Consider the following 72,089-nt stretch of genomic DNA (forward strand, 5'->3'; position numbering starts at 1 on the left):
TTCGTGCTGTGGAGAGTGATTAAGACGAGAACGTGACCTTTGGCGCTTCGTAAAATGACACATTGTAAAACTGTGTTTGATTGGCGATGATTCTCGCTTTTATCCAATCATCGTTGGCGTTATGGCATTATTTTGTTGTGTCATTGTTTATAAACAGAGGACTATATACTTGGATGATGGTAGCAGCTTGGAGAAGGTAAGAGTCGAATGTCGACACATTTTATTGCATATTTGTCAGCAAGGATAAAATTTTGATTATGTAGGGTCCTTTAATGTGAATAAAGTTGAGGGAAGGTTGTCTTGCACGACAATAACACTCCTGGAAGAAAAAAAGCAACGTATATACGTAGGTTGCACACGGGTAGAGAGTCCAGACACTATAGAGATTCATTAGCCGATCTGGTCAATCCAGCGTTCATTTCCCATATCAAATGTTCAATTACACTTTTATGTGACGTTTTAGAGTATCTGCAGTGATTGGTTAATACCTGTCCTTAACCATAATTCTAATGAAGTGTTCTCGGGTTCACATGCTGGACACGAAAGTAAATCAATATTTGTGTAATTTTTGATTTTTAGACGTAGACGAGAAGAAATCACTGAAGCATTGGAGGAAGATCAAGACGACATGGAATTGTTGTTGATCGACACCTTCTCAAACGGGAGAAATTTGGATACTACCCATATTGATCTTTATTCATTTTCAGATGATGAGTGTCTTGAATTTTTCAGGTAGGCGAGAAAGATATATCTGCTATGCATTATGGCTTACAAATATGTCATAAATGTCTTGCTTGTAATATCAATGTAAGTGATAAACATGCAGGTTGTCTGTTTTTATTTTGGTCTTGTTATTAAATTTCAAGACAAAAACAGCAGCAGCAGCAACAATAATAATAATATAATAAAATTTGTTTTTTTTATTCATTTTTTGATGAATTAACAACAGTGAACATATGGATCTAAGTTAATTTGTAACAGTGAAGTTCTATATGACGTACTTGTGCTCATTTCTAAAGTCTGTTTTTCTTTCAAAAATTACAGGTTTGCCAAAAATGACCTGATCCGCCTGCATGATGCTCTATCTCTTCCAGAGAAGATAATTGGGTATAACGGCACAACAGCAACAAGCATGGAGGCACTCCTTATTCTTCTGCGGCGGCTGTCATATCCCAACCGCTGGTGTGACTTAGTACAGTTTTTTCAAAGAGATGAGCCAGAATTGAGCATTATTTTCAATACAGTATGTAATTTTTCTGTCCTCTTATTGCATATAAAATCACAATACATTCTGATGTTCTTGTACATGTGATTAGTTCTTGCAAAAAGGTGGCAGCTCCAAATATCATGATAATTCTAGACTCATTTCAGGTAATTCAATACTTTTTGTAACTTATTTTTTGAGAAGAGTGGCAATGATTCACTTGCAGGTTTCTTATCATTTTTTCATTATTTTTTTGCTGGTCAACATTTTGTTTTCAAAAATTCCTCCATCCCCCAAATCAAATTGGTTTATTCTCCCATGAAAAGTTTTGGGTTAATTAGATATTGTGACATGATTTAAACATATTTGTTTTCAAAAATTCCTTCAACACCCCTTCTGAAATCAAATTGGTTATTCCTGCAAGCAAAAATAAATATAACTTTTGCATTATTTTGTCAAAGTGACTTCATAGATTTACTGAAATCTTTGTGTGTTTGTGTGTGTGTGTGTGTGTTCTTTTATGCAGATTGCAGAACATATCCATAGAGAATATGGCCACCTTCTAACAAACTTGGACATGGAGTGGCTTGATCCAGTGAGATTTTCTGCAGTAATCCATGACAAGGGAGCCCCACTGGATAATTGTTGGGATTTATAGATGGACTGCCAGACCCATATCAAGACCATGTCGTGGGCAAGCAGTTGTGTTCTCTGGTCATAAAAGAACCCACTGTCTAAAATTCCAGGTAAGAATGCTTCTTTCTCTATCCATGTAGTATATGACTCTTTGTATGGTGGTAATATTTCAGATTTAGAAAGTTTTGTTTTGCATCACCTCAAACTGTACAAGGTGTGTGGATGGACACATTTATTACCTTAAAGGTTTACTTTTAAGGACACCCCTGTAAACATTTTTTGACCAAACTTTGGAAAATATTTTTCACAATTTATCCAAATTATCTGTGTTGTTGCGGTTACTTGTAAGAACTTTCCCTTTGGAGAATCAAAACAGGAAATATATTTTTTGCCTTCATAATTTATGACATATTCTCAAAACAGGAACTATCTTTTATGTCTTTAAAATTGATGACATTCTGAGTCAGAGAACAGTACATACTGAGGGGTTGTTCAGTTCAAATATGCTCTGTTTTCTAAAAAAATCCTAAAATTATGTGCATGCTTGGCATGAGTCAAGGGTTGATTATGGTTTCACTGAAAAAAATTTGTGTTTAATTTCTTTGCAGTCAATTCTAACCCCTAACGGACTTGTCGCTCATATGTATGGTCCTATAGAGGGAAGTCGACACGATGCCTTCATGCTTGGGGAGAGTGGAGTTTTGCCACAGTTGGAGCAGATGCAAGACCGTGGTGAAGTGCTGTGTGTCTATGGAGATCCAGCATATCCTCTTCGTCCTGAATTAATGGGGCCATTTAAGGGGCAAATTTAAATGAGCAACAGAAGAATTTTAATAAAACTTTGTCAGAAGTACGTGTTTGTGTTGAATGGGGATTTGGGAAAATAGCATCTTTGTTTGCGTTTGTCGATTTTAAGAAAAATCAGAAACTTTATTTACAACCAGTTGGGGTGTATTTCCTTGTTGCAACCATTTTATCCAATTGCCACACATGTTTATATGGGAGTGAAACAGGTAATTCTTTTGACCTTGAACCTCCTTCTCTTGAAAATTATCTTGTTCATAATTAAAATGTCAAACGTGTTTGGGGTTATGGGGAAGAAGCGTATTTGGAAGATTCTAAGAAATTTTAATAAAATAGGTTTCAAGATATTTAAATAAGATTGCCATTGAAGATTTCTTTGTATGTCTGTTTCAAGATAATAGTGTAGATTTCAATTCATTGGGAGAACAATTTTCTGTCTATTAAATAAATTAATTAACTTTAATATGTTCAGCATATGTTAATATTTTGTGTAAATAACGTTTTTATATGTAGTGATAAACTTTAATATATTCTGCGCGAACCTTTAAATGTTTTGTATAAAAATTAGGCTGTGGATAACATTTACTAATATTCAGCACAAAAAACGTCAATATGCTGTATATATACTTAAATATATCCAGCATAAATGTTAATATGTTGTGAATAAAACGTTTATATCTTTTGGATACACTTTATTATATTTACCGCAAATCTTAACATATTATGTATAAACGTTTCTATGTGGCGTATAGAAGTTATACATTCAGCGCAAACATTAATTATGCTGTAAAAAACGCCATGTCTTGTGGATAAACTTTCATATATTAAGTGCAAATTTGAGGTCTTAAATATTTTAAGCACAAGCGTTAATTATGTAGAGTATGAAACGTTCATATGACAGTTGTAGATAAACTTTATTATATTCAAAGCAAACGTTTACATATTGTGTGTAAAACGTTTATATGTTGTGAATAATTTTTTAGTACATTGAGCACAAATATAAATGTTTTGTTGATAATCTTTAATATATTACAAAAGTCCAAACATTCATGTTTTGTATATAAACTTTAATATATTATTATATTTCGTTAATTTTGCTTGATTCTTCATTTAATGTTCAATTGTCGACCACTCACAATTTAGCAGAGATAAAAAGAAGGCAGGCAGTATAAATTACTTGATATAATATTACTTGTTTAATAAGAAGCTGTATGAAACCTTAGATCCCTGGATATTAGGTTTACATAAACAACATAAGGTCTAACTGGTCAATAGAAAAACGCCACTATTTATCTGTTAGGGTGACAAAGGCTTATCGTATCCCTTTTACTTGTATTTCAAGAAGATCATTATATTGACTACAAGGAATATTTTACTAATTATAGCCAACCAAAAAAATCCCTGTGCGTTTGTTATCATACCATCACAAAATAAACCATGCCAATGTAAATATGTGGTCGCCAGATCAAAACCTTTCACGGTCCGGATCACAAACAAATGCTCAACATCGAAACTATCAAACGAGAATGCAATCTTTGAGGAAGAACTCGAAACAGTTATGAAAAACTACCCAACATAAATATCCAATATTCAATTATTGAGATTTGAATTTGCAGTTTGAATTTTGAGTTTTTAATTTTGAATTTAGAAGGATTCTCTCGGCTATCGTATAACGTCCGTGTGACCGATGCCTATCTACTCTATCTCATCTTTATTGTATACTGCCATTACCATCCATAATCAAGACAAGACCTCGCTAAAATGCTCTTTACCCGTTTGCTTGAGTTTTTTGGCAAAAATGAATCTGTAAAAAGTATCGTTACAGTATGGAGACCAAAACCAATACAGAAAACACTACCAAAATACAAAAGACTAAAATATCGCCGATTAGCCAATCGCCGGTATAGCTATGGGACGTTACAGTCAATGCACTGTACAAACTTGTGGTAAAGCACAGAAAGATTAATTCGGAAGACTGTTTCATTTTGAACGTGTATAGTGAGTTCAGAAACGAAATCGACCAGTTTAGTTCTTGCTATAACTTCCTTTAGATTGGGAAAACCATAATTCTTTCTGATTATACAAGCAGAGTATAGATAGAGATATGCTGATTGGATCCAGATACTTTTATGCATCATGGTCAATGTATTTGGGTATTTTTGGGTATTCATTATTGGGTATATTTTGTTTAATTAGCCTCTCTTCGGATGCCTCTTTTTTACGTACATTTTGTTTGTTATTTTTACATTTGTATTTGATTTGTTTTGATTGGTGTTTTGTTTGTGTTTCAGTTTTCTATTTCTATTTCATTAAAGTGTTTCTGTGTTCTCTGTCATTTTTGATGTTTTTGTATTTCTCTTTTGGAGCAAGTCGAGGCCTGAACTGGGCCCCAGTCGCCTAGCTTTTCTTGGCAGCAGTATGGCACAAGACCACTAAATAATTTCCCATAGACCACAGCATAGCGTTAAGCTCAATTTTCCTATTCTAAAACATTCAACGGCACGAATCCTCTTAACAGGTGTTAGTTCAATGTCAGCTTGATTACTGATGAATTTTTTGTGTGGGCGAGTCTGGGGAAATTTTGAGATAACAATGAATATAGCGCCCTCAGTGGTGTTTTGACAAAATTCAGGCTTATTTTTCTGATTTCTATGGACCTCAGAATTCCGCATATACCACAGAATGCTTCAACCAGTACTTGTAACAGTCTGCATATTGATTCAAGCAGAAAAATATCTTTACATATAATATGCTCCGCTCCGCCTCTTACGATGTCTTGTAAAGTTTGCTTTTGTCCATTTTTGCGCAAAATAACGTTGGATATCCTGCTTTGCCAATCTCTTTGACGTACATCAATCTTTACTAACTTTCCCATTATTCCACGAATTCCATTCACGATCCTTTTATTTTCAAACTGACACTAAAGATCGAAGTTTTCACTTGTAATGGACAAACGTCAATAGTTCTCCTGGGCGGGCTTAGCGGTGTTTTAAATGAAAAAATACTACTAATGACATCATGTTTCAACATTTGCGAATAGATGACAAGCCTGACATACTGTTCTGAGAGCTGAGCGTTTCTTTTAATTGTACTTTTCTAGAGAAATTTGAGTTGAGGATATAAGCTTACTCGGATATAACTTCAGTAAGTATGAGCAGTTTAGGGATGAATTTTTGTTCTATATAGTTAAGCTGAATGTTGACATTGACATTACCGCTTATTACTTGGATATCACTAATTGATCAATTTTTGCCGGGCTGAACCGTTACACTTGTCTGGCATGCCAGGCTTTAAGGTATTATCTATGACTGTAACATAACTAACTGATTCATAACGTTGCATCACACCAAACTTGTCCAATTTGAACCGAACTGACTGAAGTAGCATGCTAATAGTCTGACGGAATTGAATGGGTTGCTCAAATGGACGTGATTATTGGACTCGTGAAAATCTCATAACGTTAATAGAACAGCAAAAATAGCCAACATCAATACATCGTCGAAGATACAGAATGGGATTAACTATCGATTTTCCATAAAATTTGCCACGTAACTTCCAGCATTATGTCATAGTTATTCATGTGAAGTGAGATATTACAGAATAGTCAAGAATTTTCCTGATTCCGAACAAACGGAAGGCTTGAGTGATTTCCTTGAAAAAGTTACAAAAAAATTAAACTCCTGTCCCAAGCTTGGAAGCTATCTTTAGCCAACCTCGCCTTGTACCCATTAAGGTGCAGGATTGCTGAATGGCTAAAATAACCAGCTTTGAGATATAAAGCAGCTATTCAGCTACTCATGTTTATAGCCTCGACACTCAGGATATCAGCTATTCAGCTATTATAGTTGGATAAACATAATAGTCGACTTTGGCATACTTAGTAGGTGTTCATCTACGAGGGTTTACAGCAATGACTCAAGCGTATTCACCTATTATGTTTGAAAAAAATAATAGTAGCTTTGGGACTATTGAGCAGCTATTAAGCTATTCTGCTTTGATACTGAAATCCCTGGCTATTCATTTATTCAAGCTAATAGCCGTTTTTAGCCTCTATTAGCCAATGTCAGCGGGCTGTTAGCTGGCTATCAGCTATTTTCTTATCAAATTTATTCATGCACAATTATTGTCATTTTTCCGTATTAATATTTGCCTTGCCTGCAAACTTATACTATCGTCATTCACGATTGCCCACGCCGAATGCGTTGACTTATAACTCGTAAGTGTATTTTCTGATTTTTATTACATTTTCAATATTTGCCTACGAAATTTTGAAAAGTACACTCGTTTTCTAACTCGAGAAGTCCTGCAATATGATTACTTTTGCAATGCGGCAACGGTTTATCATATTTTTCTTATTTACACCAATTATTCGCCAGGCCGATCTCTCTAGGCTGATCTCTCAACCACGCTATCGTTTAATATATGAACTTACTGGTCGAGGCTTTTTGTCTGATTTAGTACCTTTGCAATCAGTCATTCGTGATTGTCGATCGGATTAATTTCTCTTAAGGTTCCAAGACAAGAAATTTGACCTTTTTAATCTAACAATTCTCTAACGGTTAATAAGCTCAGAACCCCTGTAAAGTATACATTTTCTGAAAGCCTAGATATAGGGCAACAGTTTGATTACCATAGTGTCACCATTGTTTACATAACTATCACGTGACAGGTAATTTGCATAACCTTTCAAAAAACGGTTTTCCCTATGTTTTGTCTCAATACTTCAAAATATCTGACTCAAACTTGCTGGAATGCAAGCTGTCACAACGCTCTTCCAAAGTGTGTCTCAGATTTTTTATATCTTGCTTAGTTTTTTTGGAGCACAATTTTAAAGAAATCAACTATGCTTAAATTCACTGCTCTGGAAGTTTTTCTGGCATAAAAACTGTTGTAGAAGGTTTAAAAAAATTATGAGACACAGTTTTGAAGACCTTCAAAAAGCTTGCACTCACACAAATTTCAGCCACATATCTCAAAGCATTGAAACAAAACATAGGGAAAACCGATTTTTGAAAGATTATGCAAATTACCTGTCACGTGATAGTTATGTAAACAATGGTGACACTATGGTAATCAAACTGTTGCCCTATATCTAGGCTTTCCGAAAATATACAATTTACGGGTGTTCTGAGCTAATTAAACACTAGAGAATTGTTGGTTTAAAATGGTCAATTTCTTGTCTTGGAACCTTAATAGCTGTAAAGTTTACAAATAGACATTACCAATTTTCTAGTAAACTGTGATCTTTTGACTTTATTCTACCCTTCGGTAATAACTTCAAAGACAACGAACAAAATAATTACCACGTTTCCCATTTCCTCTGTAAAGCCTGGCCCGGCATGTACAGTGTTAAGCTAAATGCAATTAGGTATTTTAAAGTAACCTAAAATTTGATATTACTTTCTCGGTTCTACCCATGTTCTTTCACATCATACAAGGTCACTTGTTGGGTGGCCTTCAGTCGATCATAACAATAGCTTACGTGACCTGCGTAGTCCTAGGATTATTAATCCGTACGCTTGTGCAATTTGTCAGTTGTGGTGAGTCTTCTACAAACAGTTTGTTTTCAGCCGCCGAGAGACATGCATATTTGCATATATACGTCTCTGAGTCTGAACAAAAGACAATACAAAACCCGTCACAAGTATTTAATCAGGCCTCTAAGTGAAATGTCCTAAATGTAATGAATGCTCTCACCTACCATTCAACCAGCCGTTTGACTTTGCTTTATTTTCTTGGTTCTATAAATCGCAAGTTTCTCCTGATTATTTCATTTTTCGTAGAAGTGAAATAAATCCTCATTTCGTATACCTTGTGATTTCTTTAGTTTACAGTTTTGTAGGAATGCCACAGCCGCTATTAGCCATTTTAGCTAGGTATTAGCTTGCTTTCAGCTTACCAGTGGACACGCCTGAGAAGGAAGTTACGAATTTTACCTATTTACTCATAACAGATATTTCATAAATAAACTGAATAAATATTGTAGAAGTATCGAGTTCTATGTGGGAATAGTTTTCATTCATGCAGGTGTAAGCTCTAGCTAAAATGGCTAATAGCGGCTAAAACGGCTAATAGCTTGAATAGTTGAATAGCCAGTCCTTTTCAGAAGTCACCACTGGTAGCTGGTAGCCAGTTAATAGCTGTCTAAAACGGCTTATAGCTTGAATGGTTGAATAGCCAGTCCTTCTCAGAAGTCATCAATGGTTAGCAGGGAGCCTGCTAATAGCCGGCTAAAACAGCTAATAGAGGCTAAAACAGCTAATAGCTGGAATAGCTGAATAGCTAGTCCTTCTCAGAAGTCACCACTGATTAGCTAGTATTCAGCTCATAGCTCCCTACGAACAGCTTTTAGCGGCTAAAAACGTCCTATTGAAAGTGAAAATAGCTTGAATAGCCAAAAAGAGCTAAATGCAAGCTATTCATATGGCTAATCTAGCTATTAGTCTTCTAGCTATTAAGGGATTATTCAGCAATCCTGCGATACCGCACCGTAGTTCTTTTACTAGTTGGCTGCTCCGGAAAGTGGGTGCAGACACCATGGGCACATGGAGGTTTAACAGCTTTCAGTTCTATCATACTCATGTGTCATACGTGTCTCCCAGCAAACACTCTCCTCCGGGCTATGCCTGTGTTATCCAACACTGCTTTTGCCATATTTGCTGTAGGATTTTACCATAGCTGCTTTTGGTGGAATTAGTATTCTGCGATTGATTAGCACAGACTCTCTAAAATACGACATAATCGCCTGCCACCACTCCATCATGATAGAACGTGACAATGTACATGTGTATTCCATATGGCAGCAAACTAGTTATAAAGTGATAAACACGGCTAAAATTGATAATTACCGCTTTCTTTACAGCCTTCAACATTTATAATTAGCTCCAGTTTGAATATCAGCTTTGAAGAGAAAAAAACTTTCCAACAATATATATGATATTTACCATAATTATCGCTTTCTAAATAAGATTCACAATTTATCTTTCTAAATAGCATTCACAATTTAAAATAAGCTGAAGTTTAAAACGTTGGGCCTAAAGTGAACAAAATTTGCAAATGATATAATGGATATTTACGATAATTATCGCGTTCTTAATAAGCTTCAAAATTTGTAATTATCTGAAGTTTAGAAAGTCGAGTCTAAAGCCCTAGAAAGTTTTCAACGATATATCGGATTTTGCGCTAATTATTGCTTTCTAATATAAATTTTTTACTATAACCCAAACGGGATTCGAACCCCCACACACTCACGGCAACATCGCCTAGCTGATATGCCTCACACAAAACCAGTCGGCCACTGCTTCCAACCCATAAGAGTTGGTCACAGTAACCGACTTAGATGTTGCAATTCTGTGCGCGACCGAACAACACGGTGTGCGTGGAGCAGACGACACACAGACACAGTACACACACAGACACAGTACACACACATATAGTAATCGGAAAAGCACGAAGCTTTTTTACTGAGCTAGCTATCATTTCTAAAAGCGTTCACAATTTATAAATAGCTGAAGTTTAGAAAGTCAGGTCTGAAGTAAAAAACTATTGCGAAAGATAATATCGGATTCTACGATAAATATCGCTTTCTAAATATCTATTGATTTCGTAATTGCTTTAAAGTCGCTGTAGAAATATTGTGCTAGAACCAATAATCAACATTGGTTTGCGAGGGGAAATATTTTCATAACCAACATTAACGTTTGACGCCTGACCGTGCCGTCCATCCTGGTGGTTAAGAATAATGCGTTGCTGTTGTCATCGTCATCTTTATGAGTCCAGTAGCATCAACGTGAAAGTTTTGTTTGTAGGACTGCTGTGGTAGAACAGAGAAAATAATGTCGGTCGCCAAAGGGAAAATTACACAACCCACACTTATCATAGAACTTTGGCAAATGACCGTTTCTCGAAAGAGAAACGTTCAGTACTTCATAGCCACGGTACAACATGCTCAAAGTAAGATTATACCGCGACATCTAACTTCTAAGGAAGTTAGAGTCTAATATTAGAAGAGGGTTGGTGGATTATGCCGCAATAGTGATTTTATCGGATAATATTGATAAAATTATCCATGTTAGAGTACTCTGATCTCATACTCCTGGAACTGTCTAACTCGGCCATCTAAGAGGATAAAATTTGGCTCAGACTGCATTGCCGTTTTTGGTACAACACCACGTGAACAGTTGATTTATCTTAAGGCGAGAAAAAAAAAATTATCTGTTCAACGGGCCCGACCGACCCATATTTGGACCACTCCACATTTTTCTTTTTTTTTCCCCCGAAATCTTTACGAATCTGAAGAAACGCGGAGATGTTATTCAGTGAACGTCTGTCTGTAAGATGAATGACCTTCACATTTTCGATGACATTGACTTGAGTGAGATTGATACAGGCAATGATTTGAAGAGTAAAGGTGGAAGTGCATCACAAACATTTGGTCAAGGTGAACGGCAGGGTTAATACGCCGTGGAAAATAAACTATTACGCCACGTGTTCCGTATAGCTTAGACACTCTGTACTGTATTGTTTCACCGGCGTTTATTTCACGTCCGAGCGGTTGTACAGTCTATATTTTCTAGTGTTCCTATTTTCAGTGTTCCTTGAAAATTCTTTATTGTTCTTTGAGTCATCACTCGTTCCGATTTTCGTCATGGCTTTATCCTATCGAACGTGTGATTGTAAGCAGCAGTTCTCACTGCAGGACGGACTTGATTTGTGTTTCAGTTGTCGAGAATGCACAAGGAGTCAACCTTGTGACATTTGTTTGACTTGGACACAGGACGAATGGTCTAATTTCGCTCCCTCGCTCGACGACGTCATCCCGGACATCTCCGGGGCTGAACCCGTCTGTTTCTGAGTCGCGAGATTTGGTTGGAATGCACCGTGCTCATATGGCTGGTGACACCAACACAGAAATTAGCTCCGTTAGATTCAGGTGCCGCCAACGAAGCTGTTCGTGCAAAAAGGTGTTCGTGCGAAGTTTTTCAGCGGGCGGGCAGATTTCAAAACTAATCAGCGGGTGGGGAGAAAATATCGATATTTACTGTGGGCGGGGAAGAAATTTCATTACTTTCAGCGGGCGGGGAGAAAATTTTTGACAGTGGGCACCGGAAAATACGTAGAGGGAGGGGAAAGCGGCGTGCTTAATAGAACCTAACTTAGAGAGGAGCAATGTTCCAAGGTATACTGTTAACTTCTTGCATGGTTTTGTGTTGATCTGGGTTGCCTAGTGGGCATCTAGTTGGCAATGGGGAATTTCAGTAGTGGGGAGAGGGCAGCGGGGAGCTTGAATTGTTGTGGGGAGTGGGGAGCGGGCAGACTGTAGATACGAGGGCAGTGGGCATCAAAATTCAGTGGGAGGGCACATTTTCAGTGTATACCAGTGGGAGGGCAGTTACGAACAGCTCTCACTTTCCCCTCCAAATTTTAGGTCAGGGTCAAAAATAAGAAAATACCGCAATTATACAGTGTCGCTCAAATTTGATCAAAATTGGTATATACCAGTATGGGTTACCAATGATCAATAATAAATGTTGTTTCTATCTGCACTTCAGTGGAGGAAAATTCTACGTTGATGTTATGACAATGATTTCTGCACAGTATATATACAACCAGAAAAACAACAAGAAATATTTAAACCAGAAAAACAAGAATGACAAAAGTAATTAAGGTTTGAAACTTTAGGTACTGGAGGTCAACTTTAGCAACATGCATAGCAGAAACAAGCCCCTCTTAGTTTAAGTATAGACGATCTTCCCCCTTCTACTGTCTATGGTATGCTCAAACAGTTCATAAACAATGACAGGAAATGACTCAAAATAGTGGAGTTGGCCTGTTTCTTACTGGCATGCCATCACTCCTGCACATTTGCAGGATTTCACTTTTTCTTACCTCAATTGCATATTTTTGACACTGATGTGTTCATTTGAACAAATTCACATGTCATCTCAACCCCTGCAGCTACCTGTACACCAAATACTGAGATGGTAGCCCTGGCGGTATGGGAGCCTTTGTGTGTGACGGACATACATTCGTACATACATACCCACAAACATACAGACATAAAGACGCCACCGACTCATCATATAAGCTCTTTTTGGTATTTATATACAAAACCAAATATGAGCTAAAAATCGGTATATCAGCCTTCAAAACAGGTTTTGTGATGATTTTGAGAAATTCATGAAATTTACCAGTTGGCGGCACCTGTAGATTGAACTGTAGAAGTGAAGGCAAAGAAGCTGTTGTGAGACAACCAACCCATGTCAACAAAAAATTGAAAAAATCATGAACGTACTAAACAACATATCCAGTATACGTTATGTGACTAAGAAAAAGCATGAAACACACAAAAAGTGTTTATATTATATGTTCTGTTTAAGAAAAACCAAAAAAAAAAAATCAAAAAAAAAAATCCGACCTACCTACCCAACTTTGAAGTCATCCCGCCCGTTGAACAGCTTTTTTTTTTTTTTTGGCCTAATGCCATTGGACAGTTAACTGTGTGCTGAGTGCAGAAATTCTGCCGGCTCATAGCCGAAACGGTAGAGGGCAAACGCTGCGACAAACAAGATGAAAATGAGAACGAGAAATGACTTAGCAAGGACTTCCTTGCGGGATATTGGACTATGTGTATCCATGGATAGCCTGTGGTCAGATATTCAGCTTCGATTGTCTACAGTATATGAGAGAGAGAGAGAGAGAGAGAGAGAGAGAGAGAGAGAGAGAGAGAGAGAGAGAGAGAGATTCGTGACGTGTGTAAACGTTCACCATACTACACTACTCATCAAATTATTAAACCAATTTCCTTGATTTTTTTCGTTTTACGCATTGGATTCCTTATAGGACATTATTTGGGAGCCATTATCCTCTTATAAGTAAAATAAGCACGAAGAATAATTCATATAGTCCAATGTGGCTACATCTCTTAGTTAAAATCCTTTCTTTTGTACACATGCAAACCAACACGAACGTCGCAGTCGATATAATTATTGTATCGCTGCTTTTGATTCGTCTATTCTGTTTTTACATATGTCTATATTTCAAATATGTCTGCATTTTAAATTTTTTCTCAGCGCTTAATAGGACACCTGTTCTTGTCGTCTATTACATACGCGAGACGTTCGGTCTTTTTTTTTTGTAAACCGAAAATGCTTCGTGCTTGATGTAATCCTGTGTAATATATTTTGGTGTTTAAGCATTTATAGTCATTAATTTAAGTGTTTACAGTCGTTAATTTGATGACTGTAACAGTTAACTACGGAAATATATTACACAGGATGACGTCAAGCACGAAGCATTTTCGTACGTTTTACAAACTCTATACGTACCCAGTAGACGACTGAAACAAGACTCCTATGAAGCGCTGAGAAAAATTGCAATACAGACATATTTGAAATGTAGACATAATTAAAACAGTATTTTTAATTAAATGCACAAATACAATAAGAATATCTCAATGGATCCAATGACTTGAATTGCCGAAAAAACCGACTAAGTTGTCTGTCGGATTCCGGAAAAAGATTTTCTGCCTCGTGAATGAAATTCAAAACAAATGCCGACACATACATAAACAACATCGATGCTTAGTCGTAGAATTAATAATCATCAGCTTACCTTCAACAGCGTATGTCGACCATACGAGTGACGAAAAGCAACGTTGAACTTCGTCTTTATCGAGCCTTGAAACCTATCAGGTGTGTTACATCCGGGAAACTAGAGCAGTGGGTCGTGTCGCAAAGTATGCTACCTGCCTTTCATGTAAGAGTAATGTATCAACTTGCCACGTATATAAAATATCTTTTACCTGCACTAAATTTTGGTCCAGCGAACCACAAGAACCTTGCCGTTCTTCGATAAAGCACTCACTACCAGTTAATTTGGGCATGGTCAATCTGTCATGATATATACTAAGAGTAGTAGAGCCTCTTTGTTTGGATATTTACTATTGGGCAAAAATCTTCCATATATGGAGTTCTGACCAATCAGTGACGGTATTTTAAAACCAAGTCGATATTTACTTTGGCTTAAGCCAGGGGGTATCTTTCATGATCCCCGGCGACAGAAAAAATATCGATGCTTATTGACTGAAGCTGAGAACCCTGGTATTAAACTTAAATATTAAACGTCCTTCAAATTGTGAAAACCAGTGTAGACATCTTAATATATTGAACGTGTTAGCTCTGAAACTGAAGTAAAGCCCTCCGATGAAGTAGAATTGCCAAACAGCGCAATAGCAGCTCGCGCAACGGGCCGCCGACGGTGGCCGCAAGCGGCTCACTGATACAGATGCGTCAGTACAGCAGGATCTCGTTGCCTGACCTATTTCTACTCCTGGCTGTGCTGCTAACGAAAATAGAGTTAGGTATAGGACGGCTATCATTGGTCAATACTATGAGTGCAGTGATTGCGTTGAATTTATTTCAAACTTTGAAGCTACCTTAAAATTTCGTATGCCCTTGGGGTCATCTTAACTCCTGGTATGTTTCCCGAACCAAGCATCCTATGTCGTCATCGAATGAAAGACGAAAAATCATTTATTTTTTAGTCATTGCCGTACATAAAGTCACAATGGTCACCAGGTCACGTCTGATACAAAATCATAGACGATTTCACCACTAAATACCATAATATAGGGGCAGAGTCGGAGACTTAAAAAGTGTAGCTGTGCAAACAAATCAACGTTCTATGTTTCGTCATCTAATTTCCGAGCTTGCCACTGTACAGATGTGCTGATTAATATGGTCTATGCATACATTTTTGGAAAGACACCTTGCCTATGCTATTTTCACTATAGATGTGACACGTTCTTTGTAAGTCAGTGTATGCCTGCCAAGGATGTTGTTCATGTTTATGTTTTCCGACCATATGTCGTTATCAGTCAGGTTTGTAACTGTTCGACTTTGCACGTGGCCAGGTAAAACACATTTGAAGAGTAGTTTTATAGTCGTTTCTGTCATCACCGTCTCTATTTCCCTTTATGTTCTATTCATTTTGAGTGCTGGCTGTCATGATTGATGAACAGGGTGACCAAGTATTCGTTTTATGTGTTTTTTTCATTGGAAACATAATAAGTAAACACGCAGTACTTGAAAGACTACAACTGGGGTTTAAACAGCTTACCACGTCGTCCTGCACTAAAATGATGTCGATGGAATGGTAAGTGTGACCCTTTTCAATTGTACTTTTTGCTAATTCGTTTGCGACAAAAGGAAACCAAAATTAGGCAAATCCTCAAGAGCAACAATTTGACATTTTATCCGAAACCTCCGTCATTCAGATCATTTTGTATGTTCCTGGCGATTACGCTATTCAATTCGCTAATTTGATATTGATAATTAACGATTATTTTAGGAAGTTTCCTGAAGTGCATATAATGGAAGAATACCGAACCTTTCGACCTATTGATTAAATGATTGCGCACGTGTCATTAGAATCTTCAGTGACGACACTTTAATTTTTGGGGTATGTCTGTCGTCATCGGAATGTGATGTGGCAAACATATGGAATGCTGACATCAACTACTGCTCTTAAAAGTTAATATGTTGTGTATAAAATATTATTGTGTTGTGGAGAACCTTTAATATATCAAGCACAAACTATAATATGTTGTGTCATGGTTACACCACCATATATTAAGCGCAAACCTAAATGTGCTGCATATAAACGCTTATATGCCAAAGGTGAAACTTTAATACATTCAGCGCAAACCTTAAAATATATTGTAAAAGCAAACGTTAATGTGTTGTGTGTGAAACGTTTATATATATGCTGTGAATAATATTTTAGTATTTTAACAAACGTGAATGTTTGTACGTAAGATAATCTGTTATATATTAAGCCCAGACGTTAATGTGTTGTATATAAACTTTATGTATTATGCGCAAAACAATAATGTGATCAGCGCAAACTTTAATATGTCATTTTGACACTTGAATTTTTGATGATGGTACTTTCATTTAATTTTTCACGCCATTTAGAAATAAGTTCAATATTAATAGCATGCACAGTTTTCCCTTGAAATAGAAAAATCTAGGCGTGCACAAAGGTCGGGCTATAATGGCGCCTAGGATGTGACAGAGGCTCCCCAACTAACTATCCAAACGTTTGGTTGCAATAGTGTTATTTTTGTTTCCGACATGTGAGGAGAAACTTTAATGTTGAATATCTGTGCTTATTTGTGTGGGAGAGCTTAAGGCGAGACGCAGCCGGACTTAAAGTTGGTCAAAAGTAGATAGGGTGGTCCTTTATATCTTACTTGTCGAAACCCGAGTATGGTTTCTCATGAGTCGCGAAATATTTTTTTCCTCAACTTGTGTTTATGATATTTTTGACTGCGAATTCAGTGTTCCATTTAAGTAAAGAACATTACAACTTCGCCGAGCTAACTCGCCATGTATGCAACCCCGAAATTTCGGGGTTAGTTAATATGCTAAGCCGGTCGGAAGGTGTGAATCACATAAACATCGATAATACCAAAATCAAACGACTCTAACAGCATTTGCATGCAAGGCGGTGTGTGGAAACGGCGACCCTTTCTCCTGTGACGTTTGTTTGAATATTATTTTCGTCACAGTACCTCCTCGAGGGATTTTTTTTCTTTTCGCGGTATTTTCGAATATGACACCACTTGGCAATTGCGATGCGATATCGGTACAATTGGACTAAAAAGACGCTTCGTTGTACCATCACCTGGTACAAAAGCTGAAAATGGTCGAACGACGTAAGCACGGTCAGTCCACAAAAGCACAGACAAATAAAAACACAGAATAGCAACGCGGCATGCCTTTTTTCCATGGTCATCTCGGTAGACTATGGCCTTTTTCATATTAAAATGAGCTTCACAGGTGTTAAACTTTTTGGAGACTTTGTTTGTGGTTGATAATTGCACGAGATTATGTGAAAAATACGACGAGATGGCATCGTGCTGCCAGTCGCGTAGCAACCATAGTTACTTTGTGAGTTCTCAGGGCAGAAACACTGCTTCACGCCAATCAAAACATAACACGCAAGCAGTTTCATAAACATATCCGTCCTTGAAGAACGTGTAAAAGACGGTATGACTGACGGTAAAGCATTGAGTAAAATCTGACAGTACCGATAAAAGACTTTCAAATTTGGTTCTAACACGCTCATTATATATTCATAAAAGGTGAGAGGAATTGTAAAACTCACCTCCCCGAAGCTCAAAAACTTTCCAATTTTCGCCAACATGCCAATTCTGCTCAGCACCACAAGACAACCACAACACAAACTTTGCTGAACATACTTTCGCTTAAAAATTAGCAAAATCCGGAAACTAGTGAAGGGTGCATGGTCGGCACTTTTCGGAAAAGAGAGTCGAGAGCTTCCTGAGGAGAGGCAAATATGGAGGGTTTACGTAACTGCTTCACATCTTGAACAATGCCCGTTGCTAGTCTGTTCTATATTTGTCTGTGACAAAAGCGAGTGGAATGACCGTGGCGTACAGACTTCGCTCGACTTCTATAGCTTGTAGTATTGACTGCTACTAAAATTCATATTTTACAAGTATAACTTCGAATTTCTTTCGACCCGTACTTATGACATAGAGATAGCTGTATACCATACCTCACCCCACCTCACAAGAAAAACAGAGACATTGTCTATGTATTCGACTCGAGTGCATTGCATCCTGATGTAGCCTCGCCAGCTACAATCGTTTTATCAAACGTTTTGAATCAGACAAAGACTTCCTTCGGAAGAAACTCGTAATGAAAATTATACCATTCTTGAGGTTTCTAATTCAGCAAACAACACAGGCGATAATTGTGATTGTCTCACAGTCTTCAAACACTCCAAGAGGAACATTTACATCAAGCAGTGGAGAACGAATTGAATTCTTAAATACCCCAAGTGTAGGTAAAGCTACATCGCTGATTTTTTTAAATGGATATATGTCACTTTGAAATCATATCACTTAATGGCCAAAAGAGTGACCATGATTTTTGAATTTCCATTTCCAAATTAATGTTGGTATTTTAGTCATGTTGGTGTAGCGTAGCCTCCGTCGATTTTAAATTTCACTGAACGAACGCGGTGAACAATGATTGCTTCCTTTCTCCCTGTTTCTCTTCGTCTCTTTGTCCCTCTACATGTATCTTCTCTGTCTGTATCTTCATACACAGTCGCTGTCACCATACGTCCATGCTGTCACACAGAGAATCTATCTATCCACCCACATGATCTATCTATCTAGCTATTTGTCTGTCTGTTTTTTGATTTATGCAAATGGCAAATACTGATCAAGAGGTTTTGTGAAAAACACTCGGAATGACAATTACTGGAAGAAACTTGAATGCGAAATGAATTGCCCGATCAACTTCCGGTTCGTCTAGTCTCGAGACAAAGACGATATACACAACGTTTATTCAGATCGGAAGGCAAATATTCATGAACCACTGGGTTTAATCTCCGCTCCTGCTAAACAACAGCATCTCGTTGGCGTGTACACATGGTAAAAATAGTCGATCTTTATTTCTAAGTTTCTCGAAAGAAGTTCAGCATTGCAATAAAGTTAAACTTTGATCATGACAAATACAATGATATCAAGAAATCGTTCGAAAAACGGGTAATGATTGAATCAGATGATCATAGCCTGGTAGTTCCATAAAATTATCTCTGATTACATCCACTTTCTCGTAATCCGGTGGAAATTTGAAACATAGAAATAATCTGCCCAGTAGACGGGGCAAGGATATGGTGAACGGTAGGACGTTCGTTAGCTTAATTGCTTGTAAACACTCCACGCGTGTTGCAAATAATCTGCCATGGCGTAACCGACGCTGAAATCAAAACGTTGAAAAAACCAATTGCCAAGTGGCCATTTATACCAGACAGATGTTGAAGTTTTTAAAAGCAGAGTGTATGCATGATCAAAATGTTACTTTACTACATTGAAAGTTATTGATGCTATGCTGGGACATGGACCCTCGAAGGTCTATAGCTCGGAGAAGTGTTTCAGCATTCACAGCAGACCTTGATTGACACTCTTTAGCAACAGTAAAATTGCGCATATGCACACGTCACTGATATGAAAACCTAGCTTTTACTAATGTTTTACGGCTGGGAAGTGTGCCTTCACGATAAGTGCAGGTATAATGTGATTTCAAAAAAATGGAAAAAGTCCATGGAAATTTGCCGTGTAAATTTTCTTCTGTAGTACTGTTTGATGCGGACCATCGCTGGTGCAGTCAGTCAAAAATAAAGTCGTAGTCTTACACCATGGAGCTAGAAACGGATCTGGCTCCATGCTTACACCGATACGTTGTACCGCTGTATAAGCCGCTGATGATCTATACACGTCTAGGTACACATGGTCAAGTGCCAATGTACACTAGCATTGCAAGGCCAAACCCGGTATCGATTTTGCTGGCCAGAAAATTCATCGTCAATAATCCCCTCATTACCTAATACTGTGAGCAAAGTAACTTTATTTACACTTCGCCGCGAAATGCATACAGGTGGCGCTTTTCGCATCTGATTAATAGGCGTTAATAGATGTACATGTTAGCATCGGCGAAATTGTAATGGCAAGTAGGCCTATATAAATGTTCGGATCGCGCTCAAGCTGTGAATCCAGTTGAATCCAGTTGCGATCTGGTTTGTTTGTTTGTTTTTGTTCATTTACTCCAGTAACATGACTGCCCTGCGCCCACACGTACAGAACTTGACGGGGTGCAAACCGTCGATCTGGCCTGAAACGACGTTCTGCACCCCGTCAATTAGTTATGCATGGTTTACTTTACTACTTTAACTAAGATGCGCTAGGCAACATTTGATCACCTTAGCAAACAGTCGACTGTTCCAATTATACGCCGGTTTCCACCCGACTAGAACTTACCATGGAGGTAGTAGGAGAGGAGCCCAAACGCCTATTGTTCCTTTTTACGCATGTTATGATGCCGCTTGTTTACCGATTAAATATAACGCGACTGTTTATCTCTGAGAGCAGTAATCCCTTTACGTACAGTTATGTGGTTCGGGTACCCTCGATAATCTCCGGATATGATCAGTTATGGCATAGTTACAGAGTGCACATGCGTAGGAATGTCAGCTTTTGTCAGCGACATATATCACTCAACATGGCGTTCTCCGGCAACGACAGCTGCATTGACGACATAATTAGCCATTTTCCATCGGAATGGGAAAACTTATCAGAGATGGAAGGAAAGATTATTCCGACTTCAAGGGAAGTATTTTGCATTTGTAACGGAGTTGAAACAAGTACCATGATTGCCTGCGACAGCCCTAAATGTACTGTCGAATGGTTTCATAACGGTTGTGTTCGGTTGACAGCTGAGAGCATTCCCGATGGATCGTGGATATGTCCGAAATGTTCTAGTAAGCACATTTGTCTTTCTCTCTCCAAATAATTTTTCGTTGATCAAGACAGGAAACTTATAAGCTTAACGGATTTGTGGTGCCTATAAATTGGTGTCATTAAAGCTATTAGAAATATAGGGCCTGCCCATGGTGTCGCGTCAGGGTTAAGATTAGAAATGTTATTTGTATTGATTCATAATTAGCAATAGTAAAGAATCAAATAGAATAAATTGTCACTTGCTATATATCTTTGTATGACAACTATACCCAGTTTACCCTCTGATGAAAACATTTCACGTTCATGATGTCATGCGGATACCCTGCTGATATAGATTTTCTGTTATGTTGGCGAAAATTGGCAATTTTTGCCATGATAACTACCTATTGTAGAACGTATTGTGCCATCATTATCGTTGCAGTTGTAACTTCACTACTCAACTTCCACTTGCGAGCTGCAACTATAGCGTTCCATCTAAAAACGGGCAATTTTTGCATCTATTATTGACAAAGAGGGAGCTTTTCCTAAATACAATCCCAGCATTCTTTGCGAATGTTCTCGTTCGTAAGGACGACAGTTTTCTCGCTTTTTTTATTTTTAGGCACGATAGTAATATTTTGTATAAGTGACAAGGTAGATATTTATATATATTGGCCAATTAAAGAGGTATATTTTATTAATGGCATGTTATATATAGTACTTTCTACGTTTCGTATTTGTTTATCTACGAGCACTCACAAAAAACATGGCGGCGTCCATGAAAATGGGTACACTTCCGGTTACTCGTATAGTATATTATGAATCTGCGCAGGCGTAGTGAGAAAGACGCTTGCGCGACTATTATAGGCACAAATTTAATCCCTAGTTTTGATCATGTTTTCATGACCTGTATCTGAAGGTTGAAGTATTTCTTTAACATGTATGTACTAAGAAATAATACCTCCACGAATTTATCAACAGCGCCACTGTCGTCGACCAATGTCAATCTAATTACATATTCACGACATCATCAGCAGATTTCATCAGTCGCTGCTCAACACAGAGAACTTCACTATAGCTAGCGGCTTTTCTATTGTGGCAATATTGAATAGTTCTGAGCATGCTCAGTTCATAATTTCATAATTTCTTACTCTCACATATTGGGAGACTTGACCCTGTAGGAGTTCACCCATTTCATTGAAAGTCTAAAAATATTTATATCTAAACGTACAATGCATAGACAATGTCAAACGTCTTTTGTAAATTGAAACAAAGTAGCAATAAAGATTTATTTTCGGTATATTTTACCTCTTGGATATTGAGTTTGCTAACCACACATAGCATTCACTGCACAGTCACCAAAATCTATGGAGAATTGGACTTTTTTTATGTATAGGCGGTTTGAGGAGGGTAGGAGGGGGAAAGTCAGTGTGAAAACAATTAGGGAAGTCCTAGGCTACATGTGCCGATATAAGTTCTAAACCGGAAGTGTACCCGACTTTCATTGGCGCCGCCATGTTTTTTGAGTGCATGTAAATTAACAAATACGAAACGTGCAAAATGTTATTTATAACATTCCATTAATAAAATATATCCCTTTTATACAGCCAGTAAGTATTATTATCCACCATGTAACCGATGCAAAATATCGTTACTATCACGCCTTAAAATTGTAAAAGAGAGAATACTGTCGTGCATATAAACGAGACATACGCAAAGAAAGCTGGGATTTTAGTTTGGAAAAGCGGCCTCCGTATCAATAACTAGATGCAAAAATTTCCATTTTTTAGACTGAACGCTAGTTTTCAGCTTGCAAGTCGAAGTTGCAGGGCAGTGTAGTTACTATTGCAACGATCACTGCACAATATATCCCTCGATTAACACAATAGGTGGTTATTATGTTAAAAATTGCCAATCTTTGTCAAATATTTTTACACATTGAACAGAAAATCTACACCTGTATGGTCTGACATCGTGTACGTGAATAGTTTTCATCGGAGGGTAAACTGGGCATAGTTGTAGTTCAGCAAGGAATTCAATTTTATCCTTTACTATCACTAAATAAGAATCAATACAAATATATCTAATCTATACCTCTGGCGCGACACAAGGGCTGAGCCCTATATTATATTAATGTCCTAATCATGTCGTAATCATGACCTACTAATCGTATAATAATGGCTGAATGAATTACTGGTATGTCATGAATGAGCTCATGTGGTTTACAACAGGTTCATTACATAGATCATAATATGTAACAGGTTTCATCAACATTAGCACAGTACTTTCGGAGTTGAATGACTTTTACAAAACTTCATATGCAAATATGCAAATGAGCAAATGTTTATTAACTTGACACTGCTCAATGGTTCATGGGACACTTACAAAACTTAATTTAAATATGCAAATGAACACTTAATTAACTGGAAGCTGCCCAGTGCTTCACACGACAATAAGAAAATTATAAGATCGATATCTGTAGCTAGTTTGATCAAATTTGGCTTCATAGTTTTAGAGTGATATCACCAATTGCAAAGTTCATTAAATATGCCAATGAATCCTTAATTAACATCACACTGCTAAATACTACATAACACAGTCAGATATCTGTCGGATTAGTATCTGCAGCGGATTTTATCAAGTTTGGTGCAGTTATATGACTAATTACAAAACTTAATTTAATATGCAAATAAGCTGTTTTTTAACTTGACATTGCACAGTGCTTCACGCGACAATGACATATTGATCAGATCGATATCTGTAGGTGCTTTCACCAAGTTTGATGCAATAGTATCAAAGTTATATCACTAATTTTCATAGTGCATTAAATATGCAAACGGTACGATGGCCGAGAGAGTTCTTCCAATGCAAAATTCAAAATGCAAAATTCAAAATGCGAAATGCAAAATTCAAAATTCAAAATGCAAAATTCAAAATGCAAAATGCAAATGCAAAATGCAAAATTCAAATGCAAAATGCAAAATTCAAAATGCAAAATGCAAAATGCAAAATTTTTGCATTTTGCATTTTGCATTTTGAATTTTGCATTTTGCATTTTGAATTTTGCATTTTGCATTGGAAGAACTCTCTCGGCCATGGTACCAAACGAGTCCTTAAATGACTTCACACTACTAAATGCTTCTCAACAATCCGTGACATTATTAGGCCAACCATTTTTTCACAATGAAATCAAAGAATGAAAGTAGAAATATGGGCAAAATTCAATATTTCATCCGTTCGCTTAACCATTTACATTAAAATTGGACCAGATTTCTATCTTGACTTTGTTCTGTTAGTATTCTATTTCTGAATTAAGAATAACACGTTCTTCGAGGTATCATTGTCGGCCAACCTTATTTTTAATCAATACGGCAAATGTGAATTACGAATTAGGTACAATACTGAATTAAGTGTTGATTTTTCCGAGAATGAATAGCGACCTCAACGACTAAACTTCTAGTTGAGCGATGTTGAACAGCAAATCAAAATTAGAAATTAGAAATTGGCTCAGCTTGATTTCTACTGACCCATTTTCAATATCACTTCATGGGTCCTTGACCCGATATGGTTTAGGTGTATACGTGACACAAAGTACTTGAAACCCAAGCAATCATAATTTGTAACTTTTTTTATAAAATCCGTACTAAATGTAACCATTTTATCAAATTTTGCAAACCCCTATAACTTATAAGTTTGGACGGATTTTTTTCCACACACTTTTTCCATGGGCAGATTTTGTTTTTGTAGATTTTCCCTTCGTTTGTCTCCACCTTGCATAGTAGTACCGAGGATATATGTAAGCTTTAGTTTTACATCTGAGTTTTTTACGTCAAGCATTTTTTCCCCAAAATCTTACATACAATCATAGACCCTTGGGTCTATGATACAACCACCCCAAGATATTAAATGGTCCGCCCCTTAGCCTGTTTGGAAACGCGCGAGGTCGCTGGGAATCCTCAGACCGGAAGGTGTGCCATTGAGTCCGTTTTCTCACATTTCTTTACAAAATATTTGCTACAATGTTCGATGATTAGTAATCTGGAATGACAGCTGGAGAAAAATGATGTGATTGGACGAAAGTTTCCACGGGGATCCTGTCGTATAGGCAACGCCTCTGGTGGGACTCGAGATTGGATCAAAGTTTGTCGTAACACGGATCATTTGAATCGAAACCTCTGTGCGATCGTCATGTCGGTAAAAGTTCGTATCGGGGGTGAGGTGTTGCAGCTCCCACTTCCCCTCCACACATCGAGATTAAACGTTTTGACCGGGAACACATTTATGAGAGGACAATGTATCTCGTTTCCGACGAAACAACTAACTCTGGGCGAAAGGTGCATTGGCAAACGGAGGCGGGCCTATTTGAAATTCCTGAATCGGAGCTTGACACAACATAGAAGTTCGGGGGATAATACCGACGAGTGGATCGTCAAGTCCGAGTCGACACAATCTCCCAGCCACGACAGTTACTAGTAACAGTAACAACACTGAAACTGGTACCACCGGCAAACATGTTTTACCAGCGACCTCAGTCGTCAAGACAAGGAGGGGTACCGCCACCCGGCACCTTGGCTAACATCGGGGCAAGCACAAGTTCGCAAAATCGACGTCAAGAGTCCAGTGTAACTAAGGCAGTAACATATCTGCAGTTTGAAGAAATGGTTTTGAAAGACACTGAGGTAATCCCCGTCTCAGTAACAGCAAGTTCCTGCGGATAAATGTTGTTTGTGAAAAGCTGAAAGGCGAGTTGGGTTTGGATGAAAACCTGAAAATGCTTGACAGGAATTACATCCCACTGAGAGAAACTCAGGCTACACAAAGTAAGTATTGAAAATCGCATTTTTTTTACTCTAGGGCAGCTTTGGAAGACATTATTCCGAGTTATTCCTAGTGAAGTATGCATACTTTTTGCGAAGACTTCCTGAAGTTATAAGCGTAGGTAATATTGGACCGATTCACCGTTACGCAGCGTTAGACTGCAAGCAAAATATCTGCGGTATACCCGAGCCCACTTCGTATAGTATGTGTGTTTATTTGTACAAATTGATTTTTTAATTTTTTTCCGATATAGAGCTATCGTACTGGAGTAGCGCAAGGAAACTTTACGTCATTTCTGTCTCGGACTTCGAGGTTTTGAAACTACAGCGCAGTGGAGGCAACAAAGAAAGTCCAGCGAGCTAGATGACATAAGAACAGTTTTGGAGTCTGTCAAGAGGCAGTTACACGTAAGTCCTTTAGCGAGATTAATAGCCGACAATGTGCTACACATTTTCTGGCACACTTGTACATTGACTTTAATACCGAGGGAAAAAATTCGTGACATTATTTGGCCAACCATTTTTTCACACTGAAATCAAAGAATAAATGTAGAAATATGCGTAGGCTAAATGTCAACATTCGCTTTACCATTTACATTAAAATTGGACCAAATTTCATATCTTGAATTTGTTCTCTTTAGCCTAGGATTTTTAGCTCACGTGGGTCACACACGTGAGCTAATGTTTCAGCAATGTCTGTCTGTCTGTCTGTCTGTATACACGATATCTCAAGAACGGCTGAACAGATTTAAGCCAAATTTGGTACACAGGTTCAGATCACAAATGGCAAGAACTGAAAAGGTTTTGGTGGGTGTGGCTTGCATATTAATGAAATTATCAAAGATTTAATTTTTTGATATAATGGTTTCCTATGGAGACATAAATGACAGTGTTGACATATATCAAGAACTACTGCACAAAAGTTCAAGAAACTTCATACTGATGTCAGTCTCATAACATTATGATGATGTTATAAGTGTCATGTCAATAATCTGCTCATTTGCATATTTAATGAACTTTTGTAATTAGCGATATAACTCGGAAACTACTGCACCAAATTTGATGAAACCTGCTACTAGTAACGATCTTGTAGACATCTGACTGTACTGTGAAGCATTGTGGACTGTAAAGTAAACTAACTGCTCATTTGCATATTTAATGAAGTTCTATAATTAGGGACATAACTCAGAAACTACTGCACCAAATTCGATGAAACCTGCTACTGGTAAAGGTCTTATAGACATCTGACTGTACTGTGAAGCATTGTGCACTGTAAAGTTAACTAACTGCTCATTTGCATATTTAATGAAGTTTTGTAATTAGAGACATAGCTCAGAAACTGCTGCACCAAATTTGATGAAACCTGCCACTGGTACAGATCTAATAGACATCTGACTGTACTGCGAAGCATTATACAGTGTGAAATCAAATAACTGCTCATTTGCATATTTAATGAAGTTTTGTAATTAGAGACGTAACTCGGAAACTACTGCACCAAATTCAATGAAACCTGCCACTGGTACAGATCTAATAGACATCTGACTTTACTGTGAAGCATTTTACAGTGTACAATTAACTAACTGCTCATTTGCATATTAAAGAAGTTTTGCAATTAGTGACATGACTCGGAAACTACTTTACCGAATGTGATTAAACCTGCTACTGGTATAGAGTTGACAGATATCTCTGTACTGTAATGCATTGAGCATTATCAAATTATACTGCAATAGAAGATGCTGTACTTCATATTTACTTACATTCTCTTGTGTATTACTTATTTTTCAAAACACGTGAGCATATTCAGTTCATATCTTGTATTCTGAATTAAGGAAGTATGCACCTTGAAATCTAAGTTTCCCAGATCGTCTAAAAATTTCAGCTATTGACTGTATATTGCCTAAGGTGGTTGTTCATAAAAAACAATATAGGGTCACCGGCTATATTTGAAGAAAAGCGCCCTCTATTAGGCAAGAGTTCTAGTTCAACACATTTTACTCACAATAGTATAAAACCATCCAAAAAAAAAAGAATTTTGTCCGTGATGTGACGTTTTCCCCACTATTTTTAGTTGTCCGAGGGGACTTATAGAGTGCCTTCTGTCTGTGCGTGCATGCATGCATGCGTCTTTTCACACAGATATCTCAGACATGGTCTGGGTCAATTTCTTTCAAAGTTTGTACTAGGATAGTACCCTACCCCATACAGATGCACGTCAATTGTTTCAAAATGCGATTAAATTTGGCCATGTTAGAGGAAGTTTTAGTTTCACTCTCCATAGACTTGCATGTATGAGCACCTCTGGACTTTTGGAATAAATTTACTCTTGATCTGAATCTGAAAATAACTGACTTTGACCATATACTTTACCATGTCAGATAGGGTGTACGTTCATGCAGATGTCTCAGACATTCCGTGGTCAGTTTGTTTCTGGGTGTTTATGACAGACACCTGGCTTTTGAGTGTGACATTGAGCAGCCTTTTGTTAATTAATAGCTTATTTGCATATTCAATGAATTTAACAACTCCTGCTGTAAATTCAATTAAACTTGCTGGAGATATTTGTTTGTGTACATGTTAAACTGTATCAAGAAACTTTTCAGATAACGAAATAATCAAGGTACATTTTACCTTAAGAATAACACGAACTTCAGCACAGCAACTTGTCAGCCAACCGTATTTCTAATCAATACAGCAAATGGGAATTGTGAATTGGGTAAAATACTGAATGTAGTGTTGGTTTTCCCGAGTAAGAAAGCGACCTCAATGACAAAACTTCTAGTTATCAATGTTAACAGAAAATCGAAATTAGAAATTGGCTCTGTGTGTTATACTGAATTCATTGGTACCCGAAATGGTTAAGGTTAGCGTACTTGGAACTGGCCGTTTGTCTTCATTTTTGCGACTCTTAGACACTCCATATAAAACCTCACATATTTTGATCATGTTTAAAAATACATGTATCGACACATGTAACATTTCGTGATGTATGCCTAGGCTATGGAAGTATAGCTTAACAGACATTTTTTCAAATGCTGTAATCAAAATAAAATCTTTGAATGTATCATGTTGGAAGTAACTTTAGCTGAATTTCTGCTCTGTGTATGGAATAGACGGTTCTTCGTGATCTAATAAAGTAATAATTATTGTATTTTACAGTCTACATCTGGAACACACGCAGGTAGTTCGACATCCGACAATATACTTGGAATATCGTGCATGATTTGTCTTGACAAACCCGATTTCCCTCTGTACTTCTGTCCTGGAACCTGTAACAGGATTATTGGCTGTATGAAGTGCGTGCTGCCATTAGAGTCCTGCCCCCAGTGTAGAGAACCAATTCCAGAGAATCCTCCTCACGTGCGTGGTATAGATCATTTGGCAGATGAGGGAGGATATGATGTGTCCTCCGAAGAGACACTGTCCGCTGCATTGGCCCAAAGGTTTCAGACAGAGTCACACCCACATGTAGTGGAAATAGATGATGATTCTAGTGATGATTTTGTTGAAACCAGAAATCAGTAAACATATGTGAATCTGATAGTGTAAGGGTCCAAGATGGCTTTCATATATGGAGGAATTTTTTATGCTGTGTCAAACCTGGAAATTTATGTTCCGGTGTTAGCTTTGAATTACTGACTGAAAAAAAAACTTTGTCAGTGTTAAGGCGATACTGAAGGATTTAAGGAACTCATGCGTTGCTAAAGATAGAAACCTTCTAAAGGCGCACACATGCAAGTACAAAATCTTACTGTTCCGTTGTTTTCTATGGATTTTTGCTCCTGATATTTTGAAAATTTTCAAAACCTTTCAACTCTCAATTTTCAATCAATTCAGTCCATATTTGGTAGAATTATTGAAGTCAATAAGGAGAATATAGATAAGCATGCTTTTGTAAAACTTCATTATCGTTTATGAGATATTGCCATAATACCCTTCAAAATTTCATAAAATTAAACAGCGAATATTCATCATTTCAAATATTGCTCCTGCCTGAACAGACAGCCTAATCCATGCTAGGGGCTATCAGCAGGTATTTCATGTATTAAATTCTGAAGTTTTGGAAATTCTGTGCAAATTGTTGGAGCTGATAGGGTTTGAAATACTTTTGTTGTCATTTGCATATTTCTGACGTCACGCGCATAGAACCCGGTTCTTTTCATGTGGTGTTGTTTATTTTTTCTGATTAAGAAAAAATCAACGAATCTTTGCATGTTCATTTATTTTGAAAATTATCCTTAGCAAACGTTGTTTAGCAATTTGAATCCTTCGATATCGTCTTAAGTGTTATAGAAGTGATTCACATTTTTTTCAAGTTGTCAATGTTGTGTTACTATTATTATACACTGTTTTCAAGTTCTTGTTGTTGAAGTATTCATGTTGTCATCTTGCCAAGTTTATCTTGGAATTGAGCACATCCTGTATACTACATACCAGTAGTTGCCAGTATTTTCACTGACTTTTCAAAGCCCAATGATTTTATCAGTAGATATGATGAACATAACAGTGAATGGGATTGCCTGGCTAGAATTGATCTTCACAAATAGAAATGTAAATTGGAGAAATATTCAGAGACGTGCAAGTGTTGCAACATAACCTTTGCAATTGTGGACTTTTTTCAAGTTTTGGGGAAGGAAAAATTATGGAGGTTCCAGGAATATGTTGTTGAACAAAAAACTGCTGTGAATGATCAGTGTTAACCATGCAATACTTTCAGAAAAACACAAAGTGGATAAAAAATACTGAGATGAGTAGTGATTACATAATCATTCTTTATCAATGAGCTTGCCACAATTTATTGTTGTCGTCAATCATGCTGACTAAGTTATCAAAAACTGAAACTATGAACATTTCAAAACTAGTGGATAACTTCACTATATACGTGTAGTCTGCAATTATGTCACACGGAATGTATTAAAGAATTGCATTCTTTTGCATAATAGTGAGACACTTACTGTACTTTATATCTCTTCAAAGTTGCATTAAAGATGAGTATATTCTCATTTTCTTGTTAGCGTATGACTTCTTTGCATTAGAGTCTTAATAACAGGCTGATGACAAGGCCCTGGCAACTTCAAATTTAGCAAAGTCACAATCAGTAATGTGTCATCGTGTCTTGTCAAGTAACAAATGCTATTTACGGCTTAGGGGCATCACTGATGAAAATGTGATCTAAAATTCTAGATGAACTTTGAAGCCCCTTTAAACTCTATATAGGCTGATGCTAAATTATGACTCTTGTCGACAAGGGCAGGCGTAGGACGCCCTCTGGTGGACAAAAACGATGTCGCTGAAGTTAATTTCGGGTTTGAGACACTGAAAGTAGATGAACATTCTCAGCGACGCCATTAATTGATTTCATTGTATAATCGAGTACATACGTATAAGTACAAATGATCCTTTAGTCTTCAATGCGTAACCATTAGAGCTCCACTGTCAGTGATGCGGAGGTTATCAGATAGGTGGACTGTCTGTCAACATTCATCGTCTTCTCTGAAACCCCTGGTCAAATTGCTTTGAAATTCAGTATGCAGCTACCTTAGAATGGCCTTAGTACCGTACAAATTGTGGTGAAATATATTTTGGGTGGGGAAAGCTTTTGCTGTTTGTGGTCAAAAATCATTTTGTCTGAAACTCAGATTGCTCTGAAATTTATTATGCAGGTTCTTAAAGTGGCAGTCCCACTTTGTATTAGTTTTAAAACGCATTATTTTAATGCCAAAGGTCGAAATTTGACATTTCTACTACGCCCGGATCGTGCGATATCAATAAAAACGTGTCGAAAAATTTGAATTCTGGTGGCCCACCTATATGCAGTTTCCGAACATCGAACGTTCGGCACAGTGGCCGTTGTCAACGAAGCTAGGGGGTACATGTACATATGCGTTCTTCTCGCGCGTTCGAATCGAACACACAGTGCGCGATAAGAACTCTGCATGGAGCAGGGGGATGTGCACGAGAGGGCGCTATTGCGTTGATCGAACGCATGTACCGTCAGTCCGTCGCGATACGTCGTAGTGAAACTTCCGGGTTGTCGTAGGCCAAAGTGAAAATATGTTGTGCAAACTCCAGCATTGCGGTTTCTGCCTAGACTTTCCTTGACTTTGCTCTCCGTCCGAGACTCTTTCCATCAGAAGAGCTCCGTAAATCTTTACTCTTACTCATTTTTTGCTCATTTTTGTACTTTGGCCAACGGCCCGGAGCTCGTGACCACACGGACGCAATGTTGTCATCTTACGTCACGGTCGCCTGATTCGAACTTGGGCGCACGAGACGTAGTATAGTAGAAGTACTTTACGTTGCCGAAATTGCATATTAATTAGGTAACTTTAGACATCAGGGGCGACTAAATAAGGGTGGAGCAATTTGGAGCAATCATTTTAGACGGAAATCTGACAATTTGTCTACAACATACTTCAGTATTGAGACTTGCGGTATTAAAATAAAGTAGAAAACTGCATGTTATCAACATCTCTTCATCGTCGTACAACGTAATCGGCCAATCTGAAAAGGAGGGTTAACATGAAAACAACTCTACAATTTCGTGTTGGTTGTGTCCCAAAGTACTTGCAATTGGAATCTGGAGTGAAATTCAAAATAATTAGAAGAAATTCTGAGAAAAAAATCGAGATTTATTACTCATGAATTATTCATATTATGCAAATTAACCAATATTTTAAGCCAATCACGTCGTGCACATCCCCCCCCCCCCCCCCTGGCATGGAGAATGCAGTGTACCCGCTCACGTCACTCACTAGGATAGCGTTAAACACAAAATCGAACCTTCGGGGTATTTCGAGTTAAAATCGGAAACGATCGTATACGCTCGGGAAATAACATATTTTTATTGATATCGAACGATCCGCGCGTAATTGAAACGTCAAATATCCATTTTTGGCATTAAATAACGCGTCGCAGGATTGGAAGGGGGTTTCTATTTTTCGAAAAAAAAATTAAGAACATCTCAGAAATGACATCCCTATGCTTTGAAAGTTCGCATGCAACTTCGTAGGGTTGACCTTAGTCAGGTTTGTTCAAAATGTGGTGAAATTTGCATACTTGTCGTCTGGGGCATTTTACCTGTTTTATAATAAAACTCAATTCAGTCAAACTGTAATCAAATTGTCCTGAAGTAATAACATTTAAACATCTCCAGACATCTAAAAGTTACTTTACACACGTCAGTTGGGTGCAAATATGTAGCTGGTCATCACAACCTGCATACTATTCCTGTTATCAAGTCACCTCACCATTTCTGCAACTTATGATAGTGGAGTCCATCGGTTGTTTGTTTTCAACATACAATTTCTTCAAAATTTTGACAAAACGATTCTTTTCCAAGATGCACTGGCAATATCAATACAAACTAAATATGCAGCAATGCCTTGCATTTATTTTAATTGCAAGTAGGTAAATTTATGACTCAAAAGCAGCAAAAATAACTAGACTTCAAAATGCAAAGTTACATTCGGTCACTCGAACAAAAATCTGAATTTGTCTGAGACTGAATTCGAAACCAAAAGTAAATCAGAGCGATTTATTAAGGGGGCGAGTAACCAAGGACGCCGATTTTTGTCAGATTTTCGTTTTTCACATAATTCGGTGGCTTCGATACGTGTCTTGGTAATGGCAATAGCCTTTTCTTCAAAACGTATTTCGAAACAGAAATTATTGAATGAAAAAATATTTTGATCATCAACACACCTCATATGAGTACAATCTGCATTGTTATTGTTGAAAGTGTAATCTAGTCCGGACCAGAATTTAATTATCAACAATAACAACGGTTATTCCACATGTATAGGCTACATTGGCAAGCAGAATACTGGACATTTGAGCATTATCTTTAATTTGGCGTGCGTTTTAATGTCAAGAATGCTATTCTTGTTGTATCGGTGACTTTTCAAGACATCTAGGTCGCGATATGTTACACCCCGAATTAAAATACAGGGGAGAATTTGAAGTTTTGATCACTTCTGGTGTCTTTTGCAACAATTCCATACAATCTGTCGTAAAAATTGACTCCCCTTCCCACCATTCATTCATATAACAGATCGGAACCCCCCCCCCCCCAAAAGAAAAACAAAACAACTTCTTTGTTAAAGTCAACATCCCCCCCCGTGAAAAGCGAATGTTCCCTTAGTCCAGTTCATTGTCAAAAAAACTGCTTTGTTAAAGTTAATAGTTTAATTCCCAGCCCTCACCCAAACAACGCCTATTAAACTGGTACTAGACTGAAAGATTCAGTCGTGTGCGGGCGCTCTGCTCATGCTAATCCATTGACGTAAGCCAATTGGGGATTTTATCAGTTGGCCAACATCGCTCGAAATGCAGAAACGACGTCATTTTGTTATGATTTCGCAGGCATTCTTATCGTACTACATGTAAGAATTAGTACTGATTGACTCTAAATCCCATTTGTATATTTAATCATTTTCACTGCATAAAAACCCTATAATACTTACTGTATTAACATGGATTATTGCCTGTATTTTAGCTGAAGAGTGCATATACAGATGAATACAGTCAAGAATCCACTTTTTGTATTCAGCAAGCCTGTATTCATGTGGATTCATGTGAATTCATGTGTATTATGCTATAATACAGGCAACTCATTAATGTGAATTTATCTGAATTATTGGGTTTTCATGCAGTGTTTTAAATAAGGCATGGCGTGTGCAGGAGCTCTGCCCGACGGTTGAATCTTTCAGTCTATATCAAAATATATTGTTAAGGTGGCACTGCATGAAACACGGCGATTTCGGTCAAATTTCACACATTCGGACAAGTTTGGTTGTCTTGCTCTTACACTACAGTAGCAAAGACATCTTGGTCAATAATGTAACTGACTACTATAAACCTCTTTTTTGCATGTAATGTTGACATGTCCACGTGATGTTTGCATTGTTTATTTGTTATGCAAATTTGTGCACCAGTAGGAAAATGTTAATTTTCGCCCCACTTTTGAATGAATTTAACTTCGCTCAGCGTAGGTCAAATTGCTCGAAAATTTCAAAAGTAATTTTATATGTATCCTACACCAAAATGGTATTTTTGTTTGTCGTTAACACGATCAGAGCAAAAATAATCATGCATTTAGTTTCTCTTATCAAGGCCTTTTCCGCGATTTTTGACAAGTCAATCTTTCGAAAGCTGTCAATCAGCAGGAGAGCAGATATCGCAAAACAAAAATACACTTTTTCCTTCATAAACTCAATTTTAAAATAAAATTTTAATTTTCAATAAGACCCTTCAAGTTTGACTTAAATTAAACTGTATGACATAATACCAAAATTTAAGTTTTTTACCCCAAAACTCACCCACCTCAGTTATTGAATAACATTTTGCCAAGTTATAAAACCTCAGATATTCAGCTTTCTAAAACCCATCTTTTATAAGAAATGTTGCTTTGAAAACAAGCGTGCTGGTTGCATGCAGTGCCCGTGTACCTTAATTTTATCCAATATCATACAGAAATTTTGAAGCCCGGGTTGAATAATTATATCTGTTTATGACGCGTCTTACCACACTTGTCGTTTGCAACCGATTCTCACTTCCTTCGCTTGAGTCGAAATTGAATTATTTCATTTTCAGGATACCTACACACTTTTAATACGGTGTAATTGGTGGCTAAAGCCACTGAGAAAGTTAGTTTTTTTAACTGGACTGTAGATCGTTTTGATAGAAAGTAGATCCGCACTCACTGCAAATCAAGAAACTGCTTGATAAGTGGTTCTTTTTTATGCACATCAAGACGATGAGAAATTTATTCTTCTCATTTAATTATGCAAATCAAGAGGTCTGGTAACTATGCAAATCAAGAAAAACCATCAAATTGAGTCCATGAAAATATTATTCCACAAGGAACGGAAGTCTATGATGTTTCGATCTTCTCAAAACTATACCTAAAAATGACATTTCTCCATAATACAATTATTGAAAAATGCAAATATCTAAATAACTGTACTAATAGAACGTGTTCTCTTTGTGAAATAACCCGTGTAGGAATAATCACAGTTCTTGATAAGAGGGACTGTTAAATAACTGAAAGTTCACCAAACCCAACTTTAAAGCTGCAGATAGTGCTCATATGACCACACAACTTTAGCCATGTACTGGAACCATAAGACTAACATGAATAGTTCGAAATGTATATAGTGAATCAAAACTCAAAGCACAAGACTGAAATAAGTTATAATGTATGCGAAGATATGCTAGAATAGCTCACCATGACGAATCGATTGAAATAACTTTGAAACATGTCATAGCCCATCTCTCATTTGTTTTCCTCTAATGGAAAATGACCAAATGGATCTTTTACATATGTAATATGAATTTCGTCCTGTATGAATATGAAGTTTACGCCTGATTGACTAGAATAAACAAATGAAACGACAAAAGGCTTTATTTCCTTCATTACCACCATTTAGGTTTTCAATTTCAGTATTCGATGCGAAAAGATAGTTCTCCTGGTGCTTATTCACCCCTACTCCTATTACAGTGTAATTGCTTCTGTTCTCTTCACATGGAACATCGATCTATCACAAAGTTGGCCATCGAAGGTGAAATGTACATCTGGGACAGATATTTTGATACTATTAATCAAAAGTTTAAGTCTTTCACTTTCGAGGTGCATATGCGTATCAAAGCATCAGAAAAGATGCATATATCTTGCAAATACAGGTGAGTTGTAACAATCCGTGGCATTTTCAGGCCAACAACTTTTCATATAGAATTCGAAATCACAATTATCCCTACTCGTCCATTCGATGTATATTTGATAAGAATATTAAAACACCTCAACACACAGCGAATCACTGGCCTAGATCAAGGAAAGTGTAATGTTAATGAATGAAACGATTGCCGTTTCAAAGGGTCACAGTCTCCGTTCACCAAACGTCCAAAAATATATTCAAAAGAATGAGCTTGCTGGTGGTGAAGCTGCTCTCGGCGACTGATTTTGTGTTGGTCGTCTTTTAGAGGGTCGTCACCAAAACGGCTCTCCCTGGTTAAACTGCCCCCTGCTCTTCGTACATAATCACTGCATCGTCGACAGAAGGTATCACATCATCTGTTAAACGTGCAATCCTGTTGTTACCTCTGGCCAAGACATCTGGCACTCGAGAATTGAAACCTGGTATGGGAAAAAATATTACAGTATCAGAGGACATATTATTTCGTTTTCAGCAACTAATGACGTACTTATATTCTTGACCTAGGACATCCGGGAACTTGCGGTTTGTCACGTCATTTTTGCGTCACGCTGAGGTGAAAACAAATTTTGAAGTGTGGCTTTCTCAATCTTTACATCATCAACATTACGTCGATGATAAACACTAGGGGACGGTCCATTCCACGTTGGGAGGGGGTGGTCAGAAACGACAAAAATCAGAGCAGAAAGTTTGGAAAACAAATTCCAGACTTCTCTCTAAAATAAAAAAAATATATTCAGAACATACCGGGTAATAAGACTTCTGCAAAATTCAGAAAAAAAATTGTAAATCAATTTTCATTTGAAAAAAAATAAAATTTGAAATATTCAGACGTAAAAAAATTCAGAATCCTATCGTGACCATTCTGTCCTTTGTCACTTAATTTCTTGCTCGCCGTCCTGTATTGTAAAATCTCATTTCACCTCATGCAATGCAGGCTTAGCACTACTACATTTGAATTCTTATATGTGTATTACTATGAAGGATGGGACCCCTCCTCACCAAAAGTAGGGGTCCCACTGCAAAATTAGAAGTCCGGGAAGCAAAATATGGGGTTAACGCAATCCCTACGCAAATAGTGAGGTGAAAGTGAAGTCATTCCGCGGTCAAGAATATAACGTCATTGTATACGAGTATTTTCGCGGATTAGTACAAATTCGAGCAGTGGGCGAGAATTTCTGCGCTCCGCGAAAATACGAGTATACGATGACGTTAACAGAGAAAAATATCATGGGATTATATGTTTATCACATGAACAGTCTTCTTATGGTATTTTGGAGTTTTGGAGCATTAATCGAGCTTTCTGCAAGGAATTATTACACAGGCAGATCGCATAGAAAACAAGATTCACAAATGCGTTTTGAAATAGAGATTTATTGTTCATTTATCAACAGAATAAAGTAAAATATATCTTTCTGTGGCCAGTTTCATATCCTTGTGGTCATACTGATACGTGCGCTACCCGATCGATCACGAGCTGCCGGTGGTTCACGAAGAGCGCTATAGTTTTATTACTCACGTTACTGTCCATATGTCCTCTACAATGCAACGGTATATTTATAATGTTGTTGCGTCCGGGAGTTTCGTCTATATAGAATGCACGATGGTTTAACTTTAGCGCCACGTTTGACTTCCCGAAATTTGTTGGCATGAATTGTTGAAAAATAATAGCAGCAGGGTTTGCCATGGATTGATGTGCGCGTGTGACGTAGACCAGGGATACGGGGTTTTGATCTGTCATGTCACAAAGGTTGAGATCTGTGCACGTGCCCGTTCATGTGATAACGGTTATTGTGAATTTCGTATGTTTTGGGAAATCTAAAGGAGAAATACCTAGAAATTGCAAATCAATTAAGGTTCCAGTATAAGAAATTGACCATTTTTCGACTCTTTTAATTGAACAATTCTTAACAAGCTCATAACCCCACCAAATTGTATATTTTCTGAAAGCCTGGATAGCCTATAGGAGAACATTTTGTTAACCACAGTGTCGCCACTGTTTACATAACTATCTGTGATAGGTAATTTGCATAATCTTTCAAGAATCAGTTTTCCTAATGTTTTGTTTCAATTCAATCTATCTGCCTCAAATTTGCACAAATACAAGCTGTTATAACGCTCTTCCAAAGTGTCTCAGATTTTTATACTTTGCTTAGTTTTTTTTTTGTAGCACACTCCGAAAGGAAAAAGACTATTAGTGTGTAAGTTTTTGTCATAAACAATCTTTTTAGAAGGTTTAAAAAAATTCTGAGACACACTTTTAACGATCAGTTTTGATATCTTGTACTCACACAAATTTCAGCCACATATCTTAATTAAAGGATTGAAACAAAACATTCGGAAAATAGATTTTTGAAAGATTATGCAAATAAACTGTCATGTGACAGTTATGCAAACAATGTGTGACTGTGGTAACCAAAATATTCTCCTATGTCTAGGCTTTCAGAAAATGTATAATTTGGTGGTGTGAGAGCTTGTTAACTCCAAGAGAATTGTTCAATTAAAAGGGTAGAATAACGGTCAATTTCTTAAAACGAATCCCAGTTAGTAGAGTTCGCTAAAGTCACAAAGTGCGCGCCCCTGTGAAGCCACTAAAAGCACGGTATATGTCCCTGACTTGGATCGGACTGCAAGGTAATAAATACGTTTTGGATGGGGATGCTTCAGCTCATGGCCAGATCAAAGTGGCCATTACACTTTGGGAGGGGTGGTCAGAAACGGGAAACAAATTTCAGAGCAGAAAGTTTTGGGGAAAAAATCAGACTTCTCTCCAAATAAAAAAAAATATTCAGAACATAACCAGTAATAAAAACTTCTGCAAGATTCAGAAAAAAATTGTAAATCTATTTTCATTTGAAAAAAAATAAATTTGAAATTTTCAGACGTAAAAACTTTAAGAATCCGATCGTGACCACCCCTCCCAATTTCTAATGGTCTGTCCCTTATAAATAGGTAAGGATGTGCGAGAACTACGCGCGTGTGGAATTTTTGCTGTTATCATTTACCTGCTTGTGAATTCAGCAAATAATTCACAAACTTAAGTTAGGTGGCGTACATGGCCAACTTTTCTACGCAATTTGTATGTATTGTCATTGAATGATTTTGACAGCTCTTTGAAGATATTCACTTTACTTCTAGTGGGTGCCTGTTCCATGCTGGCACAAAGCGTTGCAACCCAACTTGAGCAACATTACAGGCGATGAAAGATACACAAAACTTCTCGGTTTCGTTATACATGTTGATGAGCATTCGTCGCTGCATGCTTATCAAGGCCGCCTTAATATCATAATTCGTCCGCTGGTTGACTTCTGGCCATGCCCTTTCCGCTCGTAGATTTTCTCGCGAACGGGATTGGACATAGGCTGGACAGTCCCGGAAGTTTCGGTAGTCTCGCAACTTGTTTTGAACGAAGTTCATCAAACAGAACTCTCGACCATGATCGATGCGAAGCATGTCCCAAATACCAAACTCAAGTAGTATTTCACGGTAAACTTTGTAAATTACAATCGGGTTTTTGATAGGCATTATCCAGATTTAACGATCTTACGGCTGAAGCCATCAATGAATAAGACGTGAGTAACTCCAAATGCAACAAGTTTTTCGTTTTGGTCTACATGAAGTTTGTGTCCGAAGTACGCTGCATAATACGGCACCGGATTGGTTTGTCTTGCCGTATCGTTTCTTCGTCTTCGTGAAAATCAGGATGAGACCGTCTCAGGCTGTTTCTAAGGCGAACACGTCCGATCTTTAATCCATTAGCATCTAAATATCCCAGCATTGTTTTGACACCATACGTTGGTCCCACTTCTTGAATTGCGTTAGAAACACGTCGATCAAGTTCGGGACCATTTAAACGCTGAATGTTATGTTTAATGCAATACCTCCGCACACTACGCTCAGATAACCCTCTAACATTCGGGTAGAGACTTTGCAGGTGGCAACTGATGTATTTGTGACTCTTGCCGTTATCAAGAAATGACTGGATGTAAGCACTGTCAAGCGATAGCTTTTCTAAATCCATGGCGAGTATCCGCTTTGCTTCTGTGACTTCTAGTGTCAGCTAACGTATAGAAAAAGGGTGCTCAAACAGGAAAATATTGGTGTACTTTCACTGCATGTATTATGTCCCGTGGGAAATGATTCCCCTGAACCATACCTATCACTTTTTGTTACTTTTAATCCATTTTGTAACATAACGAGAATCCGCGCTGCGTCTTTCAACAAAATTGTTACATTAATGTCCAGCGGTATTTCTTTGTGTAATTGTGTTGACATTAACCAGGTCATGTCAAGGTCCCACGCAAGTAGTTGAATATAGGAAAATCTAAATAAGTCGGAGCCAATTTCCAATTTCTAATTTCCTGATAACAATGGATGATTAAAGAAGACTTTTATGTTCCACGACGACGTTATGCGTACTCCTATATGCCAACACCTGACTTCTGAAATGACATTTTTAGTCTAATTCGTAACTGCACATTGTCGATTGTCGACAAGAATTAAGGTTGGCCGAATAATGTACCGCGCACAGAGGGTTATTTCTAATTCTCAAGTTCAAGTCAAGAAAGCTTATTGAATATCGAAAAATGGCCCAATTTCAATGCGCGACAACCAGATGAACTAATTGAATGATGGCATTTACCCCATATTCAACATCCTCTCTTTGATTTTCTTATGGAAAATGGTGGCCGAATAATGTCACGGATTCTCAACACATTTAGATATTTGTCGGATTAGTATCGGCAACATATTTCATCAAATTTGGTGCAGTTGTATCGGGGTTATATGACAAATTACAAAACTTCATTGAATATGCAAATAGCTGTTTCTTAACTTGACACTGCTCAATGCTTCTCAGTACAATCCGATCAATATTTGTAGCAGGTATCATCAAATCTGGTGTACGAATTTTGTATTCATATCGCTAATTACAAGTTTATTAAATATGCAAATGAGCAGATAATTGACATGACACTCAAAGCATCATTAAAATATTCCTAGATCGTCATAGGTGAAAAGTTTCATGAAATTTTGTGCAGTATTTCTTGATATTTGTCGACACTGTCATTACTGTTTCCATAGGAAACCATTCTAAGAACAAAATATGACGTTTCATAACTTTATTAATATGTAAGCCACACAAGCCAAAATCTAATCAGTTCTTGCAATGGCATACCTGTCACCAAATCTGAATTGAATCCATTCAGACGTTTTGAGGGTTAAATACACTGTAACAGTTGAGCCAAAACAAGAAACAAAGGTCTGGCTAAAACTTGCTTCTTATCCACTGCCGAATGGTGCAACTTCATCTACATTCTCTATCGTGTTTTTCAACCAACATAATGCAATTTGGTGAATTGGTCATGAAATTAGGTAAGATTAATGTCAACATTATATCCCTGTGGTGGGAAAACCTCAAAAATTAACAGAAAGTAACTATTACAATTTATCATCCTGGAGCATATGAGAACTTGCATTATTAATATTGTAAAACACAGGTTTATGTCGTATGTATTGAGTTATATCCTGTAAACATACACACTGTGATCAGACCTAAACAACTGTCGGCTACCAGTTCAATTGTGTGAAACAAACACCAACATTTCTGTGAAAATAACATGAAGGTATTCTATTAAATTGAATTAAATGGCTAGGATACCGTGTGTGTTTAGTATATAAAATCAAAAATTGATGGAATTTCTTATGAATCTTCTAAAAACCAAATATGAATTGATTGACATGTGCTGATTGGTCTTTTACTGGATTGATCTGATAGCAGATGCCTTGTATGGATCAGTTGTTACAAATTGCTCAGATTTGTTTGCTCAGTAAAAACATCAGCAACAGTCTGTCCTATTATCACAACAATTCTCCATAGCAACTCAAGTATTACTGTACTATTTCCAGATATAGCTGTACACAGTTGAATGCTTGACAACTGAATTTATATTACATATAAATGTATGGATGAATAAGCGAAATTGGTCGACTCCCTGTTCAGACTGAGCTTTAGAGCGTGATTACAAAATAGTCTTACAGTATAGAACGAGAGTTTGTTACTTTGCATATTATTTAATTGCTCGTGTCAGAAACGTAGCTGTGATGAATATATATATATATATATATATATTTATTTATTTATTTATTTATTTATTTATTTATTTATTTATTTATTTATTTATTTATTTATCTAAAAATTTTATAAGGCAGCTAGATGGGTTGATCATACCACATGTTTGATATCTATATGCATGTTCTTTTTCACTATCCTCAGATTGTTGAAGATTCCACTTCCTGAATACTGGTGTGTCATGAATGACAAAATAAAATACAGAAAAGCAATTTTTCTATTTGCTAATAGTAATGAACTTGTACAGGAAATGCTGTGGACCTTTATAGTCAATGCTTTAAGGTTGTATGCGTCTCATAGATGAATGCTTAAACTTTCGCTATACCTCTTTCCTAAAGGAATCTTTAAATCAAACCATTTCAAGAATACAAATCAGGGATCACTGTGCCGATATTCGTCAATATTCAAAATAGCTGCCATTTTTGTATTAACTCTATGGAGAAAAATCATATTTTTTTATTTTTGAAAGACAGAGACAATGAAATTTATTCTGAGTCTTAGAGCTTCAAAATGTACCAAAAAAAGCTGTAGACAAAAAAAAAATATATAAAAACTTTCAATGTCCCTACGGCTCTTTCTACTTTAAATCACAGTCTTTTGACTTCATAAAATTTAACAGAAATATCTCCAACGATGTTTTAGACAAAGTTTTCCTGGAAGTGTGGTACACGTCTACAAGTCTACGTCACGACTGTTATGGTGAATTAATGACCATACCCATTTCATATTCAGCGTAATAAACCTTATGAAAATACATATATATAATGTACGTATATTTATTTCCATTAATTGGTAATGCTGGTACTCGATGATATCTCACAGATGAGAGGTAAATGGTAATACCTAAAAATAATAAATATATGTATGCTCAGTCTGGTATATTTGTAAAATCATATCTGATTTTCTTTTTAGTGAAGTTACAGTAGCATGGCATATCATGCATCTAACCAAGTAAGTTAAATATATGACTCGTTTTGAGGAATATGGCAATTTTTTTTCAACGATTTTTTTCTCCATACAGTGTTAAAATAACCTGATTAGCAAGTAAGCAACAAGGTTGCTTGAAAAAAGGGTCACGTTATATTCTCCTGTTTAAAAGCCTCCTCTGTTAGAACACGATATCTATTGCTTATAAGGCCCAATGCACGAGATGATAACTGTAGCTGTATGTCAATGGTATCATATAACATCTGATGACCTGTAGTGTTTAGATAAGCCCCTACGTCAGACCTCAGTGGCAGAAGACCAATAACATATTCTAATGCACTGGGCAAAATGCTTGGTATACAACAATATATACACATATGCTGATTCTGTACATGTGTCAAATACGTTAAGTATACACGTACGTATACTAATAAAATGCAAAACTACTGTGTACACTTAGTGTGCAAAGATCGCATTACGTATACTCATGATCTGCATAGATATATACTACGCATATCAACATATTGGAATGTTCCATATACAAAGATATACATTGCACATGCAATTAGTATTGTGTTGCATATACGTCAATATGTATTACACGTATTACTGTGCAATTAGTCATTTGAAATTATGTACGTCTGTTTTTTGTGGCATACAAATGCCATTTCGTAATATATACTGAATGGCACAGTGCAACAAATTGCAAGCATGTCACTTGCAAAAATTTCATCTTTCTAGACACTGACATTGTCAGTGATATTTGGTATTATTTGCCGGTTTTCATCAGACTTCCCTCTGTGAAAGGTCGGAAGTAAGTGCATAAGTCGGCGGAAGATTCCGCCAAGTTAGCTGTGTCAAAGGCTGAATGAAAAAAAATTTGCAAGTTGACAGAGGTCCCCGTCAACTTAGCACTGTGGTAAGTAAGTTAGTATTTACATATTTTTCGTGTACCCAAATTTCGTGTCGGCTACACGGACTATCCGCTCAAAATGTTCAATGCATAACAACAACAAAACCATAGAAATTATCAGATGTGGTTGCGACATGGTAAATTTTTCTGTGATCTGTTAATGAAACTTTTTATTACTTTTCACTTACCATTCTCCAGAATGATTTCTCCAATGCTATGCAAGATAATTTTTTCCTTTACAGATATGACGCGCAGCTTCATCTCCCATGGAACGTAAATATGGCGCCTTTTTTAGATAATGGTCCGCTTCTTTGCTGCCTTATTCCATTGGGTGACGTTATAGTAAGGTGTGCGTTGAGGTCGATATATGATGCAAGGGTGTTCCCATAGAGATGATGGTCGACTTGCGAATGTTAATTTTTTTGTGGAGTTTTCTTTGTCGAGTTTAATTTCTTTAAACATCAATCCGGTGTCACGATAAATTTCTTTCAGGAAATTAACCCTGGCTCCTTTGTCTTGCAATTGATCGACCACCACGGCGCTTCCATTGCACTGCCTGAAAAATTCACACGGTGTTACAACAGGTACGAACATTTTCAGAACTTCTATATCAAACGTTTCACTGAGGTTTCTGGCTTCTCTGGCGTTGTCCTGAGTTTTGTGATTTCGTATCGGGTATGTGACAAGGGTGCGATTTTGTAAAGCTACCAACGGCAGGACCTCCCTAAATCTCCTGTAGTTGTTCTGTGGACCCGAAGCTAGGAATATCAAGGCTGGCATAAGATAACGGCTTGCAGGAGTCCGAGTGGTACCATTGACACGGGTGCGGGCAATCGGTCTAAGGTTGTCAGTGGTCTGAAATGACCAGGGAAATTCAATTAACATGTATGTTAAATTACAACTCAAAGATCATAATACTATATAGCGGCTACTGTATCATGCATGTTATGACTATTAGAGATTAACACACTGTTGGGAACATTTCCGGTAGAATCAGGTAGTTCTCATGACTACATCAGTATTTCCCCATGGAAAACCCAAAACGTCGTGTGGGTTTGAACGTGACCATCAGTTGACTTTTGAGGTTACAATCTTTGCTCAACTTGTAACCTCTGATCGCTGATTTGTCGAATTATGATTCAAGATCACTGATTAACGATAAAAAGAATGGGTAATCAGTTTTACACAATCCAACCTACTAATTGAAACTTTAAAAAAATGTGGCTACTTGAAGAAACCAAGGAATTTCAAAAAGCTACAACTGGAAAGGAAACTTTGGAAACAACAGCTAGCACTAATCCGTGATCCGTAATCCGTGATTTTATTTTGCCTCGTACAATGTCTTTTGTCATTTTGCTGACATCGTTCCTACAACAATTATCATTTAACGTCTTAGACATTTAAACATTACTTATAGATCATAGCTTTGTCAATGTCAGTGAATTTCGTGATGTTATCCCCTAGATTATTTTGATAATGTACCCGATTGCGGCCCCAGATGTTTCCTACATGTATACATTCACTTGCATCGCCAAAACTATAAAATTATAAAGATAATGTACCCCCTCCCCAGCCAATGACAGACTCATGCAAACTTTGCGCTCGATAATGTTCTCGGCTTCGCCTCCATTATTATGTCTTGTAAAGTTTACTTTCGTCCATTATGGCTCAAATAACGTTTGGTATACTGCTTTTCCCATCTTTATGACGCACAGCAAGTTTTAGCGTCCCCAATATTCTACAAATCCCAATCACGGTCCTTATATTTCAAGACTGACACTATAAACCGAAGTTTTCACACATGTTACGGACAAACGTCAATATCTCTCCCTAGCGGGCTTAGTGGTGTTTTTACATGAAAAAATAATACTGATGACATCGTTTTTCCACATTTGCTAATAGAGGACAATCCAGGCACACTAGTACTGTTCTAAGGGCTGAATGGGTTTTCTTTTAATGTGCTTTGTTAGAGAATGTTGAGTTGAAGATGTTAACTTACTCAGGTATAACTTAGTATGTATGGGCAGTTTTGTGAATGAGTTTCTGTTCAAAGTCACCTAATCTAAATGTTATCAATGACACTCAGGCTGTCGCTTATTCCCGGGGTATTACTAATTGACGTCAACTTGAACTTGTCTGGCATGCCAGGCTTCAGAATATTGTCCCTGACTGTAACGTAACTAATTTATTCATTAAGTTTCACCTCTACAAAAAATCGTCCATTTTGGACTGAACTGGTTGAAGTAGCATGTTAATATTCTAACGGAACTGACAATGCTATACCTTGAATGGACATGATTATTGTTCCTGTGTTAATATCGTATTGTAGAACTGTGAAAAGCGGTTAACGTCAGTACATCGTCGAAGATAGAGAATGGGTTTAAATTTTTGTGTCAGCCAGTCCAACACCCTGCAATTTTCCATAGAATTGGACTCGATAACCTCTTACATCGTGTCATGGTAATTCATATGAAGTTAGATATTACAAATTTTTTTAGGATTTTCCTTGATGCAAAACAATTGGAAGACGTGAGTGATTTCCTTGAAGAACTTACGAAAACGTTAATATCCTCGCCTTATCCTTAATGGGCTGCTCAGGGAAGTGAGTGCAGACACCGTGGGTATATGGAGCTCGAGGTTTAACAGCTGTCAGTTCTATCACACTCATGTGTCGTGTCTCCAAACAAACACTCTCCTCTCTGTTTGTGTTTCGCAACACTGTTGATGGCATGGTTGCTGTAGGATGTAAATTTTGCTGACAGCTGTCCATGCTGGGATTAGTATTCTGCGATCGATTAGCACTGACCCTCTAAAAGTATACAACAAAATCGACTGCTACCACACTATCAGAAAACAGTGTACACGTGTATTCCATATCGGAACAAAACGGGTTATAAAGTGATAAATACGGCTAAAATGGATAATTATCGCTTTCTCCATAACTGCAACTTTTTAAAATTAGCTGAAATTAAGAATGTCGGACTTGAAGTGAAATGAAAAACGTTTTCAGACGATATATATCGGATATTACGATAATTATCGCTTTGTAAAAGGCATTCAACAATTATAATTGCGACCCCAATTTACAATCCATGGCGGTCTGAAGGGAAAAGGTTTCCAACAATATATCGGATATTTACGATAATAAGCGCTTTCTAAATAGCGTTCAGTATTTATAATTAGCTGAAGTTAAAAAGCTGGTCCTAAAGTGAACAAACTTTAAGTTTTCCAACGATAATTATCGCTTTCTAAATAGCTTTCAACATTTTTAGTTAGCTCCAGTTTAGAATGTCGGGTCTGAACGGAAACAACTTTCCAACGATACATTCGATATTTACCAAAATTATCACTTTCCAAATAGCGTTCACAATTTATCGCTTTCCAAAACGCATTCACAATTTCACAGAAGCTGACATTGTAGAAAGTCGGGTCTAAAATGAACAAAGTTTTTAAACGATACAACTGCGTTACAGATATTAACGATAATTATCGATTTACAAATAACCTTCAAAATTTACCTTCAAAACAACCTGAACTTTAGCAAGTCGGGCTTGAATTCAAAGAAAGTTTTCAATGATGTTTCGGATATTTACTTTAATTATTGCTTTCTTACCAACTTTCACAATTTATAATTAGCTGAAGTTAAGAAAGTCGGACCTGCAGTAATAAGGTTTGTGAACGATATTATCGGATATTTACCACAATATCGTTTTGTTAATTATCTACTAATTTTATAATCGCTTCATTGTCACTGTAGAAATATTGTGCTATAACCAATAATGTTGGTAAGCGAGAAACATTTTCATAACCAACATTCACCTTGGACGCGTGAACGTGACATCCATCCTGGTGGCTGAAAAGATGTGTTGCTGATGTCATCGTCATGATCTTTATGTTTTAAATGGCATAAACGTGAAAGTTTTAGTTTCTCTGACTGCTATGGTAGAACCAAGAAAAAATATCGGTCTCCAAGGGGAAAATTACACAACCCACACTGATCACAGAACCTTGAAATATGACTGTTTCCGTACTTTACGCCAATGGTGCAACATTTCTGTCGTCATTAGTGTTTTACCAGCAGTTTCAAAGTCAAAGTGTTAGATAGTCGGAGTACTGTGGTAGAACCAAGAAAATAACAGCAGTTTCCCCGTACATCCATGGTTTCCCCCTAGAGGAAAGTTTTCAAAATCCAAAGCTCAAATGTGACTTGTTCCATAGACCCTCGAGAATATACCTCGTATCATGAAGTGACCGTACTCGTATTAAATTTTAACATAGCCACGAGCAATAAGTTTAATATTACGAAGTAGAAAAATGAGAATACAAAGTCAAAAATATATCTGATGATGAAAAATTATGTGTTTATTAGTGGCCGTAAAAATCAAATAATGTCAAATAGCCTTCGCTATTGTTTATGACAAATAAACCAGATGCGAGACATGGAGACGAATGTTATATAATCTACCGTCTATCGATAAATATAACCATACTGCCACAGTTCAAATGACCAAGGTGCGTTGAGATTGTCCTAGTTCCTCAACGATCACATGCATTTGTACAGATTCAACCCTGGCTCGAAAAAGCTGTAGGTTAACTTTAGTGTAAGAGGATTATGGTATGTTTCTATTTTTTGTTTTCCTTTGAAATGCAATCGTTTTACAAATATGTTGCTAAATTTATAGATTTAGTCTGAGATTTTAGCAGGGAGCAAATTAATACTAAAGGCATTGTCAACCATGACGCCAGCCTGATTGCCATCTCCCAGCTGCAAGCTCAAATTAAGATGATACCGCCATATCCAACTTTAAGTAGGAGTCCAATACTAGAAGTTGGTTGGCCGAAAGTACCAAATGTGGTTTTTGTGGAATTTGATGAAATTACCCTCGATAGAGCACTCTGGTCTTATGCTCCGGGAACTCTCTAACTCAGATATCTAAGACGATATTATCCAATACAGAAAAACACTAAGTCGTGCTTTCAAAATGAGACACACCAACCCCGTAAAAGTGATTTTCAGCTCAAATTGCACTGCCATTTTTTGGGTACAACGCTACCTCAACATTTGATTTGTGTTAATGCCATGGGACTGTGTAATGCCCAGGGCAGAAAATTCTGTACTCACCGTTGACAGTGGCTGGTGCACATAGCGGAAACGGTATAGGGCGAACGCGACGTAAAAAGATATGAAACCGATAACGAGAAATGACTTAGCAAGGACTTCCTTGCGGGATATTGGACTATTTGTATCCATGGATAGCCTGTGGTCAGATATTCAGCTTCGACTGTCTAAAGTATGAGAGAGAGAGAGAGAGAGGAGAGAAGAGAGAGAGAGAGAGAACAGAGAGAGACAGAGAGAGACAGAGAGAGAGATTCGTGTGTAGACGTTTAAGTTATTTCACCATGGTACACTACTTATTATTTGACTGATTCCCTACATTTTTTCCGTTTTGCACATTGGATTCCTCATAGCAAAGCGTAATCACCAAAAGCCATCATCCTCTTATCAGTAACATTAACACAAGAACGATTTATATAGGCCAGCTGTTGTTGTTCCTCTCTTCCACATTGGCAGATGCATCTCGCTGTTAAAAATCCTTTCTTCTGTACACATGCACACAAACACGTACGTCGCGGTACGATAAGTCATGTACCGACAGCAAAATATTATTATTGTATCGCTGCATTTGTTTCGTCAATTCTGTTTTTAAATATGTCTGCATTTTAATTTTCCTCACCGCTTCATAATAGACCTGTTTTTGTCATATGTTATGTACGTATTGAAGTCCTGCCATTTGTTGTTAAAGGAAAATGCTTCGTGCTTGACGTCATCCAGTGTAAGATTACCGTCATCAATTAATTACTTACTTAATGATTGTAAAAAGTTAACTTCGGAAATATATTGCACATTATAACGTCAAACACAAAACGTTTTTGTTTTACAAACATTTTTGTTTTACAACCTCTATAAGTACCAGCAGACGACAAAAACATGTCTCCTATTAAGCGCTGAGAAAAATTGCAATGCAGACAAACATGAAACGCAGACATATTTAAAAACATAATTCATAAATTAAATTCAGCGATACAATAACAGTACACTATCTCATTTCCTTCATTGACTTACCGACAAAACCGTCTAAGTTTAGTTTGTTGTCTGTCCTACTCCGGGGAAAGATTTTCAGTCTTGTGAGTGAAATTCAAAACCAAATACCGAAACAAACATCAACAACACCACTGCACAGTCGTAGAATCAATAAATCACAGCTTACCTTCAACAATGTAATATCTCGACCACACGAGTGAAGAAAAGCAACAAGGAACTTCGTCTTTATCGAGCCTTAAACCTGTCAGGTGTGTTACACCCGGGAAGCTAGAGCAGTAGGTCGTCTTGCAAAGCACACGAGAATGGAACGAGCCAGTACGTAAAGGCAAGCGCCACGATTGCAACAACCACGTATACGCATGCTCACAATAGCAGTTCACGGATCATGGCATAATACTGCATGAACGGTGATCCAGAAGGCTTTAACCATGGTTCATCACCTACAATACTGCATGTGTTTGGACTGGGAATGCCAGTACACGTATACTTATGTAGACCTCTGGCAACATTGCCAGCGTCCCCAGGAAGGTACGTGATTGAGAAAAAAGCCTAACAGGAAAGGGGCGTATTTCAAAATACTCTAAATGTTCAACTCTTCTTTAAATTGATAGTTCAGTCACATATCAGACGAACCAGTCTACTACGACCCATGGTGCTGAGAGTGAGGCAAAGCAGCCACAGTCTAACCAATGCTGTTACGACACCGTCACAGTCGCTTGTGGTTCAATGTACGACCAGGGCCGCTGTATGCATTTATGCTATAATAGGAATGCATGATTTCTAATACCTACAGCTGTCTTTGCCATGTATCAAACAACAATCAACTTAGGACACTGTAACCATGATGCTAAGAAGGAATATACAGTAGCCGGCACTTTAAATAAGACACAACGATAAACAGCATGTCGAACTTCCTGGGTACTGATACACTAAAACACAATGAAATTATTGTTCAACACTTTTGCCACAGTATCATGCTACAACACAGTTACCAAATCAACCCAAGATGCTAACATGTCTATTCAAGACTGAGACACAGTAACCAGTATAATCTATGGTGTAGCTGCAAACTTGTAGCTCTATGGTGAGGCGGTCGGTGATTATTGGTTTTTGCGACCTCGCTCACTGGTAGAGCTACAATGCCAAAGACCCTTTATACTGGAAAATAAACGCAACATCAGTGTAGCGCACCCGTTTATACAATATGCCTATACTGGATATGTTGAACGCAAAGCGGGCATACGTGTAATTTTTCGTTTTGTTGATGATCTTTGTCGAGTGCGATTGCTATGTCCCAGGCGACTTTTAACCCCTAATTGACAAGATTACTGTAGACGATATTTTGACGTGTTCTTTTTTGATAGAAAGTCCTATGATAGAGAGTAAGTCGAATATGTTTCGTACCTTGAGTGCGCCGCACTGATGTCACGCTTATTTTCCGATGTATAGGCCCAGCCTTTGGCACTGTAGCGCTACTGGTGAGCGAAGTCGCAACCCCCCCCCCCCCTAAAAAACACCGACCGCCTCACCGTAGAGCTACAAGTTTGCAGCTAACCCGTGGTGCTAAGACAGAAAAGCCATGCCATAGTCTAACTAATGGGGCTCAGTAGCCATTGTCTAACCCATTGTGCTTAGACATGGTGCCCATTGTCTAATCTATGGCTAAGACACAGTAGTCAACTCAAACCCGTGGTGCTTAGTCACTGTAGACATAGTCTAACCCATGGTGCTAAGACACAGTAGCCATAGTCTAACCCATGGTGCTAAGACACAGTAGCCATAGTCTAACCCATGGTGCTAAGACACAGTAGCCATAGTCTAACCCATGGTGCTAAGACACAGTAGCCATAGTCTAACCCATGGTGCTAAGACACAGTAGCCATAGTCTAACCCATGGTGCTAAGACACAGTAGCCATAGTCTAACCCATGGTGCTAAGACACAGTAGCCATAGTCTAACCCATGGTGCTAAGACACAGTAGCCATAGTCTAACCCATGGTGCTCAGTCACAGTAGACATAGTCTAACCCATGGTGCTAAGACAAAGTAGCCATAATCTAACCCATGGTGTTAAGTTACTGTAGCCATAGTCTAACCCATGGTGTTCAGTCAATGTAGACATAGTCTAACCCATGGTGCTAAGACACAGTAGCCATAGTCTAAGTCATTGTGCCAAGCCACGGTAGCGAGAGTCTAACCTACAGTGCTAAGATACTTTAGCAATAGTCTAACCTATGGGCTAATTTAGGCACACCGTAGCCAAAATATAACCCATAGTGATGGGAAACAGTAACTGTAGTCTAACCAATGTCGCTAAGACACATGTACAGTATTACCATAGTCAAAACCATGGTGCTAAGACAAAGTAGTAATAGTCTAAGGGAAGGTTCAGAATTTTATTCGGGATGGGGACGGAGGATTTTCTATTTCCTTGTGATTTTTTCCATGGACCCATGGTAAATTTTGAAGAAAATCTATGCCCCCCTCATATTTCCTGTTTCTTTTCTATGCCCCCTTCAATATATAAATGCATACTTATGCACTAATAAGCATATACAGTCTGACAAGTTTATCAAACTTTGCAGAAACAATACAGTGGTCATTTAATCACTGATATAAGAAAACTATTCAGAGTTACAATTAAGTGGCCATAAAAAGCATGTTTTGCAGGGACTGCAAGTGGCGCACTTTTGGGAAGGCTAGTAATGAAGAAATCAGGTTGTAAATTTCTGAAGAAAAAAAGTTAATTACTAAACATGAATATTTTTTTTTTCATAATGGCCACTATAAATGATCCATTTAGTTGCCCATTTCTTGATTATTTTGACGATTACTTTGTCCCAGTTGTTATTGAGTGGTCTATATCAAACACTTTGGCTGTGAATTTTGCCAAGTTGTTTTTAACATTAAATACTAGTAGCAAGTACTCACAAGAAGAATTAATATTCTAATAATACACAAAGTATGGTGTGGTCACTATCTCGACAAGTTGTCTCACTTTTTTCATAAGTAATAGCCCGTAGGAGCAAATGAATTGAAAAACTTGCAATCGCAAATGTTGACTGTGGCAGGTACGGACTTTTAAAGTGGGGAACTACCCAATACAAAGAATAGAGTCATTTTCTAGAAATCACAAATATTGTAGCTTGTGAAATAGGTGTTCCCAATTTACTTTTTGAAATAGTTTACATCCAATCGTCCATTACACCATGATTTTGAGCTCCACACATGAATTTACTGCAAATTTGACCTGTTCAAAGAAAACAATAGCCATAGTGGATAACAATATATATAATTTCATTACCCTCTTGATTCTTAAGTATCCTCTACAAGTAGATAGTATTTCGGATATAAACATCATGTATGAAGTTACTCATCCAATAACAAAGATTCCACCTTATTTAATGTAATAAAAATTGTGAAAAATTGCTGAGTCAGCACTTTTGAATCAGTAATTTTTAAAGGAAAACATATACAATTATCAAACACAGTGACATGGTATTTGTTTATATTTTTCAATAAAGCATCTTTCAGTAGACCATTTGTGAAAGTTTCATGAAAATGACAATATTCCTAGTATGTTTTCTGAATTTTCTACATTATATACAATCCTATGCAATAACTAATTTTGCATAGCCTATGGGTAGTCTGCTGCCTTATGCCATTCTTGGTTTGCATCAAACCTAGAATTATTTACCTCATTGCAAGGCAAAACCAGTCATGCATTCTGGGGTACCATGCAAATCCTCTCTGTACTTTTAGCAGTGCAATTTATGTAAATAAACATGACTACATCGTAAGTTTTCTCACTGATACACATTATTCACACAAGACAAGCTAAGCACACATAATTCAGTTACAAATTGTAGAAGCATACAAATCCGTGGCATTTTCAGGTCAACCGAATTTTAATGTCAAAATCGAAGAAGCAATTCTAAAATGTCGTCATATTTCTTTCAGTGATGGTCGTTTAGAGTTGGCATATCCAACATCAGATTTTACATGTAACGCCGTGCATTACGCGACCAGCTTATATTTGACGAGGATATTAGAGAACTAAACGCATATTGGCTCGAAATCCAGCACGATATGCATTGATCGCATCAATTAAGTGAAGAGATTCAAAGACCATCACTTTACAATATGCTTTGAATAAATCGAATATCGAAATTTGGTGTAGAACAGGAAATTTCATTTGTCAATTTCATTTTAATGTTGTCCTTGACCTGGCTTACATTCAATAAACGTTTCAGTCAGGCATATTTAATTACAAATGAGTTAATTTGCTTTGTTTCGTAAACAGAGACGGTACATGGTCACCAGCCCCCCTCCCATCCAATAGAGCTGTTATGGAGTTCCATGTGCCAGGGTAGACAAAGTAGCAGGGTAACTACTTCCTTACTTTTTTATCACATTTTGCCGGGATCAAGAAGTGCCTTTATGTAACTATCATCGACTGACAGCTGTTCTAGATCCATGGCTGTCCTTGTACCAGACTTTCAGATCAGCATTAGGCCGAGTAACAGCGTCACAGCATAGACACTATCGTTTTATCAGAAAGTATCATAACGGCAGGAAGAAGCGCACTTTTTAGGTGTCAGCTATTGAGGAAACCCTTGACAGTGTAGGCGCGGACTGATGTTTTGTCTAAAATGTATCAGTCTGAGTGTGACGGGACCATCACTAAAATGTAAACATGGTAGAGTCCAAACCAAGATCGAAAATCGCATATCCGAAATAAGGGGCTGTGTATCAAATTGCAATATTCAATTTTGTTGTGCGTATAAGACAGAACACGTCGCACAAGAGCAACTGCTTCAGCGCAATATTGCTATTCAACACTCGTTCACATCAATCTGAAGCCTATTCCACAAAAATGTTTTTCTCTGTCCAAACTAGAAAATGCTTGGCCGCAAAATGTATCGCGCACCTCGCGCAATTTAAATTTTCGAATTCGTTCACAAATTCGCAGCGATTTATGTATAAAATGCTTGAAAACGTCATTTCCTTAGGTCTGACATCCATAAAAAAAGAAATTTAGACATAATTTATCATGTCTTCCTGTGATTTTCATATCGAAATATGGTTGGCCTAAAAATGCTACGGATTTATATAATTGGCAAAGTGATATCTATCTTTGGAGTTTAATCACAGGGGACTCGTACTCCTTGTTTATTTGTGTCTGTGTTTGTTTGTGTGTATGTGTTTGTGTTTGTTTATTTGTTATTTTTAATAAAATAACAGCGAAAAGCTGTTTTGTTAATATTTGTCAATAAAGAGCAGTTGATTTATTTATTGGTTTGTTTGTTTGTTTGTTTGTTGATATGTATTTCTGAGGGTTAGGGCTAGGCTTAAGTTAGGGTTAGGGTTAGGGTTAGGCTTAGGCTTAAGTTAGGGTCAGGGTTAGGGTTAGACGTATTCACTCCCTTCTATATATTCAGACAAGGTGGCAACTGGGATTTCAACATCTGTATTTTCAAGTCAAGAAAAACACACCAAATAAATGCCAGACAGTTGAAATATTGGGTTTGTGGCAGCATCATGTCCTGTACTTACCACACCTATCCTTTAATTCAATGGAAAGGGCAAAAATCGGCGATATTTAGCATCTTTCTCCTTTGATTCGTACAGTTTGTACGGCAAACTTAAGTGTCACACTTTGGCGGGTTAATACGTCAGTGAAATTCAAATTGGACCAATCAGATAGCTTGTTAGCCCTGCCTTGGCCCAAACTGGGGACGTTACCGTTGTGGGGCTCGAACCTGGATGAATTTACTTTGGCGCATTTTGCCATGTTCTTTTTCCCTTTACGAATCGGTTCACGACAACTTTGTATGCCGCAACATTCACTTTTGTCTTATGAGAAGAAGGTTCCACTAGAGTACTTCAACTATACATCTGTGCGAAACGCACTCATTTCCAATCAGTTCGTGAGATGTACGAGCCTATGGTGGTAAATGCAAAAACATGAGCGTAAACCCGGAAGTAAACAAATACAGAGAGGCTTTCGCCATGGTTGAATTTCCGCGGCTGGAAAAGTTGTTCTTGGCTTTGGTTCAATTCTGATAGTTTTCTAGCTATCGAAAGTAAACTACGGGCAGTAACCTTCCAACTACGAACAATACCGTACTCGTCCGAGTATACTATAAGCCCCCGGTTCGGCAACACTGAACGGTGGTAAAACTAGGGGAGGTCGAGCAACCCAATTTTTTCTGCCACGGACGCTTAGTTTATGCTAATTTTAGGCACGATTTTTTCAACACCTCTAGATGTTTCTATCGCTTTCCAAATCGACTTTATCCAAAGTAATTGATTACACAATCTCTGTGTACAGAAGTGTCATTTTAGTGAAATTTCATCGTCGAAAAAAAAACCCAAACTTGAAACAAAGACGTTATGTACATGTATGCTGCTGATCTGAGTAAATGTGAACTGGCATGGCATAAATATTGCCTACACGGAAAGGCAACTCAATATTCCATTATCAAACTGTATAGATCTTGTGAAAACAACAACATAGCAGTGATTGTAATATTCACCAGGAAAAAGGCTTCACAAATGAAAGAATAATTGTTTCAAACAAAAGCAACTGCATGTTCAGAGGATGAAAACATCGATCGTGGCCGTCAATGAAAATAAATTAGGCAACGGGGGTGAGCAGGGTCAAAGAATCAAGAAAGTACTGGAAAACGTGTCATTTTCCTTACGTTGCTGTCAAAGGAACTCGAGTTTCCCATTGTTTTAACATCTTTAATGGTTTCTTTATTATTTTAAAGAATGATCCGTTGTCATTAGCAGTGACTCAACGACTCTTTTTGTTGCATTCTCGATATCTGCGAACACATATTAGTCACAGGCGCGACTGCATCTTGCGTGGTATAGTCGCTTGAGAACTTGCGAAGTGTTGTGAGTCTAACAAGCTATCTGATTGGTCCAATTTGAATTCATTGACGTACTAACCCGCCAAAGTGTGACATTACATTTTGCGGTACAAACTGTACGAATCAAAGGAGAAAGATGCTAAATATCGCCGATTTTGCCCTTTTCATCGAATTAAAGGATAGGTGTGGTAAGTACAGGACATGATGCTGCCACAATCCAATATTGCAATTGTCTGGCATTTATTTGGTGTGTTGTTCTTGACTTGAAAATACAGATGTTGAATCCCAGTTGTCCCCCTTGTCTGAATATATAGAAGGAGTGAATAAGTCTAAGCCTAACCCTAAGCGTAACCCTAACCCTAACTTAAGCCTGGAACTAACCCTAACCCTCGGAAATACATATAAACAAACAAACAAACAAATAAATAAATAAACTGCTCTTTATTGACAAATATTAACAAAATAGCTTTTCGCTGTTATTTTATTAAAATAACAAATAAACAAACACATACACACAAACAAACAAACAAATACACAAATAAACAAGGAGTACGAGTCCCCTGTGGTTTAATGGTACACAATTTGTGGGTCTCTAGATATTTATGGATGTGAAAGCACAAGCACAAGTCCACCATACATTTTCATCTGATGATGCTGAATAACTTGCAGACTCGCGGTGAAAATTGGGAAACCCAACTAGTGTTTTCTTTTATCTTTTTTCAAATTTGGTTGCCATAAAACAAAGTGGCTGTCACTGAAAGCAACTATTCTGAGAAATATTTCAGAACGTGTGTTGAAAAGAACACCTTATCCATAACACGAATTCACATAATGTACATGTTTTTTTTGTTCCATACACAATCTAATGTTCATAAATGCAGATAACCCTCGATACGTCAAAGTTCACATTTTGTCAGCAGTTCATTTTTTTTCAAAGTTGACAGAAAATGCAAATTTCGCATTTTTCCCAAACTTTAAAATAGTCATGATGCGCATGTTTTCAGATAACAGGAAACAAAATAAGTTACATTGTAATTTGTTTTTTAGCCTTTTCTGTCAGCAGTCACAGAGAAATCCTTGATCATACAAATCAGAACGAATGGGATCCTAAAGTATTAGTATCATTACACAATGAGTGAGCCTACCAACAATTCTCCTTGATTGATACATTAACTGAGGCCACTTCTTGAACTACAGCAAATTCCTTGTGTACACAAGATGCTATGGACAATATCGCAACAATCTGGCACCTTAGTATTTATGCCCACGATCTTCTGGATGTACATACAGAATACTTGGAAAGCCTTTTTTCCAGGGAGGAGCTAGCAAATGTGTAAATTTTTCACCAGATGTTTTTGACCACCAAGCGTTATTTTTTGATCAGGACTTTTTGGCAAATATTTAATCGATGTGTTTTTTCCTTAGCCCCCTAAAAGATTGTGGTATTTTTGTCTTTTCCCCCTTATTTTTCTTGGGGAAAATGGATGGCCCCCTGAAAATCCTCCAGGCCCCCCTTGAAGTAAATTCTGAACACTCCCTAATCTGTGGTGCTAAGGCACAGTAGCCATAGCTAATCCATGGTGCTAAGTCACAGTAGCGATAGTCTATCCCATGGTGGTGAGACACAGTAGCCATAGTCGAACCTAATGTGCTTACACAGTAGCCATAGTATCACCCGTGGTGCTAGATACATTTTTAGTCGTCTAACGAACGCGCTGAATTGTTCACACATATTGACAGTACTCCTCCAGCTAGCTCCACTCAGTGGCCAATCATCTGTATCGTCGATGACGTCACGCAAGCTCCTCCCAGGAACCCTTTCGCGCCCATGGAATTCTGGGCTCATTTTCATAAATGTCGTCTACGTCAACTTCTTTTCTCGTCGACCCGTAGTTGACGCTTGCAAGTATGCGGCAAAGTCGAGCTGTATTTTATTCAAGGGTTATATCAGAAGGGATGAATGACGAAATTCGATGGACTAAGGTTTACTTCAGAACAGCCGTATGAGGCGCCGCCAAGCGAAGATCAAATGACTGCAGCAATCGCGCTCCTTGCGCCACATGACTGCTCCTTTGAAGTTGAATTGTGAAAATCCAAGGTATCGCAAGCAAGGTATGTCTATATCATTAATTCATTGGTATTCGACTTCTCGACTGTATCAAAATGTAATAATACAGATAAATTCACTTTAATGTGTTGCCTGTATTAGAAAATAATACAAGTGAGTTCACATGAGTCCACATGAATAGAAGCTTGCTGAATACCAGCAATGGATTCTTGACTGCTTTCATCTATATAAGCACTATTCAGCTAAAATACAGGCAATAAGTCATGCTGGTACTTTAAGTATTATAGGATTTCATGCCATGTTGAGTGTGAAATCAAGTATGTTTAAAATGAAGAGTGACTGCTTATGATCCATAAACTTTTGCAAGAATTTCCTCTGCGTATCACTGATAAGCCAAACTATTATGTGTCTAATTTTTCGATACGTTGACAATACGATCTTACGTAGAGGTAATTAGGTTATAGTTTTCGATACTATGTTCATTATTACATGCCTCGGTGTGAGTGCAAATATGTGTATTGATTTGAATAGGAACATCCAGCGGAGTGAACGATGTACTGACCGGTTTCCATGGTTACCCGGTCCATTAGGCCTTTCAACGTTTTCGATATCAAAGTAGACGCTTAACGCTGGATGTAATATATTCATGCGCGCATTGCTATTTTGACTTTCGTTAAAATCTGTTTGATGCTGGTCGATAATGGTGAAATTGTTTGAAAATGTCCTGCATGTAACTTAATGTCATATAGCGTTAACTGTGAGGAGGTATGTAATAAAAATATTATTGCCTGAATACATGGGTTTATGCGCCCTCGCAGCAGCGAGACAACGTGCCCTCCTGGCGTCTGGCTAATTGTCACCTGTTCTTGGGCACATAAACCTATGTATTCAGCAATAATATATATTATATAATATTTCAGTACGCAAGCATATTTTTCCTTACTACATTACGTTGAAATACATAGTTTTATCGATGTTAACCAAGTGTTCTATGTAAAACGTGGAACGTGCAAAGTCGACAGGTAAATTTCAGTCGGTTCTCAATGTCAGTTGTCAACACCCTTTATCCCGTATGTAAAAACTATGTTGACGAGTTCAACACTAAATTACAGTTAGGCCATACCGGTACATAAACCTGCTTTGGGCCCTGTTTAATATACTGTATTGACACAAATAAACGATACAACACGACAAATAAAAACAAGTAAAAGAAGAATCAATCACCAATAAGAGTGACAAAAGCTCCCCACTTTTTTATACGTTTCTCGTTGTTGTCGATTGTAAAATATATTTGTTTTTTGGTCTTGAAAATAAACAGGTTATAAAATGATAACAAATCGATATTTGGAGAAGTGTTTAAATATTTATAACCAAAATAAGAAAACGAGCCGAAAAAAACAAAATCACATAGTACATTGAATTGATCACATATGCATTGCAGAGGATTTCACCTTATCTCAGTAGGGGGTTACACTATAAAACCACTCTTTTACAGGATGCGAAAATTTGGCTGAGTAGATACAATCCAAAAACAGAATGTAGTTAATCTTCTTCAAACTTATTATAAATGATACACATAGGGGAATTTTGGCCCTTGATTGATATAAGGAGCTGCTTTTACGAACAGAACAAAATTAAACCAAAGTTCCAAGCTCACCATCTACAATGCCAAGTCAGTCTTATATATTTTAGTTGAGGATTGGTCTGGATCCTCCGTTCGATTATTTGTTGACTGTCACTTTATCTGTCGTTCCTCGCTCATCATCCCAATCTCCTATTTCACGCATGGTTTGACCATTACAACGTAGTGTTTGGATGGTGCTGTGTCCCACTTCAGTGCGAGAAGGCGTTAAAGTAGTGAACCTGAATACGTTATTAGAAAGTGGTCCGCATGCACATTCATATTCTGTCATTCAAGCGCTGAACTGTGTCGCTAGGAATGTAAGTCTTTTTCTAGAGCGCCACCACGGTTAAGCGTTTGGAAACTTGCAGTAATGGGAGGCAAAATCAGCCATAATACAACTCACTTTGCCCTCCGAAAACATATTTACTAATTCTTCAAAATCATTTGTACCCGTACTGCATTTTTTTAATTATTTTTCTTTATTTTTTTAAGTCCATCATCGAACAGGCGTTAGCCTAATTACAGGATGAGGTACACATAACCCACTAACCACCAATGCAGCAGTGAGGACTGAAGTGCCTTGCTAGGAGGCACAACACCGTGCTAGAGTCTTGAACTCACAGTCCTCCGACAGGGAGTCCAATACTCTGTACTACCGGGTCTTGAACTTACCACCCTCTGTTAGTGAGTCCGTTACCCTGACCACTGATCCACGGTGCTGCATTCCAAAACTGTTTTACGTCAACTCAAACAATGGGAGCTCTGCTGTATCGCCGTGTAGACCAATGTTGATTTCCCATGCTGGAATGAGATGTACGTCATCGATTACAGACGAGAACGTTGTCATTCACGGTCTATATATCATTAGCGGTGACGTATGGAAACAAAGACGAAGCTATATAATAACTCTAAGAATCTGTGTGCATGTCTGCTGATGTCCAAATTGAAACATTTCAAGTGCCGAATAGGGAGTTCCTGGTTCGTTAGAAATTGATACGAGCATTCAAATATTACGTTACATCAAATTAGAGAACTCGAGACAAACTTTAAAATAATCGTAATATTTGACTTTTACTTCAAAATCTGATCGATAGCCCACATTATCAATGATCTATCAAAAATCGCGTCAGTGTGTCTGATGAATTCCCACTAATATAATGATTATTTTCTGAATTTAATTTATCATTTTATAGATGGCGCAGTTTTAGAGATGTAGACTTAGAGTAACCTTGCTGAGATAGGCACATATAGGAAGCACTTGCTCATTGATTTCTGCGTCTTATTTTGCCGACGCGACCTAAGTTCCATGGAGCTTCCTCGGAAAGAGAGTTTCAAAAATAGGTATAGTAATCGGAAAATAATGATCGCATATGATTTTCAGGGCATGTGGTCTACTTCGAATTCTCTCCATAATTTGATGACGACAAAGAATTTTGAAGTTTTCTTGTATATTTTTTGAATTTGACCCTTAGAGAGAAGCAGCTTTTTTCTGTATTACAGTACCGTTCGATAGAGCCAGAATGGAGGGAGGGGGTTAAATTTGACGGTTTCATTTCAATTCAAAACTTATGGCCATTTTACACAATGGTCATACAATAACAAAGAGAATATTAAATGTGTTCAAATGGATCTCTAAACATTGCTCCAGATCTCTGTCAAAAACAAGTAAACTACTGTAACGGCGCATATGCATGATTTCTTTGCAGGCGACCATGCATTTGAGTGGGGCACAGGCGTTCAATTATTTATGTCATTAAAACTTGCGCATGCATTCCCAGCCTGTGGTTAATAACAATGTATACACACTTTTACGGAGTATATAAATGTGAACTAATCCAACTATAACAAATTCATGGAAATTATGTGGCATATTGTAGCTCATGTGGACTTTCAAAAAGGTTAGAGTGATTTCTGAAAAAAAAATTATGTGCGGACGATTCTTTCCATTATCACGATACATTACAGAGATTCGTCATGATAGTCTTTTCATGGTCCACTGGCATGCTCCCATCGCAAGTTTACGATTTTATGGAGTTGCCTCTTGTCTTTTAAAACCAAAGATTTAATTATATACAAGTAGCTCCTGAAAATGTTTCTGACCTCTTAGAAAAGAATCGCATTTTCATCTTCTCATTACCTACATATGTTGAAAGTCAAAGTATCAGTTTTGCAAAAACTAATCAATATGGAATACCATCGCTGGAAACTAAATTCCATTGTTGACTGAAATTAAGTTGCCTGAAATAAAATTGGATATAACACACGTACAGGCTTTGTTGACAAGCTGTACCCTGTATGCACGTTGGTATTATTTGAAAGAAGAAAATGTATATATTAATACATATTAAAAAAACGATGAAAAATGTATAGCGAGTCACAACTACTGATGGACTCATTGCAATAAATTACCTACCTTCGATATAAACTTGTACGCCATATGACAACTTTCCCCATACAGATTTAGAGGTGGAGGGTATGGCTGATTTGGGCCAAATCGGCCATACCCACCATGGCTATTAAAATTCATGAGTTTGCTTTTCTTGTTTACGCACAGTCATATCGATTGAAAATCTGGGGAATGGCTATTGCATGAGGTTGACAACTCCCACACGTGGGTAGTGAATTAAGAGTGCTCTTCGTAAGACAGTTACCATTTCGAATAAAGCAAGGCAAATTTGTTGGTTTTACAATTTTCCCACAAATACAACACTAACGTTCATGAAACCGAGAAAATGACATGCAGATCTAGCAACGCTGTTTGTACCGACATTCGAAACACCATGAGCTTGTTGTATAGCATGTAATTACTTGATCCGCTCCTAGCTTCATGATTGTTGCTAGTGCCTAACCATGCATGCAGAAGAGCACATTGCAATATTTATTGATTAAAGTGCCGATTATGATGACAAGTCGTGTACAGTCTACAGTCCATCGGATCCCCTAGTCAATGACACGGCCTAGAAAAATTTACAACCCCCTTCACCCTGAAATCATGAATTATGTTGGAATGACAATTACCACATGCACACTCCTAGCCTTGAAGCAACCATTTGTCTTCCGTTCGGTCATGTACTTTTTTAACAACTGCTTGAGTCCTTAGTACTGTTGTGATCTAAAGTTGTGCTTACAAGCCATAACTTGGTGTGCCAGCGTATGTTACTGAAATCATTTTGATTACTGACCAGTACCTCAACTCCATAGAAAATAAGGTAAGGACCATAACATTATGGATATCGTGAACAATTTTAGCTTGAAGAGTAAACATTTTGTCAGTCATTTCTACACAATTTTGTCAAATTTTTTTCACAATTTTTTCATCTTAATTTTGCAAATTTCATCCATTTTTCTAATTTCAGTCGACCTTTCAAAGTAATACTGGTACACCAATACAGTAGGCAATGGGTTGTACTGGGAGAAAAAAAAACTTCTCATTAGTCACGTGATCGAATATTCTATCTTGCACGATAAATAATGTGTCATTACCCCCACGCCATGTCCTTAATGCATGATATCTGCGTTGGAATCCAACTTCAATCCCCTTCATTAATTTGTTCTGCCGATCACTGACGCGAGGACTTATCGCCCTGACCAATACCTCGTTAGCAGCTCATAAGGTAGTAGACGGACTACCTTATGAGCTGCTAACGATGTATTTGGTCAGGGCACCGTCCCTCCACCCACGGTGGTCAGGCGATAAGCCCCCGCGTCAGTGATCGGCAGAACAAATTAATGAAGGGGATTAGGGAGGGCAATTAACATATATAGACTGTTTTCTTTGAAAAACTATACAGAGATAGCTAGCGTAAAGTAATAGGCACACACTAGACACAGGTAAGGCTTGTATAATGAAAAAAACTGTTTAATACCAGACATTTATTGATCATATTCATAACTTCTACACTAATAATTCTAGCCACGCCCTGTGTTGATACTGAATTTTATTCATATGACAACGCAAACACCAACTTGTTAAAAAACGACCTGCTACCGAAAAGTAAATAGGCCTATAGTTCAACGCAAAATAATCGTAGCAGTCTTTTGCTACGTATTTTTTGCTACAGAGCTCGTTGCCTACGATTTGACTGTCGTCGCAGTTGCAGGAGTCATCGCATTGTTACTTTTAACTTCTTGGTCTACATCGTCGGAACACCTGGCGCAGGTCCGTTATAGCCAAAACTTGGGGAAAATATCTACATTCCTTTATTCTGAGTAAGCGGCAACTTATTTTTGTATGGACGAGAACTAGCGTCACTTTTATGAGTGGTGAAGTACATTATATGTCGCATTTCGACTCCTGCAGAATCAAGCAAAGTGCACAGTGTTGCCTCGGTGAAATGATTTGTGTACATGGCATTCAAATGTGCTGCTTCATATATCCATTTCATCATCGAACTGAACAAATTTTGACCAGAGGTCAGTTACAAATCTTACTTTATCTGTGTATTGGGATTTGGACTTCGACCTTTAAAACATCTCATACTGTTTCGGAACAATAGTATCAAACCACATTCTACATCGCACTCGCGGCTGACTCGCAGCGTGTTTGCAAGGTTATATCTGATTGGTCGATTGTCACTATTCACAGCAACTTAGGGAGTTTATTTGTATTATTTCATTATAACGGTACGATTCTGCCAACCAATTGGATAACAGCTTCGAAATCGCTGCGAGTCGGCCCCGCACTCGTAGTTATAAGATGCATAACAGTGAATAGTGCAATATGGGCGTATCGATCGCCCGGCTCAAGGGGAGGTCATCGCTGCGAGCCGATCCATAGGCTTTATCGGTAGTTTACTGAAACACCCATCGGTGTCGCTAATAAGGCTGTTGACTCGGCGGAGGGGGTGAATCCGGATTGAAAACTTAATTTTTTCAGAAACCCCTCAATAGGTCAAAGCTATGCTAACCGCCATCTTTTAAATCACACGGCATTATGAGACGACAACAGTGCTGTTGAAGAGGGGCAAGATGTCGCTCGACCCATAGCGTTATAGCTTAGACGTCGTACCAAGATACTTCGCTATTTCCGATCGTTTATTCTACAGAACTGTCATTTAAAGCTCAGATTTAAGATTTTTAGTGTTCAGTTTTCTGTCGTGAAAGTATTATTATTATCGTCGAGCGGTTTAGAAGATTGTTAAGGACCGAAACGACAATCATTGAATGCGTTTCGCTCCATTGCAACTGGTAAGCTTAAGGGTTGTTTACATGTTTTTGACAAATATAACTGTCAGAACTATTCTGAAGCATCCACAAATGGGCAGAATGTCTGAATACAACTTTGAGGAGCATATGAAAATTCCCATTCACATCCTTTTCTTTGTTCTGTAGACCAGTTTACCGCAGGTATTGATGGGAGAAATAGAGATAAGTATGAATATATGGCTTCATTCAAGTGCAAGCCAAACTGTGAAATTGAGGCAAGCCAAGAAAGCATCCCCAACTCTTGAACGACGAAAATACAACAAGTTAGACGACAAAATGACTGCAATGATCAAAATGTCAAGTCCCCCATTTATATGAACAACATTTTTCAAGATCCACTCCCCAATTATCATATAGCCGCATATTTATTTGGAAAGCTCTGCTCGCAGATGTTTGACACTGCCTGTTATTAGCAGTTTGTAGTAATATTCCCTCGGCAACTTTTAAACTCGTCAATGGACTTTTGGATCATCAGTCTGAGCCGACTTGAGTAAATCCGACTACTATGGCCAGAGCACACAAATGACGATCTTGAGAGAGTATTCAAAATGTTAATTCCTGGCTACATTTTGCCAAATTGTGGAAAACGTAGCACAGTGACCTACCAAAAATATTGTTTTCAAAAGTACAAGACGTTTATGACTCATAAATCATAGGTGTAATCAATGCCAGTTTGGTAAAAGTAAATAATTCCATTAAGTCACACACTGTTTCATTAAATTAGAGTCTTCACTGTAAGTTCAAAATTGACTTAAGTGTTATATTTAGATGGGAATGTCAAAATTCCTGATGACTGTCAAGTTTCCTGGTCCTCCATAGTTGTTCTCTGGCCTGATCTTGTGTACACTATGTTTCACTCTGGAAAGCCACGACTGTCTTAAGTGGTCTAACATTATGTTGTTATGAGTATTATCATGTTGTAATGTGCATTAACATATCGTTTAAAACATTCAAAACGTTGTCCTAGGAACCTACAATGTTGTCCTAAGCATTCATTACATTATCCTCGGCATTAAACACGTTGTTCAATGTATTTAATATGTTGTCATAGGCATTCAGTATATTGTCCCAGCATTTCAATATGTTGTTATTGGGTTCAAAATATTGTCCTACGCATTCATTTTACCGATTATTATAGCGCTATGTATATGTTGATAAACTGAAGTCTGTGCATTTCTGTCGTTGATATTAAGTATAAAATCATGAAAAATTGTCATATGCTCTGGCTATTGTCCCTTAAATATGTTAAGTTTTACCCACAAATGAGGAAAAACATACTTTAAACGAGCAAAACACGGGCTTTTAAGCACTTAACATTATGACTGGAACCATTCTAATTAAACTGAATGTTTTGGTTTACTGCTATTTTTTCTCTGATATTTTTTATTGTCATCAATTTATTAACAACAGTTTTGGACATCTAATTTTGCATTGAAAGTGTGAAATAAATTAACAGCTCATTCGCAATACTGTACTTACAACTTCAAATTGAAAATTGAACAATCTATACCACTACTGACATGTAATAAACTTAACCAAAACAGAATGACTGAATGTTCAAAATGTAACTATATATATGCCACATTTTGTATTACTTTTGTGTATGAGGTAACCCTTTGTCAGAAAATTCGAATGGTGGTTTAACCACTTGCTGATTTTTGCAAAAATTTATCCACCCCCGGATGAAGAAGCTGACATGACCGGTCTCTTAAAAGCCTAGGACAACATGCTGAATGCCTAGAACAACAGATTGAATGCCAAGAACAATATTGTAAACGCCAAGCACAATGTGCTGAGTGCCTTAGAAGGCATTTCAAATGCCCAGGACAACGTTGTGAATACGCAGCATAATATGCTGAGTGCCTAGAACGACATTGTAAATGCCTAGAACAACATTGTAAATAACACGATTGGAACTAATTGGGATAATTGGATTGGCAGAATTTCTCAAGAATTTTAGAAATTTCTCTAATTTACACAATCTTTGCTTACCATCTTTAAAATTTTACACACAATTTACGATGCTGTTGAAATCTTATGAGTAAGAATCAGTGCATGATAGTATCTAATGCAATATTGTTCAAAACATAATGAACAATATTCGCATTTGGATGAAAATATGAGAGTTTGTCTGTAGTTTCTCCATTACTGAAACACTAGTAATGATGTCAGTTTGTCATTTTTCCTCGACCAAAATGAAGCTTTTCGATTGATTACAGTTAAGTCAGTCAGGTCTTTTAAAATGTGCCCTGACTCAATTTTATGTTTATGAAGCCTTAAATTCATGAAAAAGTCAGGGGCATTTCAAAAGTGCCCTGACTCAAAATGCGTCAATTAGAGAAATTTTAAGCATTTTGTCTCGTTTCTTCAGTACATATACACAAAAATGAACTTATTTCATAAAAAATGAATCCGATGAAAGAGGTATGCAATAATCGTTGTGTTTTCGTTGTTTTGTCCGATCAGAACAATATTTCAAATTTACACTATTCTATCATTTTGTTAAATTTCAGCTGTAAAATTCGATTCGTTACATTTAATTTCCAAATAATTACACTCATCCAATTTTCCCAATTAGTTCCAATCGTGTTAAATGTCAAAGACAATATTACAAATACTTAAGACAACATATCAAATGCCAAGGACATTATGCTGAATGCCTTCAACATTATATTGAATGCCTAGGACAACATGCTAAATGCCTAAGCCAACCTACTGAATGCCTAGAACAACATATTGAATGTATATTGCAACACGCTTAATGCCTAAGCCAACCTATTGAATGCCTAGAACAACATATTAAATGTAAATTACAACATGCTTAATGCCTAAGCCAACCTATTGAATGCCTAGAACAACATATTAAATGTATATTGCAATATGATGAATGCCTAAGCCAACCTATTGAATGCCTAGAACAACATATTAAATGTATATTGCAATATGATGAATGCCTAGGACAACATTGAATGCTCAGGACAACATATTAAATGCATAGGGCAACATGCTTAATGTCAAGGGCAACATGCATTCCCAGGACAATGTCATATGGACAACATTGTAAATGCTTTAAACGGTATGTTGAATTCACATCATAGCATGATATTACTCATGTCAACATAATGTTAGACCACTTAATTCAGTCATGACTTGATATATATTTCACTGTCATAAGCATCATATGACCCAAACTCTTCTCGAAAGACTTCATAGTGAGAGCTATATCTGTCACTGCCGGAATGCAGTGACAGTAACACTGCCCGTACGTAGTAGCAGGGCAGAAGCTGTACTAGCTTTGATAATTTTAACAATATTTTTGTTCACTTTATACAACTGCGTTCTTGTTATACTCCCTACAGCATGCTGAACTGTCCATATCCAACTTGGTAACACAGCCTGTGTATGTGTCCCGTGCATTAGTATCACCGACAAACGACTTCCAGTCTGGACTCTAATTCAATTATCACTCAATAATATTTCTTGTCGACATACTGAATTATTGTGTGTTTCAGCATGTAGGGAGACAGCAAGAAACTGTATTTGATACACTACACAGGAATAAAGAAAATAATTATCAACAGTTAAGCTTACAGCTTCTGTGCCGTTACTAGGCCTCGTTTTGGGGGCTTTTTACCAAAATTGATATATTTTTGATTTTTTCGAGATAAAAGTAATGAAATGCGACAAAATGGTAAATTTACTCTAAGTGTCAGGAAAAATGTTATTAATTTATAGAATTAATCTGAGCGTACGATATCACAAAATTCACTCGTATTGACAAAGTTATAATATAATAACCCTATAAGCTTACTCATTCATAACAAGGTCAAGCGTAAAGTTCGGCACTGTACACAATACCTAGTCAGTACAGCAATATCCATGGATGTCCTTCTTCTATGGCGGTCATTCACGTAACAGATATTTGTAACGATAGCAATATGATTGAACTATTAGTGCAAGATGCGAGGTATAATGATATTCAAATATGCAGATTACACTAATGAGCATTGTTTCGGTATTAAAATGCTATGCTAATGACCCTTAATCAATGTGGAATATTCATGTACCTTGGATCTTGCATTGTATATGATTGAAACAAGACATATTTTGCAATTTATCAGCTCACAGAAGCCTAAAAAAATGACAAACACTCATATTTTGAATGAAAATCATCCGAAATGCGTGTTTATGAGATAATGTAGACCTCTCCATATTTTTAGTAATGTCTGGATTTCACCCAGGTTTGGTTTATCGTATTTGTCTGTTCTTGAGATACGGCAGCTGTTGGTAATAAGCTAACTGGATTCTCTATATAAGTTTCATTAGGTAATCCTTTCTTGACAATTAACTTTCTCTAGCACTAATTATACCAAGTATGGTCATCACGAGAAATCATCAGCGGTAACGTTTGTGTACAAAATCGGCACTGAAAACGTTCAAAAAGTCAGGCAAGCGTGTCTATATTTTCATTTACATGAACACATGGATACAAACAGCTAACACATTGCATATCCCTTTCTTAAAATATTCTAACACTGGAGACCTACAAAGTTTCTTCTCTTTCCCCCTCTAACTTTGAACAATATACTTACGCCTTGCATTTTCTGTGTATCTATAATTTAGGCTCAAAATGACACAAGAAATAAAGGCCCTGATTCATTTTCCAAATGAATACTTTGAGGGACTCTCAAAGATTTATCAGAACGGAGTGGCGAATTTCTCCAGTGAACGTGAACAAGATGTAATGAATGCCTGTGACAGATTTGTGTCTCGCCATAACAAGGAAGATATGCTGCGATTACTTTCCATAGGACCAGCTGACGGTATATATAGGTTTTGATTTTTCAATACATGTAAAAGTTTTTCCAATCACTGCCTTGGTCTGCCAGTTTGTCTCTCCCATTTTGTTAATCTATACCCCTTGCTTTGTCCACCTGACACTCTCGCTCTGTCTGTTCGTCTTGCTATCTGTCAACGGTTTCTATCGCACTCCCCTTCCCTTCTCTCTCTGCCTCTCAGTCTCTCAGTGTTTCTCTGTCTGTCTGTCTGTCTGTCTGTCTGTCTGTCTGTGTCTGTCTGTCTGTCTCTCTCTCTCTCACGGCGGCACTCACGTCTGTATTAATTGCACATGACTGTGACACCATAGACAGTACAAGGTTGTCCACTACGATTTTACTGCATTGTATACTGTCCCGGACATTGTTGTTATGAAATTACTTGATGTCATCGATGCTAAATACCGAAATGAGCGAAGCAAAGTTGAGAGGGAATGTAAGGTATTGAATGGGTCAAAAGTGGAAAAGCTATTTCATTGCACTCAAGTGCACGTCCTTTTAAGAAATTGTCGCGAGCAGCTTTTTCTCTTCACCCAAAATTATATGACGTTATAACAAGTCGCTCTACCGTGATTTGTGTTATCAGCTGGCAAAGATTAATAATAATATTAGATTGAAAGTGATAGGTTATATACTTCAGAAACTATATGGAGGGTCTTCTTTCTTCACGTTTTTGTGCACTTATCTCTGGACACTTCTGCAAGGACTGGTCGCAAGAATAATTCAATTTTTGTTATTCAGATATTATTTAAGGCATCAAAAATAGACGATTGGAAAGGGCTCAGTGCCACTAGTATCGTTCTTATGTTCAACTTTTGCAAATTGCAGTGTACATTTCAAATTGTGAACAAAATAGTTGACAGAAATATTCTTGAACTTTGTCTTACATTGTCAGGGTTTTTCGACATTCCAGTCATT

The 72,089-nt window shown here is 37.4% G+C and overlaps 3 long non-coding RNA genes across 3 annotated transcripts in view; all 3 read left to right on the plus strand.

Moving 5' to 3' along the window:
* Positions 1-551: 551 nt before the first annotated feature.
* On the plus strand, positions 552-1,854 carry LOC139132589 (uncharacterized). Its single transcript, XR_011552364.1, has 3 exons — positions 552-732; positions 1,045-1,243; positions 1,731-1,854. It is a non-coding gene; the product is annotated as an uncharacterized lncRNA (long non-coding RNA).
* Positions 1,855-25,683: 23,829 nt separating this feature from the next.
* On the plus strand, positions 25,684-29,543 carry LOC139132590 (uncharacterized). Its single transcript, XR_011552365.1, has 3 exons — positions 25,684-25,780; positions 26,032-26,185; positions 28,934-29,543. It is a non-coding gene; the product is annotated as an uncharacterized lncRNA (long non-coding RNA).
* A 41,420-nt stretch (positions 29,544-70,963) lies between these two features.
* LOC139132592 (uncharacterized) overlaps positions 70,964-72,089 on the plus strand; it is a 1,991-nt gene continuing 865 nt past the window's right edge. Inside the window, exons 1-2 of the long non-coding RNA XR_011552367.1 lie at positions 70,964-71,159; positions 72,067-72,089. The exon at positions 72,067-72,089 is cut by the window's right edge and continues 313 nt beyond it. This is a non-coding gene — a long non-coding RNA (uncharacterized lncRNA). The remainder of the gene's footprint in view (positions 71,160-72,066) is intronic.

The sequence above is a fragment of the Ptychodera flava genome, chromosome 5 (assembly GCF_041260155.1).
Source record: "Ptychodera flava strain L36383 chromosome 5, AS_Pfla_20210202, whole genome shotgun sequence".
Taxonomy (NCBI): domain Eukaryota; kingdom Metazoa; phylum Hemichordata; class Enteropneusta; family Ptychoderidae; genus Ptychodera; species Ptychodera flava.